This window comes from Magnolia sinica, chromosome 3, assembly GCF_029962835.1.
Source record: "Magnolia sinica isolate HGM2019 chromosome 3, MsV1, whole genome shotgun sequence".
Taxonomy (NCBI): Eukaryota; Viridiplantae; Streptophyta; class Magnoliopsida; order Magnoliales; family Magnoliaceae; genus Magnolia; species Magnolia sinica.
Window position 1 is genome coordinate 123089406 of NC_080575.1, and position 60948 is coordinate 123150353.

The following is a 60948-nucleotide window of genomic DNA, read 5'->3' on the forward strand; positions in this document are numbered from 1 at the left end:
TCAAAGAGATCAAATTTCTAGCTGGAGCATTAATCATTTCACTTAACCCTTCAACTAGAGATCATAATCTGATTGTTCATGACCTTGCTTCTGCTGGGGCATCGCGATCTTATCTCTGTATCAGGAATTCCCTTCCCCTTAGCCTTTAATGAATCCCTTTTATCTTTTGGGAAAAAAAAAAAAGGAAGTGCCCACAGCTATTCAGATCTGACACTGAAACTGATAGGGCATCAACTTAATCCAAAGTTTAGTCTAACAAGCTCAACTATGTGCAGGTAGTGATGTGATTCAGAATATGTTTTGCCACTCCAATAGGAAAAGAGATTACATGATTTTCTGACTGTTGCAGTTATAAACTGATCAAGAATGAATTATGAAATGAAACCTTTGGTATCTAGGATGCTGTGTAAAGAATGTTCTAACCATAGTTTTATGACTCAAGTGACTTGGACTGACTAGCTCAGTCCTGAGTCAAGTTACAACTCGCTTTGAGTCAGGGGGTAATTCATCCAAGTCAGGCCCATTAACGCTACTGATTCATGGTGCCAAACCAGATCAGACTCAAACTTGTCCAAGTCAACTCTGATGAGTTGCCAATCCATGGTTCTAAGGTTTCAATCAATACCATGATAATTGTTAGCTGTTCCAATCAATTCTGGAGTTTTAACCTTAGTCTGCACCATAGGAAGCACTCAGATCATCAGTTCAGAAACTTCTCTTAGATTAAAACCATGTCTTTTTTCATGCAATATACAGAATATAATCAGTATGTAATATGTATACATACAAATGTAAAATTGGATTCAAATGCATCACAAGTGGCAGGTGATTCGTCTGTCAAACCTCAAACAAATCCAATTTAAGAGCAATATGGTAAAGTATTATCGTGCCACAAGCATGGTAAAGAACGATTTTCAGGAAAGCCGCCTCAGCTCCAAATTAAAAGGAAAACGCTCATTACTGCCTCATTTATGTTGGCTATGCATGTTTCATCACTACATCACCATAAAAATATCTAAAACAAGTACTTACCTTAAACTGTGCATCAAGATCAGCCTGTCCTTCAATAATTTCAATCAGTTCTTGCATGCGCTCTGCAGGAGCACCCTTTCCAAATATGCTCAAGCTCTTCAAGAAATCCATAAACATTTTAAATTCTTCACCAGTCACATCCTGTAAACTCTGTACTAACATGCAACAAATTGCTACCTCTTTTAGCATAGTACTGAATAATAATGTGAAGAAATCTAACATTTTTATTTGTCCATAGACTCCATACCATTCATCCAAAAAACAAAAAGAAAGCATGACCCAAAGCGCATTCTTGCAGTGAAAACACCATGCCTTTGGTACTATAATTCTCACTTACTTTCTTCACCAAATCAGTTACATGCCTTTCCATTTCCTTTTGAGGCATCAAGAGCTCATCCTTGAGAGGAAACACCTGGTGTGTGACATAATTTCTAGATGAAATTTGGTAACAAGAGATTAGAAAGAAAAAAAAAATGTAGCATTATAATGGCAAAGAAGAAACTAACATGTTCCCTACCTTATCCTTAATAAAACTGATAACTTTTTCGCGAATACCCTCACTGGCCACAACATGGTGAAACAGAGCTGTTAAAGAAGCTGCATGATTCAAACACATCTATTAAATATGCCAAACAAAGGTTATGTCAGACGGGCATCCTTATAATATATATTGTGAATAATTTCCACATCAATAAAGGCATGCCATCAATAGTATCATTTTGATGACATTAACTGATGACCAACCAATAAACAAAATTTGATTAACACCATCATTTATTAGTCATCAACTTATTAGTTTTAAAATGAGTGATAATCCTTACAACAATCATAGCAACCACAGTTAACCCTCCATTAATCTTCAACAATCCAATAACATACAATGAGTATAGTTTGGTCACTCCAGCAACATCCTCTGACAGTAATGCCCTTCGTTGAGGCGTTAGTCACCACAAGATCTTTCAGATCTCCAAACATGCCAAACCATGTTTTCGTTAATGCTGCACCTTCAGCAATACATTCCTCCTCTTCTTCTTCTTCTTTTAAAAGATAACAAAAGTATATTATAAACAAGCGGGGAAAGAAATAAAAAAAAGGCAAGGAACTATACAGAGGAAGGGGTAGCAACCACACGAACAAATTAAGACTGGCAAAATATTTCATGAACATATTTGATACTTGATAGAAAAGAGCCTGTGTCGGGTAAGAATCATATCATATGCATCTCAGAGCAGAGAAGCTGACATCAAAATGCAATAGTAACATGTTCCCATATGCAACACACAGCATCTTATTGAACTAAATAATCAGTAAGCAACCAAAGATTTCAAGATATATTAACATAATAGCAATTTACCTTTCGGATCCTGCCTTAAAAGAGACAAAAGAGCTTTGTGCACTGCATCACGCTCCACATTTACCTCTAACAGCATGAAGAAAACAGAACTGATGTGGTAACAAATAAGGGCAGGAAAAAGAAGTTTCAGAAGAAATTTTGAATAATCGGATTACCAGCTATGAGGAGTTGTCCAAGAACATCCACAATTTTAGAAACATACTCTGGTGAGTCCTTGCAAAGAAGAGGAAGTGCCCGAATTGCTTGTACTCTGATCTGCAGCCATAGATAAACCCCAAATGGAGTTTAATCTCAAATGTGTGAGCAAAACTTACTTCTATCATGGCAATGAAAAGAAGATAAACTCGTGCAATGATTTTCTACTGACTACAGATTACAGATGTGTGTGGATGTGCTATCAAACTGAATTGCAATAGATAATCAAATAAAACAGAAATGGTCAAATTCTACTTCTATAGCATTCATATTAAGGGGCAGGGCACCAAATTGCAATAGCAATAGCTTTTAGGTTGGAAGGAACATAACTGCAACTTGAAGGCCGCTTCCACATTGTAATGTAAGGAAATATCATTACAATTTGGTCATTTCCAGTCGATTGAACCAATCCACGATTCAATTCACTTGGGCATCCAAACTCACACTAGGAGTCCACATAATGCATCGCATGGACCTTCCAATTTCTCATTCAAGAATATGGAGACAATGATACATTATACTGACAAATGCATGCCCATAAGGGTGTGTTAGGTTGCACAAAATATCATGAAACTTCACAATATTTGGTGCAATTAAATGCAGCCTCATACAACTAGAACTTCTGGTGAGATTTTTTTCCCTTTTTGTTTGCTTCTGATGAGGTGTTACAGTTAAGAAATGCAACCCAATTAGATTGATTCAGTAAGATTTTAGATTCACTGTTGAATTGGATTGCAAAAAGTATTTCAACAAAGGAGAAATGTGCATAATGTAATAATATTTCCAAGAACAAATACTGAATAATAAGAGAACAGTCCCTCAAATTGCAGTTGCATTTCGTTCAAGACAAACTAGGAATAACATAAACCAGTCCATCAAAATGGACAGTAAGGGCCCGGTTAAATAGACAGAATCCCAACTAAATTTTAAAGCTGTTGGGTCAACATTAGTAACCTCCATTCGTTCATTTCCACATCACAGCGGTAATTATTGCAATCCAATTCAATAGAGCATAAAAAACGCAGCATTAAGAACGTAAATTATTCAAAACTACCGAACGGAAGCAACTGACACAGTTGCTGTAAAACATCCTACTTCATTTCAAACCCTTAGCATTTTCAGTATATGATTCCGAATTGAAAACGGTGAGGAAGAATGAGGAAAGAACCGAACCAAACGACTCACGCCGAGTAACTGACACAATCATTGTTCCTGAATAAAGAAAAAAAACAGCAAGTCCTAGAAGAATGATCAGGGAAGAACCGAGCCGAACTACTCACGCCGAGCTCTTCCTCCTCGCAGAGATCGAAGTGGGCATTGACAGCTTTGCTGGTGAGGCCGGGGAAGAAGCTGAAGAATCTCGGGATGAGCTGTGCCGCCAACTGCTTCGCCTTGATACTGCCCTTCGCCGCCCTTATTACTCCCTCGTAGTCGTTAACGTTCTGAAATTGAAGACAGAATCGAACATGAGAGAGAACTCAAACCCTAGAAATGTATAAGTTCGTAAAGAATCGAGAAAGAGCCGACATTGGATTTATCCTTCGCCTCGCTGAGGCGTTTGCCGTACTCGTAGAGCTTATCAATGTCGCTTGGGTCTTCAGTAGCAGCAGCAGCAGAAGCCATTGCTGATTGCAGATAGTAGAATGAGGGCTGGAATTACAGGGACTGGAGCCTTGGGCAGAGAATGAAATATGGTGATGAAAAAAAGAAGGGTAAATCGGTCTTCGGCTTTTGGCAAGAGAGAAGATGCTACAAGCAATTTACGGGATTGCCCTCGCGCGCGCTCAACGTCCGAAACAAAACCGTTGAAGTTCCCGAAGGAATGCCATGATATCGGCTCTACTCACCCCCCTCTCGTGACAAATAGACGTGCATGTGAGGGATCCGTGTCGTTCATCAGATTTTCCTAACATTATCTTCTGTAAGGCTGGTATTTTCATTGGATGGGTCAAAAGCTCACATATAAGGCTGATTAAAACACATCGACCGATATTCTTCTTTTGGTGTGCTACTGTCACCCATCTGATCATGACCCAAACTGCTTTATTTTCAGTTAACGGTCATAGATCGTGCGATTCACCTGACGAATGGTCTGGATGACTGATAAATATAAACATAGGAAATTGCGGGGAGAGAATATAAGACTATGACCTTACTCCCGCAAGTAGCCATAGGAGGCGCCTTGCGTTTTCTGACAAGGACGTTACGCGAATTTGCTACACACCCCGCTGGAGGGGGAGCGGATTAGCTCCGTGTGAGGCCCACCTTGATGAATTTATTGTGTATCCACGCCGTCCATACGTTTTCTAATTTCCTTTCATGACGTTATTTTAAAAATTAATAATATCCAAATCTCCTATGGACCACCGCTGTAAAAAGTAATGAATGACAATTAAAAGCTTTTTGGAGGCCCCAGAAGTTTTGGATCAAGCTGATATTTGTATTTTACCTTCATCCAGTTCTGTTTGACCTTATCAACGTGTTTGATGGCAAGTAAACATTAAATATTTTCTTACGGTAGGCTCTAGGAAGTTTTTAATGGTGAGCGTTCAATCACCACAGGAAAAAGTTTCTTGTGGTGGGATCCACCTGAGATTCGTATCTAACTTATATTTTGGCACCACGATCTAAAATGGGCTTTGAAAACTGATGGACGGCGTTGATATATAATACATTCATCAAGGTGGGACCCACTGTAAGGGTAACACCCACTGAGGTATTACCCGGGTTACAGCTAATCCACTCCCGCTGTAGGGAGCTCGTGAAACAAAAAGTGGACCCACCGTGATGTCTTTGTCAAATCCACTCTGTCCATCATTTACACAGTCTCATTTAGTGTCAACCCAAAAATCAGGCCGATTCAAAACTCAAATGGGCAACGCAGCAGGGACTGGAGATGGGGACAACAACCATTGAAACCCTCTTGGGGCCCGCCGAAGTTGTGGATCAGGCTTATGAACTGTTCAGATGGCATATAAACGTCATGGCTAGCTCTAGGAAGGTCTCGATAATGTAATGGCCCTTCCCATCTCCGTTGATCCCTGGGGTATGGCCCACATGAGTTTTGGAATGGGCCTGAGTTTTGATTTCAAGTCTTAGATCAGCTAGCGCAGACAATGGATGAAGTGGATGTCTGCCTCTTCATGGTGGGTCCCATGGAATGTATTGTTGCTCGAGCTCTCTGAAACAGTTGTTGTTATTGATCCTTCATCTGATTGTCCGCGTACCCTCCATAGGAGATGCCTGAGAAATTTCCGCAGTTAGAAGGGGCTAACCGTTTGATTGGTACCAACAGAGTAACAAAATTATATACTCAACATAATGATCAATGACACATTTGGGAATTGGGATACTCTGGCCGTCTCGCATACGTGGTGGACCCACTATATCGATTGTCTAGATCATTTGAGCCAAGGGCCCCACTTGAATCTCTGCGTACTATATACGTCTACAGCACACATTAGCCATAACTCTCTCCGCGTTGATTTCCTGCGAAACTTTATGGAAAAAAAAATAATAATAAAATTGAATCTTTGTTCTTTCAATCTGAATCATCTCCCAATTACACGCAATTCCTAGATAGGATTTTTTTTTTTTTTTTTTTAAAGAAAGAAAGTTGAATGTACGTCCGACTATTAGTCTTCAGTAAGGGAGATACACCGATGATCTCAAGTGAGATCCATCACCATTTATCAAAGTATAGTGGGCCCAAGGGGCCCAAAATGGAAGGCTTAAACTAGACAGCAGGCAAAGTCCATTTGGGCTTATCCACTTGGAGCCCACTGGCTGAGCACTTCCAACTATCGAGGACAGACCCTAATAAGTTGGCCTGTCCCGAAAGTTGATCAGATCCCTGTTTCCCCCTGTGAATGTTCCCACTTCATCCCTTGATCAGGGGGACCGCAAATAGACAAGGAAATTGAAATTTAGAAAAGCGAAAACCAAGCTTATGAAGCCATGCCGGGTCAAGCTATACTGACATAAGCCCAAGCAAGAGACAAAAACTAGTCAGGCTATGCATGCCAGGTCCAAGCTCACCCATGGGCTATCGTTCAAAATACGATTGCCGCGTGATCCTGATTGGTGTTGAATGTCGATTTGCAACCCGCTAATCATATGAGTTGGATCATTTCATGTAGGGGTGCACATCAAACTGGTAGAACTGTGGAACCAGACCAAAACCGATCAAACGGTCTGGTTTGGTCCGGTTCTAGACTACACCGGTTTCGGTTCCAGTTCCAAAAATCCAAGAACCGTTGGATACGGTTCATTTCCGATTTAGGGGTATGTAGAACCGAACCGAACCGTTGGATACGGTTCATTTCCGGTTTAGGGGCATGTAGAACCGAACCGAACTGTTGATCCGAACCGTGGACGCAAACCGTGAATCCGAAATCATGGGTTGTATTGATCATTTTACAAAATGTTCTCACCATTGATCTAGACCATCAATCATCTTTTTCTTTCCTTTTTGGCTGCGGCCCTCCCACTGAATAGAAATATCCAAATCTAAGATTTCAACTCCTATTCTATCAAGTTATACCAGTCAAATGCCTAATCATTATGAGCCAAGTACCAATTGTTATGGCCAATATTTCAATCATTTTATTTTTTTTGAAATGTGCTTTTAATATACATGAGATGTTAGGATCACATGCATCAGATAATACCGTGTTTGAAATGATCAATTGATGCTGCCAATTCAATCAAGCAAGGTCACAATTGGGCTGGATTTTAAAAAGCCCAGAACCGTGGAACCGATGTGGCATCGAACCAGTTTTCACAGTCCAGTTCCGGTTCGGTTCTAGGGTGCTAATGGTCCGGTTCCGGTTCCAAAAATCCTAGAACCGTTGGGAACGATTCGGTTCCACTTTCACCCCAGAACCAGACCGACCCGACCCGTGTGCACCCCAAATCTCATGGAAGAAAATTTGGGACACGCATCCCACGATGGGGCCACCAGATGAACAAACTGGATCACCTAAAGAAGTAAAGATCAGCCCTACTTAGAAGGCCACACTGATGTTACTACTATTCACTTTTGCTTTTTCAAAAGGCAACCCAAGTCAGCTGATTCTATTCAATGAGTCCCCGGGTCAAGCACATTCCTACCAATTAGGTTCACACCCAAAAATGGGCCCGACCCATAGGCCGTGGCCAATCCAATACACATGTACCAAACCTTGTGAACCATGGATTAAATTATGGTCATGATCTCATGATTTAATGAGGATCTCTCATTTGAAGGGCCACTCATTAGGTAGGGTACACTGTAAACATGCCATGGACACAAAATAATGCTGACCCACTGATCAGGCAGGCCAAACTAGTATGAGAAAAATGGTGGGGTGGATCACTCCAAACTCAGCTTACACGTGTGACTCGCTTGATGAGTGTAATTGTTGGCATATAACATGTTTACATTGTCCCCTACCTGATGAATGGCCCAGATCCATCAGCCTAGATATCTGACACATATTCACCCCTCGTTGAATCACGACTATTATCACTTGCGAGAAGCGATGGAAAACATAATTGCTTCCCATAACTAAAGATTGCCGGACACTTAAGGCCACCCATGATGCAAGACCAACCATCCGGTGGGCCGCAGAACAAGCATTTCTTGATTTTCTTCCAGCGTACAAACTCTAGGATCCAATTAATGGCTAGCAAATGAGCAGTTATGCCAACCGTTTCCATTCAGTGGGGAAAGGTTTTCAGTATAAGATGGCTACATTAGATTTGCAGACTGTAAGCACTATGGAAGGACCTCTTGGCTTCAGCATTGGGGCCCAGGGTAACCGCCAAAAGATGGCATGATGCATTCGTGGCGGAGCCCACCAGTGAACGAGTTATTAAAAGGCGGGTGGGCCACACTGCTGGCCAAGATATACGAAAAAGGTCGCTTGCGTCCTTCATTTTCATTGGGCTAATATATGGCACGAGCATGCCATTCATATGGTTGAGTCAGCAAGTAGCTTGCGGAGCACACCTTTTAGTGGTCCAAACTATCCATCCTGTGCAACCCCCATTGTGATAGGAGCGCTTCCAAAGATCTCCCCCACTACAGAAACTTAATAATCCCACTGGCGATTATTAAGTTAAAAGAACAAGGAGGCCAACAGTCCAATTAAAGAACACGGAGGCCAACAGTCCAAATTCCATCAGAAATTCAGATAGATAAGAATCATCACATGGGAGAATTATTGGAACATGTCACGTCACATTCATCATGGGACCTCAACAGTTCAGATCCTCAAAAGGCCAGCCCGCTGCACAAACAAAAAAAGAAAAAGAAAATATCACCCCTTTAAGCCTAGCTTTGTGTTTCCTCTACATAATCAGGTCACAATTGAGATGAAAAACTCAAAATGGATATAAAAATTGTCTAGGAAGCAAAACATGACTCATGTGTAACACCTGTAACCGGTAACTTGAACCATGGTCATGACTAGAAATCTAGAATCAAGACAAACCTATCCAAAACAAAAACAAAACCATTCTTTTTCTCTTTTTAAGAAAAAAAAAAATTCCCCAAACAGTAAATTTCATCAAGGTGATCAAATCCATATATTATTTTGGAGGAAAGCAGCAAGTAAACCTCAGAGCAAAATGAAGGGCTGAAAAGGGCCGAACCCTTACATGAAAAGTCAGTCCATCAGAGCCCTATCAGACCACACTGTTTGCATGTGCTGCATCTTCATAATATTACAATCTGATATTATACTATTTCTCTTTTTCATGGGAACCCTACTGTAAATGTATACTACCAGAATATTATTGAAGTGGGGCTCTGTTCACACCCAGAACCACAGACAGACTCATTAGCAATCAGCAACACAACCAATATGGAAGAAGCATTGGCAGATATATCAAACTGCAGTTTATAGACAGAACTGTAGAAAGATTGCCTTGTCGTCTGGCATTTGGAAGTTCCGAGTTATGATAGGGTACTTGTTGCCAACTTCAACTTCTTTGGTGGCGGGTTTCCTCCAGAAAGCATCACATAGGTATAAAAGCATAGCATTGCAGCACTGTCATTGATTACAAAAGACAAATATTCTTAAAAAAGAGAAATATTTCATAACTGACTAATACTTCCTAGAAAATAAAACAAAGGGAACCAGATATGGGAATACCTCACAACAGCATAGAACCCAGTAGGGAAGAGTTTCTTTGTCTGCAGGACAAAAACCATAAGTGGAGGCTGAGTAAAACTGGAGAGTACAAAACGAGATCAATTATATGATCCTTGGGTCTGCAGTGTCCTTGGACCTTAATACCATGCGAGAGGGCAAATGGTTCGGTTATCCAGACTATTTATCTGGTAGGCCCTACCATGGTGTGTGTGCATACTATATACACATGCGTGTGTGTGTGCACGCCCCTGCATGCACGTATAATGGGAAGCGCCTTCGATTCGCTCGGCAGACTGAGCTACAGAGCCTCCTCTCATTCGCAGGTCGTTCACTCGCTGTGTCGTATACTTACCTTTCCCCTTTGCCTTTAGGGCACTGGGGAAGTGAGCTATTACTCCACTCCTCAACAACCCTGTTTGTACCTTCGGGTCCTACCCAGGTTAACTAGTTTTAGGTTTTCTTAGGCCAGTACCCTTCAAGCAGCAGTGGACAAAAAACTGCCAAAAGAAACTCCCAGAATAGAAGATCCTAGGCACCCAATCATCAGCTTTCTTTCCATCAAATGTAGGTCGTCGCTGACTTATTTTTCTCCCACCTATTGTAGGTTGCCAGTCAAATTGTTAGATTTGTCCCAGCAGGGATGTTGTTGAGGCACGGTCCATCCTCCACATGGCCTATTAGATCAACAGTCTGGATCACCCACAGGCCTCGGGTGTATTAAACTCAGGGTCCAAGGATATGTAATTCCTCACAAAACAATATGCAAAGGGATGCCTTACCAAAGAGTATGTCTGAAAATGCTTCGCAAGAAGGGCAGCCGCAAGGGCTGCAACATCAGAAAGACAGCATCATGTTATATATTTGTACAAAGAGAAAATCCAATAATCTTGAGATTCTTTTTTTCTTTCTTTTCTTTTCTTTTTTTTTCTTCTTTTTTTTTTTTTTTTTTTTTTTTTGAGAATTGAGATTCAACTAAAATAATAACAACATCTGAATATTCTACAATTAGAATAGAGAAAATGCTCTAGTGCTCTCATAGCACCATAAATTATAGTGCTCCTAATTGCATCGGTTCACTTGGAAAGACCAATGGATCAATTTGAACTGCCTATTTAGTCCAGAACACATTTCAGGGACCACCATGCAAAAATTGAACTGATCAGATGATCCAATCAATCCTTGATTTGGCCATATTTCTATAACCATCTTTTTTCCAAGCCATCGATTGGGATGGCTATGGTTGCCAAACAAAAGTGATTCTTAGAATCATATACAAGCCATGATGGGACCTAACAAACAGATGGATCAAATTGTTGAATGGAACTATTCTTGTGTTAACAATTTGATCATCCATATTAAACGATTTGCCCCTGGACTAGATGGTATGCCAACAGAGGTTTGGAAGTGTATGGGAGAGATACTGAGTTGTTTTGGTTGACAAAGTCGTTCAGCAAGATTGTAAGATCGAAGAAAATGCAAGACAAATAGAGGAGAAGTACTGCAGTACCTATTTATAATAACAAAGGAGACATACGGAGCTACGCTAACTATTGTGGGATTAAACTTGTAAGTTATGAGCAATACTATGAAACTTTGGGAGAGAGTGTTTGAGTTTGTTGAACAAGATTGTCAGATCGAAGAAAAAGCGAGACGAATGGAGGAGAAATACCAAAGTACCTATTTATAATGACAAAGGGGACACACAAAGCTACACTAACTATCGTGGGATTAAACTTGTAAGTTATGAGTCATACTATGAAACTTTGGGAGAGAGTGTTTGAGCAAAGACAAATGCATGAGACGAATGTATCAGAAAATCAGTTTGGTTTCACGTCTTGGAGATCTACCACTAAATCTATTTTCCTACTTAGAAAATTGATAGAGAAATATAGAGAGAAAAAGGATCTCCACATGGCCTTTATTGACTTGGAGAAAGCATACGATAGGGTCCCTAGAGAGTTAATCTGGTAGGTGTTGAGAAAGAAAGGAGTCCTGAGAGGATATATTGACATTGTTAAAGATACGTACGAGGGAGCAATAACAAATATGAGGACCACTGGTGAAGAGAGAAGTGAGTTCCTAATTACTGTAGGCTTACAACAAGTCGCGGCTTTTTTTCTTTTTTCCTTTTCTTTTCCTTCTTTTTTTTTTTTTTGGACATTGAGCCGATACCTTTTGGCATTGGTTACGGACAGGTTAATGAGGCATTTGCAAGAAGATATCTCATGGTGTATGTTGTTTTCAGAGGGTATAGTTTCAATTGACAAGATAAGGGATGGCATAGACATAAAGCTAGATTTATGGAGGGGTGCATTAAGATCTAAATGACTTGAGATTTATCGGATATATGGAGGGCAGTTTTAGTAAAAATAGGAGTGAAAAAATAACTTAGTTAAGAGCGTTTTATTATTATTATTATGACAACAGGGTGTCCCTGCCCCTTTAAGGCGAGACTATTCCCTGCGGATGCACGCAATCACCCACCAACCACATGCATCAAGTAATCCATGGGAAGAGGACTCGAACTCATGCATATGGGGAGCAAACCCACAACCAAAGCCATTCGCCCAAACCGTGACGAGTAATTAGTTAAGAGAGTTGACCCAGAAGTTTTCCAAAATGCTACTTTCAATACCTAGGATCAATTATTCATGAAGTGGAGAGATTGAAAAGGATATTGGAGACATTGAAAAGGATATTGCCCAAAGATTTCAAGTTGGATGGAAGAAATGGAGATGTGCCTCTAGAGTTCTATGCGATCGTCATGCACCACTCAAACTGAAAGGGAAATTTTATGGGATAGCTATAAGGCCAGCCATGCTTTATGAGACTTAATGTTGGGCAGTTAAAGAACAAGTTCATAGAAATGAGTGTGGCTGAAATGAGGATGTTAAGATGGATGAGTGGCAAGACGAGGAATGATAAAATTAGAAATGAATGCATTTGTAGGAACTTAGGAGAGGTAACCAATAGGTAATAAGATGAAGGAAAGTCGACTTAGATGGTATGGTCATGTGCAACAGAGACCAAGAACCGGACCCATTAAAAGGAGTGAGTTGGTCAAGTTGAAGGCTCTAAAAGGGCAAGAGGCCCAAAAGGACGTGGATGTAGTAAGAAAGGACTTGATGACCTATGGTCTAACGGAAGGTTTGGCCCTCACTAGAGTGGAATGGTGGAATGGGCAAGGTGTACCATAACGGCCACTACGTAACGGTAACAGTAGCCGTAACAACCGTTACGGAAAAAATGACCCATAATTGCCCCATTGCAGGGCCAATACAGGTTTTTTTTTTTTTTTTCATTAAAAAAAACAATAATAAAAAATGCAACAGCCGTTACAGAGATTGTAACTGTCATTATAATTATAGCCCGTATTGTAACGGTAATGCTGGTGGCCGTTACCACCACCTTTTTTTTTCTTTTTTTTTTTTTAAAGCAACGGATTCATTAAAAGAGAAAGAAAAGCTACAAAAAGCATAAAGAGGAGCAACCTGCTGAGATAGCAGGGAGCAAAACTAACGGTCAAGAAAAGAAAGATCACAGAAAAGAGACCCTTTAACAATAGAAACCCATTCTATTAACATTCTCTTAGCCTTGGACCCCACAAAAGAAGACGAAGAGGAAGAGTCGTTAAAGCATCTATCATTTCGCTCTTCCCAAACTGACCACCATATCGCCAGAATAGCCATGCGCCGCACAGTAGTTATCTTCTTTCCCAATCTTAGGCCATGCCAGGAGGAGAGAAGGCCAGAGTAGTTTTCTTCTTTCCCAATCTTAGGCCGTTACCACCACCTTTACTGTTGCAGAATACCATGGGAACAGAACTCATGTGATTGACCCCAATTAATTGGGATAAGGCTTAGATGGTGGTGATGGTGGTGGTGGTGGTGATTATATTAAAGGCCATTGATCAAATGGTAATGGTGTGATGTCTTCATGGTAGCCAACGAAATGTGTTTGGACCTATTGGAAAATCTGGATCAATGGATTAGACTGTTTGAATGCAACTTGAGGCACTATAACTTATGGTGCTCTGAGAGCACTGGAGCATCTTTCATTAGAATATTATATCCAAATCACACTATCATAATTCATAGCACTGCCTCAGCAATTCAGGGCCGGCTTTACGAATGCTGTGTTGCCAGTAATTCCACAACCATCATAATGAAATTATACTCAGTTTAATCGTTCAAAAAAAAGAAAAAGAAAAGAAAAGAAATTATATTCAGTTTAAATTACATATATTAATGAAATTTCACTGGAAATTCTTTTCTCTGCACGAAACCAAAGAAATTCCACAGAGAGCTAAAGGTGGGAATGAACCCTTAGAAACAACTGGGTGCCAGCTTTTGACAACAATATGCCCAGTCACTGTGTACCTTTGGTTGTTTATTTGGGGTTTTGGGCTCTTAATATATCGAGCTCTTTTATGTTTTCTAAATTCTCTGGATTTAAACTGACTTCTATCCTGTCTTTGTCATCAGGACTATATCGCCAAGATTTTGAAAATCTCACAATAATATCATGAAAAATACACTAAAAGATATCATCCTGAGGCTTTCGAAATATCGGTGGACTTTAAAATATCACATTTTATCGCAATATTGTCCCAATTTTATCAGGAAAAATAATAAAACCTTAAGGAGTTTTTCATATAAATATATGTTTATATTATAAAATTATTTATTAATTTAGAATGAATATTTTTAAGTATTTTTATTTTGATGAAATTTTCCCGACAAAAACCTCAAATTTTGATAATCTCCCAAGAAATTTCGGGGCCAAGGAGTTGCCAAGAACGAGATTTGTGACAATTATCAGGACTTCAATGATGTGATATTTCTCAGAGCATTATCGGGAGATTAGAAGAATGTGGCTACATTCAGTGTTTGGTTATTGCTTTCTAACTGGCAATCAGGCAGACAACATAAGAATTGGCAAGGCTTTTGCTATGTCTCCTGTCAGTTCTCACCATGAGTGAGTTCAGAATTTGAACACTTAGTTGCAGAGTGTTTAAGCTTTGGGTTTACAGAATGAATTTGGTAATCTTTATATGCAAAGAACTCAGCATCATCAACACTTGTCTTTGAAAAAGCACATAAATAATAGCCTTAAAGAAAAATTCAAATACCTGATTGCCCCAAGATGAACGGTAAGCTGGATTTCCCCTGCCTCCAAACTTTTAAGCTATACATGCTTAAAGCCAGCAAAGCACCTCCATAAAGAACGCCAGTGGTTAGAGTTGTAAGATTTTTCGAGAAAAGAAATCCAACAAGCCCTCCACTTAAAACAAGGCCACCTGCCACACAAGAAAATCCAACAATGATATAGGAAGATCTCTCTCGTTTAATGTTAACTTACACACTATAATTTTCATAGTGCAAGGAATCACTGACAGAGAATTAGACTACAGTATAGTGAAATTACACATTACAGATGTTGACATATGTGTACAGAAAGGAAAAAAGAAATGTCAGCTACATAAGTTAGAAAAAACATGAATAAGCAAAAAATACAAACCAAACTTCCCATTAATAAAATGACAGTATAAAAGCCACCTAGAGTAATTAAAATACCTAAGTTCCTTTTGAGAATCAGCTCACGAATGGTTTCAACAGCAAAAGCACACTTTAAGGACATTGTTTCATGAGGAAGGGCAAGAGCATCAATTAGCCTAGAATTTATGGAATGATCAGAAAGAAGAAAGAAACTATTATTGGAAGAGAATAGCTTCCAATAATAGACTATGTAATAGACTATTAGATAGCGTTTGATTGTAAATAACCCATGTAATAGTCTATTACATTCCAGCTGTGGGAGTTTTGTGCTCTCATTGCTGGTCCCCACCCCAAACAAAGGAGGGTTGCATCAGGCTGGTGGCCAATGTCAAACTTATGCCAAAACTTTTCATTACGAATCAGAACAACATAACATTCCAAAATCATGCGACGGCCAGCACTGGGACCCAGGTGTAGTGAGAAATGGGCAAAGGGTTGGCTAGGGCATCCCCTGGAAGCGACGCTTGCAACAATGTGGTTACTATAAGAAGTAGACAGGGTTCCCGCACCATTCTAGACACGCAAAAAAAGAAGCTAGCCTAGGAGATAAGATTTGTCTTGCCACATGGAATACAGGAACAATTACAAGTAAGCATATGGAGTTAATAGTTATGATGAAACGAAGGTGAGTTAACATACGTTGTGTTTAGGAGACCAAGTTGAAAGGGGCCAAAACTGGACAAAGTCATAGATATAAACTTTGGTATCTGGGAAATGATGGTAATAAAAATGGAGTAGGGATCGCCGTAACAAAGATTTAAAGGATAAAGTTGTAGATGTTAACAAAATGATAGGATTTTATTAATAGAACCTGTGTTAGGAGAGGATAATCAGTGTTATTAGTGCAAATACGCCCATCAAGAAACAATTCTTAGAGGATATGGAATGACTAATGCAAGGAATTCCAAACGGATAGAGGATATTTATACAAGGTTTAAATTGTCATGTAGGAAAATAAAGTAAATGATACAAGAGCGTACATGGAGGATATGGTTTTGGGAGAAGAAATGAGATGAGGGATAATACCATTGATTTCGTTATGGCATACAATCAGGCTCTAGTAAACACATACTTCAAAAAGAGAGATGAACATTTAATAACTTTCAAAAGTTGATCATATATAAGCCAAATAGATATCTATTCTACTTAAGAAAACAGAATGATTAGTGTGTACGAATTGCAAGGTTATACCAAGAGAGTCTAACTCGGCAACATAGGCTAATGTTTATGATGTTTACATCAAGAGATAGAAAAAAGGGAGTGAAATTAATAGATGTCCAAAAACTGGGACTTGAAAGGAGAGGAAACAATGTTATTCAGAAATAAATTAATGGACGAAGGAAAATGGAATGTCATGGAAAAAGTAAATGTCATGTTGAGTGCAGGGCATTAGGAAAGTGGCAAAAGATATTTTAGGAGTATCTAAAGAGAAAATCCATTCATGTAAGGAAACTTGGTAGAATGGTGAATGAGAAACGTTCATGTTTCAAAGCCTAGCAGGGGCTAGAAACAATGAAAATTTGAAACAATATAGAAATGCCAAAAAGATTGCCAAGAAAGTAGTGAGGCTAAACTTAAGGCATGATGATCTTTATAATAGATTAAGGACAAGAGAAGGTGAGAAAGACGTCTTCAAACTTGCAAAAATGAGAGAGAGGAGGATAGAGACCTAAATCATGCTAGATGCATTAAGAGCTATAACCATAGATATTTTTAGAAAGGTGGAGAAGCTATTTTTAGTACTTGTTAAATGACAGACACTTTGAGAGTATAGGAATAGAAGGAACCATAAACTCAAATGACACTGGAGACCAAGAGACCATAGACACTTTCATAGGATTAGGGTATCTAAAGCAAAAGAAGCTTTGAGATAGACGAAAATAGGAAAGGCCCTTGAACAAGATGTTATATCAATACAGGCTTGGAAGTGTATGGGAGATACTGGGTTATTTTGGTTGACAAAGTTGTTCAATAAGATTCTAAGATCAAAGAAAATGCCAAACGAATGGAGGAAAAGTACCATGGTATCTATATATAAGAACAAATGAGACATTCAGAGCTGCGCTAACTATCATGGATAGAGCTAGGCACGGGACGACTCGACTCGCCTAATTCAACTCGTCCGACTCGTTCAAACCCGACTCGACCCAAACCGAATGGGTGAGTCGGTCCGAACCGAGTAGGCATCGCCCAATCCAAATTCAAACCAAGTGGAGTTCGAGTTACCTAGTAACTCGACCCGAAACTCAATCCGGTCAGACTCGACTCAATCCGAAGCCAACTCGATTCAATCAGAAACCGACTCGACTCGGATTTGGGTATATATATAAATTTTAAATTTAAAAAAAAAAAAAAAAAAAAACTAATTTTTAAGTATATCTAACCCTATACACCACACCAGACCCCAACCCGATCCCAAACCCTCTCTCTCCCTCCCTCATCCTCCTCTTCCAAGCCCAGCAACCATCGTCACCACCCTCCTCCTCTCTTTCTCTTTCTCTCCCTCCCTCCCTCCCTCCCTCCTCTTCTAAGCCCGGCAGCCACCACCCTCCTCTCTCTCTCTCTCTCTCTCTCTCTCTCTCTCTCTCCTCTTCCAAGCCCAGCAACCACCCACCACCATCACCACCCTCCTCTCTCTCTCTCCTCTCCACTCCCTCCCTCATCTCTCGATCCAAATCGGTGCCAACTTGAACCAACTCGATACTTTTGACCGGGTCGGACTCGATCCGGATTAGTCCAAGCCAGACCCGGATTCAGATCGATTCAAGCATGCTAGACTCAGTATCGAGTCGAGTCGAGTTCGGGTCAGGCCTATTTCAAAACCGGATCGAGTCGGGTCAGCCCTAACTCGATCCAACTCGACTAACTGCCCAGCTCTAATTGTGGGATTAAACATATGAGCCATACTATACTTTGAGAGGGAGTGATTGAGCAAAGACTAAGGCATGACACAAATGTATCAGAAAATCAGTTTAGTTTCATGCCTAGGAGGTCTACCACGAAAGCTATTTTCCTACTTAGACAATTAATGGAGAAATATAAGAAGAGGAGGATCTCTACATGGTCTTTATTGACTTAACAAAAGCATATAATAGGGTCCCTAATCAAGCGAGTGTTGGGAAAGCAAAGAGTATCTATAGGATGTATTGACATTGTTAAGGATGAGTTAACAAGGCATTTGCAAGAAGAGATCCTATGGTGCATGTTGTCTGCAAATGGCATAGTTTCGATTGACAAGACAAGGGATGGCATAAATATGGAGCCAGATTTATGGAGGGATACTTTAGGATTTAAAGGATTTAAAATTAGTCAAACTAGGGGGGAAGATGTGTAAGTCGTATGAAGGAGCCAACATAAGAGAGCTAGAGCTGATGAATCTCACTATGTTGGTGAAGGGGTTATGGAGGTTTGGGGCGGAGGAGGGATGACTATGGAGGAAAATCACGGCTAATGAGTATGGATGCCAGGACCGAGGGTGGAGTATTAGGGACTCCTCTCTACATAGAGCTTCGGCCATTTGGAAGGGTTGTCTTCTATTAAGGCCAAGTTCTTTGAAGGTGTCAACTTTTCCCTCAGAAATGGGGAAAAACTTCAATTCTAGGGAGATGTGTGGATTGACGATTGATGCCTGCAAGCAGAGCTTCCGCATATGGCACGACTATCCACGGGAAGCAATATCAAGGTGGCTTGATGTTTCCCTTACATTGGGGAACAAATCATATGGTCCCCTCCATGTCGCAAATCCCTTATTGACGAAGAGAAAGAAGAGTTTGTATTGTTGTTAGATCGTATCCAGTTGTGCTGCCTGGTGGGAGGGGAGTGGGATAGAATGGTTTCGCGTAAGGATAAGTCGAGCACCTTCTTGGTTTGATCCTTCTATTATGTTCTGTATGCGCAAAAGAGGGACAATGAGCTGGGGAAGACGAAGCATGTATGGTCTTATGGAACTCCCCTGAAGGTTGCGGCCTTTAGATGGTTAGTTGGAAAGGAAAAAGTCTAATTGTGGATAATCTTCAAAAGCACGCGCTCAATGGTGATCCCCAATGTATGCATTGTGTGTATGTGACATGCTGAGTTCGTCAATCATTTCTTTATTCATTGTCAATTCGCACATTGAGTGGAGCAGTATTCTCAGGAGCTTTAATGTGGATTGGTTGATTCAAAGTTTAGCCAAAGGGCGATTTATGGTGTGGCATAGAGTGGGCATTTAGAAGCAAGCTAGGGCATTTTGGAGGTTATGCTTGCTGGCCAGTTTTCTGGCAATATGAGGATAAAGGAATGGAAGGTGTTTCTGAAATGAGAGCAACTCAAGGGAGCAGGTCCTTAGTTGGCCTTTGTTAAATGTAGCAATGTGAGCTTCTTATATAGATGGGTTGAAAGATTATTCTCTGCCCTTTTAGGGATGTTACGTTTTCTCTTTGGATTATAGCTTTTGCGTCATCTCGGCACTCTAAATAAATATTTTGTCCTTGTTGCCTTCCAAGGAAAAAAGTAGGATTATAAAACAGAGTATATGGAGTGCAAATTTAGTAATAATAGGAGCGAAAAAGAGTGGTGACCAAGAAGTTTCCCAAAATAACCACTTTTGATACCTCAGTCAATTATTCATGAGAGTGGAGAGATTGAAAAGGATGTTTCCCACAGATTTCAAAGCTGAGTGGAAGAAATGAAAATGTGCCCCTGAAGTTTTAAGAGATCGTTGTGTACCACTCAAACTGCAGGGGAAATTTTATAGGATATTTATAAGACCCCGCAATGCTTTATGGGACAAAATGTTAGGCACTTAAAGAACAACATGTTCATATGATGAGTATAGCTAAAATGAGGATTTTAAGATGGATAAAGAAGAGGAAGGATATAATTATAAAAGAATGCATTCGACAGAACTTAGTAGTACCTATTAATAAGTAATAACACGAGGGAAAGTACACTTAAATGGTTTGGTAATGTGCAACGGATACCAAGAACCATGCCCGTTAAAAGGTAGTACAAGTTGAAGGCTCAAAAGGGCAAGAGGAAGGCCCAAAAGGGTGTGGATGGAGGTAGTAAGAAAAGACTTGATGATGTATGGTCTAACTGAAGGTCTGGCCCCCGATAGAGTGGAATGGCAGGACAAGTTCATGTAGGCAGCCCCAATTAATTGGGGAAAGGCTTAGATGATGGTGATGATGATATACATAACATAATATAATATAATATATGTTATCAGCAAAACAAGAATCATTAAAAGATAGGCAATATACAAATCAGTACACAGATATGAAAATGAGAATGTTTAAAATGACATAGGACATGTTTTTTGGTACAATACTGCTAAAATAAAGATTGCAAACATCCTTCAAAACAAAAAAAATAAAATAAAATAAAATAAAAAATTACAATTGCAAACTTAAACGAGTTTGAGAGCAGAATGAATCACTTATCAAGCCTCCGCAACTTTGTAGAAAAAATACTAATTAATTCATGGAAGTTTGAATTTGGTGCTAATGCAGAATACTCACCGAATGGAAGTCCAAGACAGAAATCATGTATCTTTGCAGTTTTTTTCTGTTGGACGCTACCCTCCACAGGTACTGATGCATCTGTCCCTAAATTTCCACCAACCTGTTCTGCAATAGGATATGAATTCCCTACCCCTTGCATGTGTTGGGTTGGTTTGTCAGCTGTATTACTTAAGGTAGTCTTAATCTCTGAACCAGGACTTTCCTCACGACTCCCTTCAATGCGCATGGTAATTGACAACTGAACAATAAAGAAATCCAATAACCAGTGAGCAAATTTATTGAGCTGCTACCATAAACATCATCAAGGAGTCAGTTGCTTCTGAAGAACAAGATAGGTCAAGTTCAAAGCAAGCGAAAATACTAGGGGCCTGTTTGGATTCGCGTATTAGGGTGTATAGTATTGTATTCAGGTACTGTTCATGTATACGTTGGATGGTTTTCAGAATACATCCAAATCAACATGCCATTAATCAATGTTTGGATAGGAGGTATTGTTCGGGCAAGTATACAATTTCTTGTACAGATCAATGTTTGGATACGACGTATTAGGCCTGCATATTGTACAATCAATGCGGCATCATTTTCTAGCTGAATTTTCAGATCAACCTCCTTTTCTGGCTGAGTTTTTAGCCCATCATCTGTTAAAAAAATCTCAGCTTTCGATGAATTTGCTTCTGGAATATCTTTTTTCTTTGTGAAAGTGAAGATCGCAATTGTAGATAAAATCAAAGCTAAGAATGTAAGGAATGTTGGTGATGGAATCGAACTCTGAAAACCAAAAACCATTAAAAGAAAGAGTGCAAAAGAGATCAAAGAAGACAGAAAGAACATGAAGAAAAAGGAGAAAAACCCATTTGAATCTGATTTTCAGATGTTCTTTTCAATATCAAAGATCAGAACAAGCAGTACAACAAATTAAAAGACCTAAAAGAGAACATTCAATCTCAGCCGTTCCCTATTTCTTGTTTTTTTTTTTTCCTTATAAAACTCAGATATCAGAAAAGAAAGAAAAAACAGCAACTGATTTCAAAAACCTATATAGCTAAAGGATAAGAAAAACAAAAGAGATGGGCTTTCTTCTTCTTCTTCTTCTTGCTGGATTTGAAGAAGAAAAACAACAGAATCCAATCCTATTCACCAACAAGAGATGGGAAGAAGAGATTTGAAGGAGAAGAAGAAAAATTATTTGAGTTTCAGCTGTTTTCTTTTTTCTCAGAGAGAGGAACTCCTTTTTGGAAGAGATAGGCATGAAAACTGGCGAAAATACATCACATTGAATAGGCTGTACAGATGGCAGTCGAGACGTCTGACGATACATTACAATGGCTGCATTTTTTTGGTTCCGCGCTGTATTCGCGCACATGGTTTTCCACGCATCTCCACTCCAAACCAAACACCGTAAATGTCAAATCAAACCATCTAATACTATACAATCCCACCTAATACGCGAATCCAAACAGGCCCTAGAGTTACAAAGCTTCAATTTGACTATACTCAAAGGCATTGGATAATAAAGAACCAGAACTTCAAGTTAGTCTCCCCATTAAAAATATAAACATAATATACAGAATATAAAGATACCTGCCAAAGGAAATGCATTCAATTTAATACACAGTGTAAGTGTCGGGGTATTAAAAGCTGACACCATCAACGGTTACAAGCGATAAGATGACCCATAAAAATCATATACCAAAGAACAGGAGATTTGTGAAACTGTGAATTGAAAAGCTGATGTCATCAGGTGTTCGACTTTATGAAATGATGTACATGGAAATAATTATCATAATTTCTAGAAACAAAAACACAATATTTGCATCATCATCAATCGCCCCATTTTGTGAAAAACATTGCCGTTGCAAGGAGTAGGATATTAGCTAATATGCACTACTTATAGGCTCTATCAGGGTGATCTTCACCAGATACATACAAACGTGTACAGGTACCTTTTTCAAAAATACCAATAACATATTGGACCCATTTACTGCCATATCGATATAACCAACAGATACAAAAATGTACTGGTATCCCTATTTTGAACCAGCCATTCAAAAAAAAAAAAAAGAAAATCACTATTTGAATCATGGCTCCATGAACTTTTTCATTTCTTTTCCTTTTTTCTTTCTTTCTTTCTTTTCTTTTGGAAATAGGATTTTCAAAACATCAAATACTTGACCTCTAGTGCTGCAGTCTTCTATTTAAGTACTTTGTTTCAAAATCCCCTATAAAATGAAATCCAATTGCTAAATGCATGGTGCTTCCATAATAGACTGCACTTTTCTATGTTTCTAGCTATCATTCTGATGGGGACATCATACGCACACGCATGCCCCCCACCCTATGCACGTACTCAAGGAGGAGGAAGGCCCCACTATCGATCTGGATTGACAACGGCATCTATAGAGGACCTCTTAGTTAGGGGGCCGTGCTATGGAGCATTAGAGTGGACCCAATCATCATAGGGATTCCACCATTGGATCTCATGATCGTGGCCCACTACCCTAGATGATCTAGGATTTTGAGTTTTAGTTATTATTGTTATTAGAAACATCATAAACGGTTTTGATTGCGTTGATTAGTTATTATTTTTGTTACTTCGTCTCTAAGTAATAGTGTGTGCACATGGCGCGCCTTTTGGGGTTTAGGGTTTTCTTATAAATAGGCAACAACCCTATGTGGGTTTTTTTTTCATTGAAGCTTATGAATAAAATTCTGCGTTTTTTCTTCTCTATCCCTCTGAGTTGAAGAAGTCAATTGGGTGTAAAACCCTCCCTTCCTTGAAGGGCTAACTACCGTGGTGCGAAGCCACAGCTATCCCAAATCATCCCCATCTCTTCCATCCCACATCCGCCATCTTCCACAGCCCTCCCTTCTTCAGATTTTTCTTCTTTTTTTATGCTCAAGCTTTCCACTATAGCAGATTTCCAGATTTTGGCCCACCAAATGGGTTGAAACTTCGACGGAACACCACGCACACAACAGAAGGTGAATCGTCGCGAAACTTGGTGTGAGAGTAGGCCTCCCCTGGGCGACCACACCCAATGAGTCCTTTTTCAGTTTCATGCGGCCAAACAGCCATGCACGTGCGTCCGGGTGAGCCTGCTGTCCACACGCAGGATCCTTCTCAAGTTCTTCTCTCTCCTCTATCCCTCTCCTCTATTCCTCTCCTCTCTCGCCTTAAATCCCAAACCCTAACCCTAGATTATCCTAAATCCCAATTTCTATTCCCCTTTTACAACCTTAGGGTTTCCCGAATTAAAACATGTGAATCCCTTGGATTGGGGAAATAATCATTTACATGTGTGGATGAATCTATTCTCCTTTAATCATTGTTTGGTCTATAAGTTTAATAGATTTAGCCCTAGCATGTGTAGGCTTAGACCCTTGTAGATTCCCCTTGTTGAGTACTTGACTTTATGTCGGGTGTGGAATTTTTGTGATTCTTTTAAGATTAATATGATTTAAAGCCTGAATTCTTACATATCATATTAAGTTTCCATGTCCTGCATCGCATTCTAAACTAAGCTGCTTGGAAACCTGTTACAATACCTACAACATAGGCTGCTTCAAAAGAAGATGTTGCAGTCCACTGCTTCCCATCTGAGATTGAGCACAAAACCTGAGGCTCTTACTACATCATTGCAACCATCCTAATTACTCTTATTATGTCCTAGGTTAAAACTGCTAGCATGAGTATATCCATAACTTAGTTGCTTGGCTAGTGAAATAATCAAATAAACCATCGTCCATGTACTTGTGAATTATAAGAATGAACCATTGTTCATGTACTTGTACTTTTCAACGATCTTGGATGGGAATGATCGGTAAAACAGGAATCGTAAAAGAGAAGGCTATGATGATGATGATGACAATGATTGAAGATTTCATATCATATTATCCCTTTATTATCAGTAACCAAAGGTACCTTTGCAATTTTCCAATGACATGTGTCATATATAGCAATACTCTAGAATACAATCAATATGAATGAGGATTCACAAACTAAGACATGGTATCAAAGCAAGGTTCTTATTAATGAAGGGGCCATTTGGCTACCTGGGAAGTAGCCCATATGGAAACAAAATCCATTAGTAAGGGCCATTTCTCATGTTTGGGTGCTGGGAAACAGCTGGAAATTGGATCCAGGTAGGAATTTGTTTCACGTGAGGGATCATTTGAATCCTAGGAATCCACACTTGGGAAATGGATTCCATTAATGAGGGGCTGAATCTATGTCTCGGTCCTAGGAATGGTGGAATTCATTTCCCAAAATTGACCCCTTTTATAATTCTCATCTTTAAGATTGGTTGCAAAATTGTCGAAAACAGATCTCCATCCAACAATCATAGTTTTTGAAAAGGATAAAAAGGCCTCTCCTCTCTTAAAAACTCTTTTTCAATTTCCAAACACAAATACTAGATTCCCGAGAACAGCCTTCCCAGCACCCAAACACCGTAGACAGAATCTATTTCCTTGAGAATCTATTTTCCTGAATACTATCCACAACCCCTTTTAACATTCCAATGAGCCAAACAACCGATAAAAACCCATTTTATGATTCCTTCATAAAAGTTGTGGAGCAGATTCCTAGGGAATTGAATCCTCTCCAACGTTCATATTATTGAAGACTTGTCTTACCCAAAATTCATCACCTTGATTCCCCCAGCCGTGCACACTCTCCAAAATACAGTTTCTAAATTACTTAGAATAACTATCCCATTACCCAAAACAATAGCTAGAATCTTTCTCAGGGAATCTATTTCCTGGAAACCACGGTACATTTAGAAACTGGGCATGCAAAACAGTCAAAATTGCATATCAGATGGAGATGCATCGATATGAGATGCTAGTCTAGACCCATCCTCTCTAACAAGTCATACTCTGATCACACAGAGGAAAAGTTTTACCAGTCTCATAGTTTGTGATGGAATCAACTAGGGAAGAGACATACATAGCAACAAGAGCATGGGATACTTGATTACGAATGCTAAATGCACTCTTTTCGCACTTGACTTTTGCAAGTAGCAACATGGCATGTGTGTGCAAGATCCAACTCGCTCAACAAGAAAGTCCCACCACGTCACATGCCTTTACTTGCAAATCATCTAATTTTGATCATCTGACTGGCCCAACATGTAAGGGAGAGATGGACAATTATGACTTATCATAAGCAGACCACTACATATTTAATGTAAACAAGTTAACCATGCAGTTATTGGATTGGCCCGATCTTTTAGATAAGGCATCTACAGATGGGGACCGCTCGATGAGCGCCCTGGATCTTGTGCATGTGTGCCACGTTGGCATATGTGGAAGGTGAGAGCACCAAAAATTTACAGACAAGGTTTCGTGGATCCCTGACTATGGGGCCAATCGTGATGTGTGTTGTATATCCATGCCGTCCATCCATTTTTACAGATCATTTCAGGGCATTGGGCCAAAAATGAAGCAGATATATATCTCATGTGGACCACACCACAGGAAAGAGTGGTGGGCATTCATTCACCACTGTTTCCTGTCGTGTGATCCACCTGAGATTTGGATCTGCTGAATTTTTGGGTCCATGACTAAAATGATCTGTAAAAACGGATGGACGGCGTGGATATACAACACATACATCACGGTGGGTCCCACAGGCAGGGATCCACCGATCTCAGTGGATGCGGGAATCCACCGAAGCCGCATCCGAAAATTACACTCCTTCAAGCGCACTCACCAGATATCGTATAGTCGATATGATGACCAGATATGATATAATTAAAGAGCTTTCCATGGAAATCTACAGCTCTTGAAAACACAGAGGTCGCTTCTCCGTGAATTTTCTTTCCGCAGATTTGCCCATTTCTGCTTTCCTTGAAAAAGCCAAGGATTTCGATTCCACGGAAATAATCAAATTTTCAAAATCACATGTATGAATCGAACAGTGAAAATATTGAATATATGGAATTTTCTGCGATTCAAAGCTTCAGCAGATGAAATGAAGAAAGAGAACGGGTGAAATGGGAAATAAAGAGAAAATGGTTCGAACTAACGTACGCGGGGTAGGGCAGTTGCGCGGCAGGCGTAGGATAGGGATCCAATCAGGGGCTTGAATTTGGGGCGTGATCCATCGTCGGAGAAAAGATTTCTGCAATAAAAGTGCCGATTTATTTGGGAAGAAGAAGCTTCCATCGTCGCTGCAGCAGATATCGAAACTTTTCGCCTCTGAGAAGCAGATTGACAAGAAACGGTATGCTGAGAAATGCTCCCCAAAACACGGAAGCAGCTTGGCTGGTGTACCTCACACCAGCTATATAGCTGCTGCATTGACGTCAGCGAGTTGTCACGAGATATGTCACGAGGTATGTTTTATATCCAAACCGTCGATGCATTGGGCGAGCTCGTCTAGACAGATAAAACTATCAAGTGGACCATACCCCAAGAAGCATTGGGGGGATTGAACCTCTACCATTGAAACCTTTTTGGGGTCACAGAATATTTGGATCAACATGAAATTTGTTTTTCCTGGAAATTAAGGATTTTTTGTCCTTATGAACAGATTTGATGGAAATTAAATGTTATGGTGGTCCTTGTATTTTTTTTACGGTAAAAAATTATTGTCTCCACTGTTATTTGTAGCGTAGTCCATATGATATTTGGATATGATTCATTTATTGTATAATGCTTAAATACATCACTGTAGAACCCATATAACTTTGATCCCCTTTGAACCGTTTGTACAACATGAGGAACATCAGTGTTCGTCTTTGCAGGACACGTACCTACAGCAGCTATAGAGCTGGTGTGTGGTACACCAGCCAATCCGCTTCCCAAAACACTGGCTGTGCTATGGCCACACGTGATACGCTGGTACTTGAAAAAAAAATATTTTACCCGTGGTTTCCATCACACTTGTTTACTTATGAAGAGTACACTGCATATTTTCATTTGTAACTGTCCACCGGAGAAGCATCATTTCGGTTCATCATGGGATGTGGATTTCGTGCGAAAGCTTTTCTCTGAGGGGCTGTTTGATTTTTAATTTCCCCGGTGAATACAAGGAATTACTTGATTATTACTTACTACGCCTCTTGGAAAGTCGTCAGGATTTATGTTTCGAAAATGGGTCCAAACAAATGTTGTTATTATTGATTTTAATATGTGAGCTCCACCATGATATATATGAGTTATCCACACCATTCATCCTTTTAAAAAATATATTTTAAGGCATGAAATCAAAAGCGAGGAAAAGCAAAAGCTCAAGAGGATCATACCTTAGGAAACAATGATCATTAAAACGTCAATAGTTGAAAGTTGTTTTCTCCTCAAAGCCTACAGTTATGTTTATTTGTCATCCAACCTGTTAATAAGGTCACAGAGTCATGGATAAAGTGGAAACAAAAATATCAATTTGATCCAAAACTTATACGGTCCTCAAGAAGCTTTCAATAGTAGGAGTTTAATTCCCATTATTTCCAATGGTGTGGTCCACTTGATCTTTTGATCTACCTCTTTTTTTGGTTAATGCCTTAAAATGAGTTGGCTAAAGGGATGGATGGTGTGGATAATACAAAAACATCAAGGTGGGCCTCACAATTTAACTTTTTTCTCCTCAGGTACCATGAGGAGTGCTATAAATGAAAGCTGGCAGTCAAATCACCTTGGAAATCCAACTAGAAATTTAAAAGTAAATAATTATTACCCATTTACCTGGAATTTCCTCTGCAATTAGAAAATAGATAGGCCCTAAAGTTCTTGCACTCATTTGCTAGGTGGATCCACCGTGATGTTTGTTAGAAATCCACACAGCACACTTGTTTTCTGGATCATTTTAGGTCATGAGACAAAACTCAAGGCAGGCATGAGAGAGGAAAAATAAGAAAGAGTTTTCTATAGTTGAAACCTTAGGGCCTGTTTGGCCAAGCAGATTAAGAGGGATTAGGAGGGATGGAATGGTAAAATCTCGGGATATGCCAAATGAGCCAAACAGACCCCCAACGAGCCAAACAGACCTGATGAACTTGTCCCGAGATATAGCAAACCCATGGATCTTAAACCAATCCACTAACATCACCATCATTACCTTAAATTTGATCCCATCCCTCCTAATCCCATTCAATCGTGCTGGGACCTGTTTGGTTGGACGGATTTGAAGGGATTGGAAGGTAAAATCCTGGGATATGCCAGGCGTGCCAAACAGACTCAGTGAACTTGTCCCGGGATATAGCAGTCCCATGGATCTTAAACCAATCCACTGACACCACCATCATTACCTTAAAATCCATCCCATCCCTCCTAATCCCATGGGATCCATCCGGCCAAACAGGCCCTTAGAGGATCTACCTTCATCTTTATAAGCCATCAACAATTTCTAAGGTCATTCCCACTGGGTTAAATTGAAAACACCGAAAACTTAGTTTGATATGAAACTTAGAGGCCATATGAATGTTTCCAATGGTGGTCACTATTTCCACTTAGTTTATATTCCGCCTAATTTTTTATCGCATGTGATAAAATGATCTCTTAAAATGGATGAATAGTGTAAATTTCTCATAAATATCATGATGAGCCCCACCTAGCATTTCAGCAAAAGGCTTTCCCAAGATATTAGGTCCTTCATCATGCACTTACAAGGTTTGCAATTTCTCAAACAGGTATTTAATTGAAGAAAGATAGAGGAAAAATTAATATTCAAGTGAAAGTAGTGCTGATTTATTGTGATATTCTAATCTGACCATTGCACTTGTATAAAAATTCATTTCATGCGGACTAAGCGGAGATACCTCGTTACAACACTTGAGGTCTTGGTATCAATCCCTAGTGGGGGTGGCTAGCATGTAGTGTGTGTACTGTCATGGGTGTGTACTAACAAGCTAACCCAAAATAATAATAAGAATAATAATAATAATTAATAAATAAATAAAAACTCATTTCATGCTCAAACTAAACATAGTGATCTATAATATTACTTATGATGGTATGTGACAGCCTAGCACAAGAGAAACGGTTATTTATTGCAAGGCTTTTCTTTATTTATTATTATTTAGTGATCGGTAACATCTAGACATTGGACACCAAAGCCCATTTGGATACCACCAAATAAGTTACTTTTTCTACTTACAACAATAGATAAGTAACTTATCTCAAATAATTGAGTTTGGTTGATGATTAGTTATCAGTAACTTCTTTACTTAAAAGTACATTATCATTTCAATTAAGTTTTTAGCTTTTTTTTACCTTTCATAATTTACTAAAGAGAAGCATGGGAGAAAGAAGTTGATAAGCTGTTTATCAAAAATACTTATCTACTTTAAAAAGTAAAAACCAAGATAAATGAGGCATAAGTAACTTATCTTAAGTAACTTACAATCCAAATGAGCCCTAAGAGCTCATTTGGATAATGCCAAATAATTTAATTTTTCTACTTATGGCAACAATAGATAAGTAACTTATTTGAGATAAGTTCAGCACTTGTTTGGATACTAGCAAATAAGTAATTCTTTTAACATATGCAAGTCATTAAGTTGCTTTTCTTAATTAAGTTAGTTTGGTTGTTAAACTTAAATAAATAGCTTTGAAGAAAAAAGTTTTTTTTTTTTTTTGGTCTTTTTAACTTTAGGAGCGAATTACTTCATTTCGTTGGTGACACAGCACTTTGATTGCAACCCAACTTGTTGCTGGGCATACAGACCTGGTTGATGTGAACACTAACACCAACTTAATGTATCACCAGTGGGCCACCAGTTTGTGGACTTCACTGACATATGTGAAGCCCAAAAAGTGGCAAATTTAAATCTCAGATGTGGGCCCCACCATCTACAAATGGTGATGACCAAGCGCCTACTGCTGAAAACTCTCTCTGGAATACCGCCCTGCCGTATGTTTTAGATCATCATTGTCCATCCCTGTTGTCAAATCCTTTTGATTGTGGGTCCCACCACATTGGACAATAGGTCCCACCATAACTTTGAGGAGCACTGTCCATCAAATTAACCCCACAACTAGCAGTAGGGAAGCAATGAAATCCACTGTTACACAAGCCCTAATGGCCCACCGGTCTCTGTATGTGTTGTATATCCATGTAATCCATCCGTTTTCATATTTATGTGATGCCCACCACCATAACCTCCCTAGGGTCCACTGAAATGGTGCCCACAACAAGGACCCATTGTAATGTGTTTGCCTTCTGAGCTAATTAAAGTGGGTCCCATTAGCAGAAAACAATGACGATGGAATCTCTACTGTTATAACACTCCCAGAGTCTAGTGAATGGACCCCACAACAGAAAAACACTAGGGATTTATACCCACACCGTTAAAACCCCATGGCCCGTGTCGTTGTATGTGTTGTGTGACAAAGTTAGCCATCCCATTTTCTCTCCTTCTCTTTTGTTTTTTCTTTTTCTTTTCTTTCTAGCTCACTTTATGGTACAACCCAAATTATAAGGACCCCAGTCTTAAGTGGACCCACACAATTAACGGTCCACATCAAATGTTCGCCCAACATGATGGACAGCGAATGTAAGGGGAACCAAGCATACTCCAGGAATAAATACTTGTGTTGTTGGAAACCAATCCTACTTTTATACTTTTTGGTTGATAAGTATATAATTGCTTACCAAACATATATTTATTCTCTTAATAAGGACAAACTAAGATAAGTTACTTGTGGCATCAGTAGCTTATCTTCAGTAACTTATGATCTAAACACCCCCTTAGTTTAAGATCAATTATAAATAACTTTTTAACTTAAAGTTATTTAATCACTTCAACTTAATAAGTAGAAACCAGGATAAGTTATTTAAGGCATATATAACTTATTTTAAGTAACAAGATTCAAGCAGTAACTTTTTAACTTAAAGTTATTTAATCACTTCAACTTAATAAGTAGAAACTAGGATAAGTTATTTAAGGCATATATAATTTATTTTAAGTAACAAGATTCAAGCAATGTTAAATATATGCATGATATGAACGTTTATTGCATTTTCTTTGAAAATGATTATCTATCTTTTTAGTTTCTAACAAGGTAATGAAGCCTTTTTTGTTTTTTTTTTGTTTTTTTTTTTTCCCTTTATGCCATTCCATTTTTTATAAATCCATTGACAAATGTTAAACAACTATTTGCTCCACCGCACACATGAATATATTGAGTAAGGGTGGAGGGGTAGTCACAACTCATACCTAAACACAATCCCTTATGAGAGAATATATTACGTAGGCATATTTGTTGCTTGCAGGATTCAAATACTTAACCTCCTACATTGATACCATGACAAGCAATCGTTTGCTCTAAAAGCTCGAGTCGTTAAGTTTAATTAATTGACGTGGTATTAAAGCAGACGGTCAAATGTTTGAATCATGAGAATAACAAATATACTTCCATTAATATATTCTTTCATGAGAGGAAAGTCCATCTCATTTATGGTATGAGTTGAGTATCCCTCTACTTGGATGCGAGTTGTGAGTATCCTTCCACCTTTAACATATTCCCATGCGGTGTTTTACCCCATAAGTATAGGAGAGTGTTTAAAGTCCCTCAACATCTATTGATATGCCATCTTCTAATGACTCGAGCTTTTAGAGAAGGTAGTTGTTTGATAATAAACGAGAACATACGTGCAAAAAAAAGGTGCATCTTTCTCACAAATCTTTAGGTAGTGAAAGAGTGGGGAGAGAAATAAGCCTTTTATTACCAAAGTTCTTTGTTTATTTTTAGCAAAGAAAAATTGTTTTATGTTATTACTCTTTTGTATGTAAGTAAACTGTTGAAAAATATAATATTTTTTATGCCTCTTGTGAGTTTTGATTTAAATCCCCCTCGAGTGAAAGTGACATGGTTCAGAAATAGGCCATTAGAACAATCCTAATAATAAACAATACACGGTCCGCGTTCCATGCTCACCTCTGTCAATCACGCTACCTACCAATCCGATTTTCGGAACAGGTCACATCCACGCCAGCCTGCAGTGTTAGCATTAACCTCTCGTGTGACCATCAGTCGTGGTGATCGGCTAGAATACAGCCTGACTTACAGCAACCACAAACGTCAGGGCCTTAGCTTTTGTATCTGGGTCATCAACCAACGATCTGAACGGTTTCTATCACGAATTTCACTTTGTATGGTGGTTAAAAAACAAATAAAAGCTCTTAGATTGGATTATTTCATTCCTATGATAAGTTGGCTCTTTTGCATGAATATAGATGGTCGCCATTAACCTCTGTATAATCAAAGTTTAATTTTTCCTATTTAACCCCATCCAAGAGGAGCCCTAACACACAAACCGTTTAGATCATTGAAACAAACCCAAATCCAACGGCTAGTGACGCGACGGATCCTATTAAAATGAATTAGGATATATTCTGACAAACCTTTTACACGTTATGCACGCGGTGACAATAGGAGGAACTGAGGTTTGTTCGAATGAGCAGTTTATTATTATTATTATTTTTAATAAATCCAAATGGTTGTTTTTATAGAGCTCTACCTGTACTACCCTAAAATCTAGCATTGAATATTTCAGCACTTTGATTTTCCGGTTATGTTGACCGTCCATTTTCATTGCAAAAGAACCAAGAGAGCGGATTAGGTGAGGCGGGCACCCAAGACGGTGCGGCCCTTACCATGGGCCCACCTTGATGTATGTATTTTGTATCCACGCCTTCCATCCGTTTTTGCAGATTAGTTTAGGCAATTATCCCAAAAAATGAAGAAGATCCAAATATGAACATACCATAGGAAATAGAGGGGAGCGAAGGCCTTCTTAGGTTGCACTTTAATGCTTCTATCGTGCTTATTTGCCATCCAATCTCTTAATAAGGTCACATAAGTCTGGATGAAGGTAAAAACAAATATCAGCTTGATCCAGAACTTTTGTGGCCCATTACTGGTCAATCACCTCTATTTCCTATGATGTGGTTCACCTGATAATTAGACATGGTTCATTTTTGGGGTAATGCCCTAAAAGGATCTGGAAAAACAGATGGAGGATGTAGATACAGAATCTATACATCAAGGTGGGCCCCACAGTAAGGATCACACCGACCTGGGTGATTCACCTAATCCGCTCCAATTGTAAGTTTCAATTTGTTTACTTTCCATCGTACGGGTTGAGCCTCGTCGTATAAAAAATGGCTTGAGTAGTCGGGATGTTTCATATTGCAATCGAGCAAACCTGGAAGAATTAAGTGATCCGTGGACTACTGTATACACGCCTTTTTCAGTTCTGACATGAGAGGCCCTTGGTTACGTAATCAAGATCACTGGCCTCAACTGATACTGAGACCTTATTCAGCTCAATATGGACCGTTCTTTTATTTATCTTCTTGAACATATATTTTTATGAAAAAAGATGGAACCTTTAAGATTTCTACTCTCGAAGAGATTTTTAAGACGTGTTTATCATCCACTGTCGACCGCACTGAATAAATGGGGACTCCGATTCGGTAGTGACTTCAGTGCTATTCGGTGCTGTTAGCCCCACTTTGATAAATGTGTTTTATCCATGCCGTCCATCTATTTTTCTAACTCATTTTAAGGCATGAGCCCAAAAATAAGGCAGATTTAAATGTCAGGTGGACCACACCACAGGAAACAGTAGTGATCGAATGCCCACCGTTAAAACCTTCCTAGGGCCCACTGTAATGTTTATTTGCCATCCAACCTGTTGATTAGGGCACACATACGTGGAAGAAGTGAAAATCCAAATATCAGCTTGATCCAAAACTTTTGTAGCCCCAAGAAGTTTTTAATGGTGAGCGTTCAATCACCACTGTTTCCTGCGGTGGTCCACCTGAGTTTTGGATCTGCCTCATTTTTGGGCCACTACGCTAAAATGAGCTGGCAAAATGGATAGACGGCAACGGATAAAATACATTTATCATCGTGGAGCCCACAGCTCTGACCTCGGTACCGGAATGGTCGTTACCGTATCCATGTCCGATCAATGGTCTGGATTACTGGACCACGACGCCACTACACCAACTGAAAACTGTGCATCCTGGTTCAAAGATGCGAGCCACCATCATATAACTCCATAAGAGACGTCGGTTTCATATAGTTCGGCGCATCTGACCCCACCGGTCCCCTCAGATCTCGGTCCCAATGAACACGTGTTCGGCTCGTAAGAGCCAGAGGATTGGGTACGGGCGTCTAGCCGGGCGGAGGTTTGGAAAAGCTTGGTATTACGGCAGCAATGCGCTTACAAATGAAGGACCGATTGAATAGGCCGCACAAAGGTCCGACTTTTCGGCCCGTTAACATCAGGTCAGAGCTGTCAGGCCATGGTTTCAAATAACTCAGGGAATCGGGCTTGACTCGTCTGGTCTTTAGTCAAGTCGCAACTCACACACATCAGCGGTGGACTGGCAAAGAAGTGTCCACAAATCAGCGGTTATGACTGTTCAACCAATCTTATTTAGGGACTGTGACTCAGCAACAGTGAGTTCCACGATTTAGTATATTTAACTTCAGCTAATGTATTACACCTGTAAAACTTCCAAGTGTCCATGTATCAATAGTTGTATGTTGTCTGAGTATCATATAACCAGAGTTTATTGGTATCGCTAGAACTTTTGCCAGCCGGTGATACGAAAACAATATTACTATTGCCAATAATATTGCTGATAACAGAAAATGAAGAGAAATATTATGAAAATATGAATAAAATGGTGAAATTTTTCAGTAAAACTTCAAGAAATGCTAAAATACACACACACACACACACACACACACACACACACACACACATATATATATATATATATATATATATAATGCTTACGTAGTGTGTTTCCATTTAACGGGGGCCTAAAAGCATGTGTTATCATAAGAAATCAATCCATCCCATCCATCCCATATATACATTCAAACATTCATCGATATTTTAGAAGGTTGACAATATAAGATATTTTGCCAAGAAATCATTGACAACTAGAAAAGAAATGAAAGATTGTGATATTGATATTGCCATGTTGCGATAAAGATGATATTGTAATATTATCATCAACAAATTAAATATTGCATACAACCAAGCACCCATAAAAATATTTGAAATGAATTTGTTTTTAATAAATAGATTTTTTTGGCAATATCAATACATTGGCGATATTACCGGAATATCACCAATACATTGGCAATACAAGCGACACCTCAAATTTACACAATCGAAAATATTGGCAATACATGGGCGATATCAATACATTGGCAATACAAGCAACACTTAGAATTCACACGGTCAAAAACATTGGCAATACTTAGTGATATTGCTAATACCTAAAATTTCTTATACTATCAGTGTTATTAGCATCCCTACCAATGTTATCAATATCGCTGAGCTGGAAATACAGATAATATCAAGGATATTTCAATAATAGGGATACTTCGAACAGTGCATATACATTCCTCAAGCCAAAGGAACTACATGGATAAGCATGTGGATGCATCTATGCATCCATCTGCATGCGACCGTGCTGCTGCACCTGTAAATATGCGGGTTGATGCAAGGTGGAGAATGCACATCAGCAATCCGTTGACTAAGTAGCCTGAAGTAAACCTGAATCAACGAATGGAGAGGAAGGTCCAATTGCTGTGATGTTCATGGCCCATTAACGGTCACCACAAATAAGCAGTCTGGATCTCATACTATGGGTGCAACTCAGGTGGGTTGCACCAGGCTGAGGGTTGACTCAAGCTCAACCTAATCTCAAGAGAACCCAACCCACAACCTGACCTGAATTCCAGCTTGAGGTGTCGAACTCAAACCCAACCTGAAGACGTGTATATTCAGTGCAACCCAACCCAAATACATGTGATTATTGCTGACCCGGCCTAACCTGACACATTGACTCAAGCTGAACCCAGCCCAAATTCAAATTGGGTTGGGATTTTCCAACCCAAACCCAACCTGAACATGGGTCAGGTCAATCGGGTTTGGGTTTAGCCAAACCCTAATTGCAGCCCTATCTCATATACTGAGCCCTGTTTCTAAAGCATAAAGGTCAAGTGCCTAAGAAAGAATGGTGCCCAGTTTGATCCAAACTAACAGAAACTTCGACCAACCACCTAACTAAAGGAAATTTCAACCACCTTCACAGAAGTGTGTGAAATTCTCGAGTAGGTTGAGAAGACGTCGAGAATTAAAGCACCCACAACCTTTCAAAGTTGAAACAGAGTTCTACCTCAAAAATAGCGTGGAATTGGAAATTTCAAGGAAACCAAACAGTGCAGCTCAAACTTATGCTGAAAGAAAACAAATACAAATACAAAAAGATGATGCCATTGAAGTATGTTAATAAACATGCAAACATGAGCATATGCATAACAGTTGGGGCCTTTTTGTTTTGCCGATTTCCATGGTAATGTAATGTAAATAAGTTATCATTACTATTTCACCATGTTTGTTTAGACAAGTATTACAACACATAATTCGAGGGTCAAATGATGTAACAGGAGATAGATAAAGGAATTTGTAATCATTACAATTTTACATTACTTGGATAAAACAAATAATGTAAACAATGCCATCATTGCAATCAAATTCAACTGATTTCACCAAACAAGTAGAGCAATTTGCAATAATTACCTATTTCTTTACTAACATAATTGGTGAAACAAACAGACCCCTAAAGAAGTTAGATTCCCAAGTTTTATTTATAGACAAGCTTTCTGCCAACTATATCACTTTTTCCTTAGGATATGTACAAGCTGAGAGATATTACTCAAACCAAGAGCATGCGCAGGGTCTTGTTTGCAGAGCGGTGTCACTGGGAAAATCCATTCCTGGTCACGCTTTCTTCCTCCCGCATATTTATTTGCCATTGGGATCGTTTTCCTTGGAGAAAGCTCCATCACTCCCATTTACAGTGCCTTTCTCTTCATGTGAGAAGTGGGATCTTAGCCCAATCCAACATTGGTAGTAATCAGGATCCAAGTTTGGAGATTCGAGGGCCCATGGGCAGATCCGTGGAATCAGACATGATTCGAACATGAAAGCCATTGTATTGGTTATTCTGAATGGTTCAGCATCCTTTCCACGTGACACCGTTGCCTGTTAAACAGAAAAAAGAGAATTATGGAATTTCAAAATGGAAGAAATTGGGAGAGCTGTAAATTTGCATTGGGCAAAATTTACCTCGAACGTCTTGGTATCAGGTCCATGAGGAGTCATGCAGCTGTGAAGGCTGGCACCTCCTGGGAGAAACCCATCAGCTTTGGCCTAAAATCAAGGACAACATTACTGTGTGCATACATAAACATGAACATACATACTATGTGGGTCTGTGTGATTTGTGATAATGGTTGGAAACCGGGGATGAGTTTGATTGCACCTGCTATCATGAAATTCAAACGCACCCTTAGAAGGGAAAAATGATCCTACAGAGTACCGATTGTGTGCCTCCAGGAAGTGTTCACATTCACTAGAATAAAAAGTATCTTGGTTGTTTGTCTACGTAAAGTCATAAGCTAAGTATCTCGGTGGTTTGTCTGTTTGTCCACGTAGAGTAGTAAGCTCTCCCCTATCCAAATGGTGAATCAGCTCATTTTTTTTTGTACAAAATACGAAAGGTTCTCATGCTTATGGTGATTCCATTCTATGTACTTTCATTTTCAGCATGAGCCACCATACAAAAGCATTTTAAAAAAAGTTTTTATGTGATAAGTTGACTAGAAAAGCGAAAGTAAAACATGAATAAGGCACGCACTTATAGTTTCATACCTCATAACCACCATAAATTAGGCCCATAAATTCGCTCATACAATTGCGGTGGTAATATGGTGGGCGAAAGGTATGTTCAGCAACCAACCACCGTGGTGGGAAAATGACAAAATCAAGCAATGCGACACCTGGTTTCTCAGATGGAGCTGTCAATACTGCAACATAGGAACAGACCAAGACAATCAAAAGAGGAACAATGTGAGAAAAAGAGGACACAAGTACTTTTCCACTTGAGCCTACGACTAAATGGAATTAAAAGTAGGAACATGATAAGGGAGCAATGCATTGAGGTAATGCAATGTCACTACCTGTGTTTATTGAAGGATCGCCATGATCAATTAGAACAGTATTGAATGGGCAGAACTTACTCAGATCATACTGCAAAAAATATGAAGTTTCATTGAATTAGCTCCAAGGAGATGAATTGATAACATAAAGTCATATGATAACTTCATAATTCACAAATTGCAAGCACACAAGCTGAATGTTCGTGAGGGAAGCAGCACAAACAAAATATACCACATCACAAGGGATACGACAGAAACATCATAAAACACACACATTCATGAGGCAGGCAGGAAGGCACAACACACACACACACACACACACACACACACACACACACACACACACACACACACACACACACCACATGCATGCGTCCCCACACCCACACACACACGCATGCTCACAATACACACATGCATGTGCACAACTCATGTAGGCAGTAAGGCAAAATGGTTTGGCCAGCAGGATGGATATAGCAGGGGGAAGCTGTCAGGCTCTTTGTATCTGGACTTCGCTTCCCTTGCTCTAATGCTTTTGACTTTGAAATTTTCGTTATCTTCTTACAAAATCAGCTAAATGTATTAAAATTTCATTATCTTCTTAAAAAATGGTAAAATGTATTTAAAAATATTTTAATGTGTGCCCCTATATTAAGTGAAGTTTTCAATTTTGTTTTGGTGAGGATTTTTTGAAGTAATCACAAACGAAAGCATGAGTACAAACATATAACAGCTTCCAATCCAATTAAACAATGAAGAAGTGAATGCCCATATGTGAAGTGAAGTCTTCTATTCTATTGTTATGATTATTTTTTAAAAAAAGTAATAAGAAATATAATAGCTTCAAATCCATATATTTTGCATAAGCAAATTGCAAACCTCCAATAAACAGGCTTTGCACCTCCACTAGAACACCATGCTGTCAAAGAAACTCTTGCTACCAAAAGGTAAAAATATGTATTCAAGAATGGATGTTTTCAAAAACATATATCGCAGCTTAAAACATGCTTTCAGAAGATGATTTACCCAGGAACAAAACTAAGACTTGCTCGACCTTGATAGAAACCAACAAGCCTAATGGTGACTCATCGTGAAAATTGATTCTTTTGAGTTCACTTCTAAACTTACTAACCATCAACGATGTGTAATGGCTTCCAAACATTATTCTCCATAATTGTCAAGAATTGGTTTCTTCAAATGCAGTTGTTTGCCAGTGGCTTCATGCATGGACAAATCTTATTTTATATATATATATATATATATATATAACCTCTTCTGAGTCGGATTCTAAACTTTAACTTGCTGACGTTATTTATAATTCACTTTTCAACAATTGGTTTCTTCAACACCGGAACACAGTTGTTTACCAATGGTTTCATGCATAAATAGTAGCACGCACCTTATATGGCACATAATTCCCATGCCAAGCAACCACATTGAATGGAGAAAAATCTTGTTTTGCAGTAAATAGTTCACCACCGAACTTTTGCACTATGGTGTACCCTGGATAAGAGGAGTCCTCAAACCAGGCTGTGGGGACCAAAAAATCCCGTGAAGCAGCAAGGCCATTGGCACCTACACATGGAAAGGCACGAAGTTCATGTGTTATTGTAGCATTTGAAAAGCATTATTCCTTATCTTTCATTCACTCATTCTTCTTTTTTTTTTCCTTTCCATCAGCTGGGTATTGAATTCAGTACCTATAGGGCCAAGATCAGGAAGCTGGAAATGGGTACCAAAAACCTCAGCAACATAACCACGTGATGGGCCATCTGGCAGACTAACAGAGAAACGGAACCCTTGAGGCAAAACAACTATTTCACCAGGAGAAACTTGCAATCTTCCACATTCTGTTCTGATCCACAACCCTGCATTGCAAGGGGAAAGTTTTTTTCTGAGAAAATGGAATCTTGCAAAAGAAGGCAATCAAGACAGCAAAGCACGAGCAAGAACCATTTTGTCAATAGAATTCATGGAAATAAAGTTGGGGCCTCATTGCCAAGACTTATCAGGGTTTCAGTTATGGATCTTTCTAGAAGCCAAAAGCAAGTCAGATAGGACCAAGGTATGCCATAATGGTAACGGTGGGCGTAACAGTCCCCACACGGTTACTGACATGCATAACAGCCGTTACGCCCCCGTTACAGTAAAAAAAAAAAGAAATGTCAGAAAAATCCAGAGTACTGAGAAGATCCCAAATATGTATTCTTTTATAGTTTTGAACATATTTATGATAGTGTAACAGTCCACTGTTTGGTAAGAATGATGTTTCAGCGTGCCTGATAACTTTATTAACCTAACAGGCTTAGATTGAACCTGAATTAGCTCGAAATTCATGCAAGTATGGCACTCATCCCACTAATGCACATCCCTAAGCATCTGGCATCATTCCTCCAAGTAATTTTAAAGGGAAATTTTTTTTAATTCAAATGAATAGTGTCACAATTTTGGGGGATCACTCAAATGCCCTAAATGGACCACAAATTAATACATGTGGCACTCATCCCACTAAAGCATGTCCCTAAGCATTTGGCATCATTCTTCCCAAAAGAAATTTAAGAAAAAAAATGGAATTAAATTCGGATGATTAATGTCACCAATATAGGGGACCACTCGAATGCCCTCCAAATTGGCCCAAAAACTCATGCAATCTATTGCATTCATCCCACTAATGCAATTGGCTCTAAATTATGCTTATTTTTGTAATTGCGTCAGTTGTCTAACACGACACCATGCTACGCGAAAGCTTGGCAGAGCTTAGAATTACGGCTAAGTCCTAGAGGGGAGAATAGGACCATTTAAAATTTCTTTGCCTAATTAACATCAATTAAAACTTGGGCTTTCAAGCCAAGTGGGTCCAATTGTATAGACTAAGAGATGCAATATTATAAGCAACTAGTCTATATGATGAGATGTGAAAATACCGATTGTGTGTGCTCTAAGTTAAGTGCTTGGCATACAATCTAATTCAAGCATTCATATAATTCAACTAATTAAACACATGCGCATGAATAGAATTGTAAACATTCACGATCGCCAACACAATGATGTGTGGTTCAACTACTTGTTTACTCCACTCCCGGTGGATCCTCGAGTGTAATGGATTTCACTATCTTAGGAGTTTTTAATAAGCTTACCCTTAATCTTTATAGCCATACACAAGGACCTACAATGGTTTTACACAGGCTAACCAATAACCTCGGGCCTAATCCAATGACCTACGTTTTGCTTCCCCCGAAGGCTCCCACGAAGAGTAACACATACCCACCCATGTCCAATGAATTCGGTCTTACACAAGAACCTATTCGAATTTGGATCTCAAACTCTATACTCAATCCTACACAATGAAGGAGTATACATGGACTCTTAACTGATAAGGACATCACGTCACGTACGCCCTTACGTACGTATTAGAGGAGGAGGCGGGCCATGCCGATTTTCCTATGGCTAGGCGAGTATTTGTGATCGTGCTGAAGACCCATGTGCATGTGCGAGCATTTGGAAGACCCCACACTGGGAAGATGCACATGGGCTGTTTTATGAGGTGATTCATACCGTTGGATCAAAGGGATGCGACGATCGGGCCATTGGATCGCATGGATCACATGATCGGGCCATTGTTTGTTGATTGTTCACATCAGTTTTAGATTTTATCATATTTTAGGATTTAGTTTTTTATTATTTTATATTTAGATACATTATAAGTATTTTAGTTGATTTTATTTAGACTATGGTTATTTTCGTTAAAATTCACAAGACAAGAATTTTTGTAATTTTTGAAACTTCTTGGATCTACAAAAAGAGGGGGGCGTATGACCTCTCTCCCATTGAATTTTGTGATTAAAAAAAAAAAGCTCTTGCTTTCTTCTCCCATCTTCATGCGATTTGAAGATACTTCTATGCAATTTGGAAGAAAGATTAATGCGAGGCTAATCTTCATCAACAGAGGTGCGAGGTCTCCATTTATCTCCACACCATCTTCTCTTTTCTTCCCCATCTAGGTATTTTCTTCGGGTTTTTCATTCTCCCATCCCAGATATTCGTCTTCTCCAAAACCCAACTTTCCATCCGCAATCTAAACCCTAACCCTAAACCTAAATTTCCTAATTTTCCTACTTTCCCAAATTTCCTTATAACGTCCCGAAAATCGGCACCCGCGTATAAAGACCCCGATCCTGAGTTCCCGGGTGTTAACCTAATGAGAATACACATGTGACCTCATTCAAATTCACATTCATTCCGCACATAGATAATCAGAGTAACACAATTCACTTAGCGGATCCAAAGCGAAGTAGAGATAACGAAAGATTCAGAAATATAGGGCTAACAGTCAAAAATACAATTCCAGTAGTCATAATCGCCCAAAATGGGATTATATAAGCTACAATATACATACCCAAGATGATTAAAGTATAAAGCTTTCAGTTTACGCCTAATTCTCCAAAACATAACAGCGTTGGCACAACCCCATATAAGCCTACCAGTCTGAGGTCTCACTAGTACTTGCATCAATGATATTCCTAGTTGGTGTTTTAAAGCACCGTCTCAGGTGGGAGTGAGTAGCTAACTCAATGGTTCCATTAGTTCTAAGTTACACATGTTATCGACACAATCAGCGCAGTTAATAATAAACAAGAAATCAAACAATTCCTAAATACTCTTGTTAAATGTGCGTATGAAGATATGACATGATGCATGCCCTTTCCAAATAACGCACCCTCACACGCGACTCAGAACACCTGGTTCGTAAATGACAACACTTCCTCAACATGCGACTTCAACGCCTGTTTCGCCACATTCTAAACTAATGTAATGTGATGAATAATCATGTTGGCTGAGTAATTATTAAGTTCGATTCATCCAGCATATTGGCGAAGCTAGGATACCGACGTTATATCATGAGTCCTTATCCAGATCACATGGCTCGTTGCCGCACGTAGCGACTCCTTACCAGTATCCCTTGATCCAAATTTAGGTGTCACCCATTTATCTCACAAATCAACAATTCCAAGGGTACGGTATGATACCTAAATGTATGAGGATCAACCCGGTATGGGTCGTCACCCAAACCGAGTACGATCACTCAGTTTCAAGGTTGTAATAGCCCACAGCACGCTACCTCGACCAACTGGAATGCTATTTTCGAAAAGGATCCGGATTAGACGGCTCACCCCAACCCATGCTTGGACCACAGCCCGGATGAACAGTGGTTGAGACGTTACAGAGGTGCGGGCTTATCACATAAAACCAAATTGTCACAAGGAAATGGCTCATCACCCAATTCCATTCATGCCCGTGTCTTTTGAATGGTACTCTGGCACGAAATCATCGGCCAAGTAATTTGACGGGGGCCATTCGAACAATGATTTATCACCTCCATCAGCACTCACTGGTCACTATGGGGAGGCTCGTCACCCCAGCATAAGCCGACAGCTCGGACACGGTGTCCCATACCACCATGCCCGGCTCATGAGTCTTAGTTGCTCACTAGTCACTACGAGGAGGCTCGTCGCCCCAGCGTAGGCCGACAACTCGGACATGATGTCCCATACCACCATGCCCGGCTCATGAGTCTTAGTGGGATCGCATCGCGCTGACGGTTATGAATAAACACATCCGTTGGGAACGGGGTATCCTAAATTCTATTTAGTCGTGTCATACATTGTGAACATACATGATCAGTCGGCTAGTGGGCTAATTTGATTAACCTGGGAGAACTACGATGCAACCGGCATTGGGTGCAAGCATCCCGTGTAGTCCAGCTACTATCGATCGTCCGTGTTCAACTCGGGTCGATCGAACAAGCCTAGGGTGGCCGCCTTAACTTGGGTCACCCCTCAGTTTGGGCGATTTACCGACTGACCCAATATCCCAAGTAATTATAAACATCGCTAAAAACTAACAATTTATCAGGAAATCACATTAAGATTTCATATAAAATCTATATTTAACAACATAACTACCTATGCATTTCATCAAACATGTGAGCATCAATAACATAACACCATCACTTAGGCATTTCATCAAACGTGTGAGCATTAATAAAAACCAAACATTCACCTAGGCATTCCATCAAACATGTGATCATCAACAAAATAACACATTCATTCATTCAGGCATTCTATCAAACATATGGGCATCCATAGCCAAGTAATAACATGTGTTGTGATCAAATCAATGTATGAACATATTAGCATACACCAACCTATCTACAAATAACAAAATCATTAACTGAGACCCTCAAGAGTCGATAAATAGAAACCTAGAAATAATGGTTCGCACCTTTAAGAAGAAATCTCTGATTTTGAGCTCCTAGGGTTAGAGATTTGAGGAAAAATCATCAATTCCTAAATCAAAATAAAAAAACACAATTAATGACTAAAAATTTATACTAGGTTGCTTAATCGAAGGGTAAGATATAATTTTTACCTCCGATTCTTGGCATGGGTGGATTTGGTGGAGGTTTGGTAGTAGCCAAAGGTTTGGTTGAAGAAGTACTAACCCTACAAGCACCAAGATTTCCATCACTCAAACACACACACACACTCTCCATTCTCTCTCTTTCTTTTCTCTCCATCTCTCTCTTTCTCTTTCTCTTCTCCCTCACCTAAGCTAGGGTAAATGAGGCCCTTATATAGTGTCAGAAGTGGTGCAAATGGCCCTATTGGTCCTTTATCTATTATATTAACCCTAAGGGAGGTTGTTTCCCACTTATAGGGTCTTTTCGAGAGCCCACTGGCTCATCCACATCAAGGGAAAGGTGCCCCACTATAGGATCTATAATTTGTCAGAATTGGGCGACAATTGGACTCTTCGATCAACCATGGGGGCCCCACTTACGATGGACGGTTGTCGGTGATCAATTGGGGCCGCGGCTATACGGATATGAGAAGGGAAATATCCTTAACTCATACCTTGAGTTTGGTTGCGTCGGAAAGCCATAACTTTGCGAAAGAGCGAAAAGTCTATTTCACTTAAGTTTCAGGCTTCAGTCTAGGGTATTTGCGCATTTCAAGCACTCGGCCTCTGGCCCAAGTTGCGCAGTTCTGGGTACTATCTTGATTCTCCACCCGCGATGGACGTCAAGCCCAGCGAGACGGGCATTGTTCTATAGTTTCGAAACTAGTGGCCCACTAACGAGCAGTCTAAAGCTTGTTCAAAAAATCGAGGCATTTCTGGAATGAATTAGGTATCAAGATTTCTTGTGTGCAATTATTAGGGTTTAGATTAACTACGTTCATAGTGTGGCCTATTTATAATTAGCGGAAACAGTGATTCGGTCTTAATAACCCTAAACTGTTGGTTTTTATGCTAATGGAGTAACTAGATTGATTTTGTTTGTTAATTAAGATCTGACCCCTACTTGTCTCGGCTTTGGGTAGATCTTTATTTAGTTACGTTTGTCTTAATTAGTCAGTGATAAGTCGGCTAGATTTGGACCCTACGTGAATAAATCCCGAGGCTAAGCTCGATGTTTAAGTGATCGGGCGGATTCGTTGGCTTCCTACAGTTGATTGATCGAATTTGTGCGGTTCTTTACTGGTACTACCCATGTATAGGCTCACTTCAAGTGTCAAGGGTCAATAAGTGACAAGGTAGACTAGTCATATCGAAAATTTTCAAGGGTTTTTGGAAATTCAAAGTAGCGAAAATCCAGGACGTTACATACCCAAACCCTAATTTTCACTCTAGGTTGTATTAGGTTTCCTATTTTGAAATAGACTATAAACTATACTAATTGGATGTTTTTACATCTATTAGATCCTTTTTTTATTATTATTTAATGATTGTGTTACGATTTTGGTAGCTTAGGTCAAGATTATACATGATTTTCTTTTTATTTTCATAATATTTGTGATGAATATAGTGACGTTTGTGTTTTTTTTTTGTTAAATATCTTAATTCAGTTATTTGATCTCGCATGTCACTTAGTTTATGTATCGGTCCTGCACCACTAACAAATGACCCTTACTTGTTGGTCGGATTGAGCCCCATTGTTGCGCTTTCTTGAGATGTTTCTTTAATGCTCTCCTGCGCTTAAATCAACTTCTCATTTGCTCCCACGATCGTTGATGCGGATGGTTCAGCTCCACAATCAAACAACTTGCATGCGATGTACCTATGAGGTGACCAAGGTGATGGGAGAGTGGAATCTCCTACAACTAAAGGGATAGTTCTTTTCCAATTTGGATTCACCTAGATGACTGTTCTAGAGATTAATAGACTACGGATTTACCAATGGATTGAGTCTATTCTTTAGAAAATTGTGGAGATCAAGTGCATCCTCATAATGAAGGTTGAAATCCTTATTAGAGTGACAAATTTCAAAGAAGATTACCTGAATCTCTTAGGTTTAGATGCTTAGGAGAGGGATTAAGAGTAGAGAATCACTTAAGCTCTAATGACACCAAAAACACATCAAAATGCCCAAGTTCCAAGTGCCCCTTTATAAAGAAATCGATTTGCAACGTTAAAAAAAAAAAAAGAGAGAGCAGAAAACGGCACTTTCGATTGATCGAGTGATGCCTTTGATCGATCAAAGGACCCTTCAATGGATCAAAGGACCCTTCAATACGATCGAGAAACTCCAAATTAATACAATTTGCTTGCTGAATATTTCTAACTATCTTCGATCGATCGAACTTTGGAGCTTCGATTGATCGAGGGTTCCCTTGAGACCCATCGATGGCCTGTTGATGGAATCGAGATTCACTTGAAAACTGCTGTTTGGGCTATGTGTTTTACAGCAGTTTTGCACCTCTTCAAAGCCTAACTTATCATGTTCACTAAGGGTTTAAGGCTTGGGTAGATGAGTCTAAATGTTTTCCTATTAAGAGAATCATCTAGAGGTAGATTGTTTTTAAATTTACAGTGGTTTAGGGCTAGGTTTACCAAGGTACCTCATAATTTACCTGTTGTCTTCAACCTAGATGTTTCAAGTCTTCGAGTCTTCAGTCTTCAATGTCTTCCTATGGAGGCTCAACCAACTCAAGACAAACTAGCCCACGTCATTGACAAAACCGAGGCACTAACAATTTTATCATCCACTTATCAGATTTGTGAACATTTATTGGACGATGAAGAATTTCAAAAAGTCCAGTAGTCCTATTTCAACAAACAAGTGTTCACAAATCAACGGTTAGGATCATTCAAACGATCAGATTTTGGGATTGTGATTTATCAACAGTGGGCCCCACATTTTAACTGGTTTAATTTTATTTGATACATGCCACGTGTACAAATTTCTGAGTGCAATTGTATCAAGCTTCATATGCCACCAAAGTATCGTAAATTAAAAAAGAGAAGGTCTCAAGCCAAACCAGTTGGACTACAAACTATGGTCCACCGAGTAGATAACTTTCAACTGGTTAAGTGCATGTGAAATCCAACCTTTCCAATAGTTTGGCCTCAAAATGAACGTCACCTAGTGCAAAAGCCATCCATACCTACTCATCAGGTACGGCACAACATAGACAAAATTTTCTAGCCATTGATAAATAGAAAAAATACAAGTGTGGTCCACTTGATGAATGGATATGCCTTAGTTTTGCCAAGAGATAATCCTCATGATGGGGCCAACTTATGGGATGGATTGAATGTCTCACACACATAAAAAGTTGGAAGTAAACTGCTACTGGATCGTAAATAGTCCAACCAGTTGGACCTCCCATTTGAAAGGTTGTTTGGATGTAAAGAAGCCATGTTGTATCATTCTTTGAAAAGGCAAAAAGTGTTCTTTTGAGAGAGAGAGAGAGAGAGAGAGAGAGAGAGAGAGAGAGAGAGAGCCATCAGCCCCACATGGTACCATTATTTTAGGGCTGCCTAAAGAAGAAGGAAGAAGAAGATCCAATTCAGGGCAACTAAAAAGGTCAATATCTTGGATCCTTGTCCCATGGGTGGTGGAAAATGAACATCCAGGGCTACTCTCTGGTTAACCCGGGTGATTCCGGTATTGAGGCACGGTGCGCGATCACAAAGGTAGCATCAAGATGATTTTCTTCAGACCTATTGGTAGGGATGACTTGAAACAGGCTGAATTAGAGGACATAAAAGCCAGCCTGACACTAATCAAGAGCATATTATGGTTCTCTGATTGCAGAAGGTGATTCAAGGTGCCATATCTCTTGGGTCTCCCAACTGAAAACCGTTCCATGGAAACAGAATGTATCACTAAAGAGATTAAGTTTTGAGCTGCTTCATGGTTTTTCGGAATAGTTATAAAGGACCAAACTCCATTGCAGATGAGATAGCTAAAGGAATTTCTGGACAATCTTTTTGTTTCCAGAAATGCCCAGAGTTGGTATTGTTTTCCTCTTTCCTTTTCTAATAAAATTTTCATTGCTGATCAAAGAAAGTCATTTTATTGCTAGAAAATCTCTAGTGCCCTTGGTTTCTTAGAAAGCAAGAGTTCCAAGCGGCACATAAAATTAGTGGATTGAGATGTTTTATCTGGAATGGACAAAGGAGCTGATGTTGCAACTTCAACTGGCCACTTCAACTAATCTAGAAAGCAAGAAAGATCATTAAGAGAAAGAAGCACATCATGAATTGCCTTTTTCTTTTCTTTCCTTTTTTATTATTGATCATCATGAACTGTCTATAACTAAGAGATTTGTTCTGGCCTCACTGAGTAGGCAGTAAAAGATGCTCCTAAGATGACAATGGAAGCCCTCCACAAGTAAAGCTTTCAACTTTTTTTATTTTTTTTTTGAAAAGTCATGGATTATATTAATAGAAAGAAACAAAAAGACAAACGATATGAGGCTGCACCGCCGAGGGAGCGGCTCAGCCTACTACACACCTAAAAAAAGCAAATTACAACCCTTTAACTTATCGACATTTACCGCCCACTCAACTACTAACAATCTAGCTCTAGAAGCAACATGTTCCACCGAGTTTGAAGTCCCATTGAAGCATCTACCATTTCTTTCTTCCCATACTGCCCACCAAACTGCAAGAAGAGACATTCTCCATAGCTTTGTCCTTCTCTTTCCCAGCGTTGTCCCATGCCAAGCCTTTAGAAGATTTCCTGTCGAACTAGGGGCAGACCATGCCATATCAAAGCGAGATAAAATATCTGGCCAGATACAACTGATGAAGGGGCAATGGATGAAAAGGTGATCCACTGATTCCTCGTTAGACATACAGCACAAACATACATTAGTAATAATCATCCCTCTTTTCCTCAAATTGCCTACCGTGAGAACTCCTCTTGCCCACCAGCCAGACAAACTCAACAATCTTTGGAGGGGCTTGGTACTTCCAGACCTTGTTGGTGTAGGTCTCTTCTTCCTTTTCAGCTAAATTTTCAATACACCTGTAGAACGATTTAACTGAGAAATCCCTTGATTTGTGTTTATTCCACACTAACTGATCTGCACTTTCCATATCTATCTTGACGTGTTGGATCCGGTTCAGCAGGGCAACGTATTCTTCAACCTCGTGATCTAGTAAAGCTTTCAACTTGGCAGAAGCATGATGACCCATAGATAAGAGGACGTGCTCAACACACTATGAAGGACTAACTTGAGCTAACATATTGTAGCATTGACTAGTGGTGTCAACTCGGGATTGTTTCATGTTTTGACTGCAAGCATAGCTGTGGTCTCTGATATTTACTTAGGGCGTGTTTGGATTATCTAATACATCCGTATAGTATTGTATTAACTGTAATAATTACTTTTTGAATACGGTTGGATTTGACTGAAAAGGTGTTGTTCTTGAGCCGCACAATACTGCATGTCATATCATGGTAATCACAAAGCATGCAGCCAAATCCAGAACAAATCCAGCAAATCTGCCCATTCTCGAGAACTGGTTGTAGTCGGTTCCAATGCATTGCAGGTACACAAGTTCTGTATACCATCATTTTGGGGAATGGTTAACTAAGGACAGTCCCAAAATCTCTCTTTCAGTAGACCACTGGCATCAGTGAGAATCCACAAGAGCGCCATTTCCAGCAACCATTCTCTTCCTCTCATCAGTTTTGGATACAATACCACTTTCGCCGTCTGCAAATATCCATCTTCTTTCTATCCAGGTCGTCTCACTATTGATGTCTTGTGATTGATGTATGCCAAAAGCATAGATTGGCTATCTCGGAGAAGACAGGTAACGCCCTTTCATGCAAACTGTTCATGTATGCTAAGTAGAAAAATAAAATATAGAAGAAATGTAGAGTAGAAAGAAAGGAAGGAAATGCGAGAGAGGGAGAAACGGCTAGGGCAACTTGCTGTGTTGTGTATGTCATTAAAACCAACACAAACACACACATATATATTAACTTGAAGGAAATGTGACAGTGCTTCACAAGAGTACATAACAACCACACACAAAATTACATATATTTCCACACTCCCCCTTAAGCTAGAGCATGTATAACGATCATGCCCAGCTTGGAATACATACAAAGAAGATAATAAATATGACCATGGATCATTGCTCCCCCTCAAACACAACATGGCAGGATATATTATGGACTGTGGCTTGAATTTTCTTTCATTCGTTGACTCTTCTCTTCAAGTACGTTGTCATAACTAAACTCGACAACTACGAGTCACAAACTTGTCATCCGCATGCAAATTCTCTCACAAACAAGTGCAACTTGTACAATAAATGAGCGTGCATCATGTGCAACACTCAAGAGAACACACACAATAGCATATGGAGACTTGTGTGCATCATGTGCAATACAAAGTGAGTGAACTACACTCACAACAAACAAGGTGGAGGGACATTCACAACATAAACAGGCCTGATAAAGGAAAAAGAAGATGAATTGAGATGAAAGGATCCACCGTTTGTAAAGAAACTCAAATGTAAAGTTGAGTGAGGCATTTCGTCGACTAACTTGTCCTTGTGTGCGCAAGATACTTCTAAGCACAGTACAAGCAATCCCAGCAACATGATATTGCACCGTTGCCCCATAACATAAAAAAGAGAGAAGGGAATAAAGAAATCCCAACAAAGGATCCAAAAACAAGGGGGCGACGGTACACGCTCTTCACGAACACACTATAGCACTCGAATCTTGACGAAGTTACTGCAGGTTGCGGTCATGATGCAGGGATGAACGTGATGGGTCGAGCACCGTCTCCCTCAAGAGGATAACTGTTCCGAATCCACGGAACTTCTCTGGACTCCTCACAAAGGCTTCTCGAATCCACGAGAAAGCAAGCAAGCAAAATAGAAAATAAATTCTATAAAATTCGAAATTGATTAATAAATGAAATAAACGAGTTCACAACCCTTTAAATAGGGATACCAAGCAATGGGAGAGAAATTAGAAACAAACTACAACTAAAACTCTAACTCGCAACTTACTATTTATAGACGGTCGTGATGTCTACTAGTGCGCAAGGTTTTCGGCCAAAAATAGTACGTGTCCTATTTGGCTTCACCAAGTTGTTCTCCTAATTTTTCTAAGCTCTTTTCGCGTTGGGCGCAACTCCTAAAGCCCAACAGATGAAGAGTTATAATCAAACTAAAACTTACTATTTATAGTAAAAACAAAATTAAAATAAGGAAACGACCGTTGATCTAGAGGTATTTCGCAAATCTGGCTTGCGTAACCTGGCATAGCGGGGTTGTTTGGCTAAAGTAGCTCGTTCTACCCCAAAATCATATATTTTACGCCCGATAACTCATTCCAGATTGTGAGATACGCCCAATCTAAGGTCTAACGGTCCGGATCACTTCTGTCGTCGACCGGGCCTTTTCTGATACATCTTGGCCATGAAACTGTCCGCGACCCGCTCTACATCAGGTCAAGTCCTAAATCAGACACTCTAATACCAAGTAGAAAAATAAAATATAGAAGAAATGTAGAGTAGAAAGGAAGGAGAGAGGGAGAAACGGGAAGTGGAAGTTGTGTTGTGGATGTCATTAAGACTAACACAAACACACATATGCACGCACGCGCACGCGCACACACATATACTTGAAGGAAATGTTATAGTGCTCCACAAGAGTACATGACAAGCATACACATGCACACACAAAATTACATATATCTCCACATGCTATGTTTAAACAACAAAAAATACCAAAGGGTATACCTCTGAGCAGCCGCCTGAAGAAAAAATGGTGAGATTGTCGAAGGTGAAGGGATAGCAGATGAATCCATACCAAATCCAGCGTATCCTCTATTGACAGGAGAAGTGACTGTCGCATGTAACATCATAGCTTGCAAGTATACTTAACATATTTACTTCTTTAAATACTCCTTATTAAGGCTGTACATGAACCGGGCAAGCCTGGTTAACTCGCTCGACTCGGCTCGACCCGAAACTGAGTTCGGTTCGGGACGGGCCATTTTCTTCAGCTCGAAACCGAGTTCGGGCCGAGTTCGAACAGGTCCCAATTCGGCCCGACTCGGTCCGAAACCCGACTCGACCTGGCCCGACTCGGCCGTTTATATATATATATATATATATATATATATATATATATATATATATATATATATATATATATATATATATATTCCTAAATCCTTACCCTAACCATTTGAGAGTGAGAACGCCGCTTGACCCATAAACTCCCTGTAAGGTCCGAAACTGGCCCGAACTCGCCCGATTGCTGACCGGGCCGAGTTCGGGCTGGACATGTTGGCCCAGTGACCGGACCAGACCGGGCCAGGTTCGGGCTGGGTTTGGCTGGTGGCCGGGCCGGGCCGGGTTGAGCCCAGTTCGACTCGGTTCGGCCCGATGTACACCCCTACTCCTTATAAATAAAGATCAGCATTAGAGGCTCAACTAATGCTTACCTCTCATAGCAAGGAGAAGGTAAGATCCAATTTTCCATCTTCCCCTCTCCTCCTCTGCTACTATAAATGGATTTTTTTACTATTTTTCTCTACCCTTCCCCTTCATTCCACTTCCTCCATTCTTTGCCTTTGACTGACATTAGACTTCATTATGCAGGGTACCGGTAGTAGGACGTTTCGGAGTTCGTCACAATCAACTAAAACAAAGAAAAGGGCCAGTTATCCTGACTGGATTAGGAGTGCGCCTCTTTCTTCCGAACATGCACCATGCCCTTTTCTATGGTAACCGTATGGGCCAGTCGTTTGGACCCCTGAATTAATTTTTTAATCTGAAAATATTTCCGTACATATGATTGGTCTTGCATGTAGACAACTACGAATCCATCATCTGAATCTACAATCCTGATACCTGTTTTGGTGAAGAATTAAATGCCACCCACTAGATGTTGGATGGGTAAAAATACATGCAACCCCCACCCAAAGCAGTATACTGCCAGTGACTTTTTATTACTTTTTTCAAAGATCCTTACCTGATATATGATTGGTGGTGCATGTATCGGAGGAAGGGCTTTACATGTTAATAGCCTCCAAATCTGTTACGGAGAAGAAATACATGCATCCTATTTGGAATAATGTTTGCATGGGAGGAAATACATGCAAGCGGCTGAAAATCCCATGGTGAAGAAATACATGCCACACCACAGAATGCATTCTAGATTAAAGGCCCACCATTGAAAAGTTATTGTGGGCCACAGTCGTTTTGGAACTACTGGCAAATGTTTACATTCATCCTGGTTTCTTTAACCTTACGAACAGGTTAGATTGCTTACAGACAATATGGTGGGCCATTTAGACAATCACCAGTGATTGGCATTTTTGTGCTGGCCCACTGATTTATCAGGTGCGGTCCAATTCTTCATGGATCTGCTCCATTTTTGTAGTGACGTCATAAAATGATCTGTTGAAATCAACGGACATCATTTGGGGCCCACATAACATTTGCCAGTACTCAACACAACCGTCTTCTTGTGTGTGCCTTACAAGGCATTGCCCATCCCTTGTGGATCTATGGGTAGTCTTGGGTTTGAGGTTCCGACTTTTGTCCAAAGAGTTAAACCAATGCAGGTGACATTCACAGAAATGCACTTTAAGATCATGAAATTTCAAATGGCATGGAATATTCTCATCTACGTTCTGTATCTAAATGCTATACTTCAGCCGCCAGTTGTATTCCACGTCTGTTATATTATATCCAAACATTTCCTTTTATCCAAAAATGTCAGATCGTACACAGGAATTGTCAGGCGTAAACCATACGAAACACCCTATACAATACAAAATGACCATATTGGTGAATCTAAACACGCCCTTAAGAGAAATCTGCAGACATTAACACCCTCAATTATGGGGGCAGTCCCCCCCCTCCCTCCACTGACATTAGCATCCTTAGTCATTGGGGAAGTCCCCTCCTTCCTCCCTCCACCAAACTTAGCTTTCTTAGTTAATGGGGTAGTCCCCTCCCTCACTTCCTCTACCAACATTAGCATTCTTAGTCATTGGGGAAGTCCCCTCCCTCCCTCGCTTCCTCCCTCCGCTGATATTAGAATTCATTGTAATTGGGGAGGTCCCCTCCCTAACTCCCTCACTTCCTCCCTCCGCTGACATCAGCATTTGTGGTCATTCGGGCAGTCCCCTCCTCCACAGCTTCCTCTCTGCTGACATTAACACCTTAAACATTGGGGCAGTCCCATCCCACCCTCTCTCCCAACATTAGCGTCCTTAGTTATTGGGGCAGTCCTATCCCTTTCTCTTGTGCTCCAGTCAGAATGAAGGATCTTACACCAGACTGGTAAGAGACCCTTTGCATGAGTTAACTAACATGGATATCCACAGCCAATGCAATCAATGTAACAAGAATTAATGCACTTTCCTTAACTGATAACAAACAATGCACTCAAAGATGAAACATCATATGACATTAAATACATGTGGGACACTGCTCACAGTGGAAAAAGAAAACACAATTGGAAGTCACCAACTTAGAAAAGATTACAACCACTTACTTCCTTTTTGGGGAACTATCAAAAAATCACCATCAGCACTGCAGAATGCACAACCGTCCATGGATTTGTTAGCAGTGTACCTAGGAGCAAACAAGGTTCAGCCATGTGCCAAATCCAGACGCTACAACAAATGGCATATGCATGACAGCTTCTGCTAAGTTTTGAAAGGAAAAAAAAAAAACTGCATTAACAAACATCATACAGTTGAAAGTCAAAAGTCCGCACTACATTGATAAGACAACCTAGAAATATGTGCAAAAATAAGTAGTAAATTGTCTATTAATGTATTTGACCATTGATGGAAAGAACCAGCTGCCCCAAAATGACCATTTTCAATATTTTGAGTCAATAATTCATGAGAGTGGAAACATTAAGAAGCATGTTGCCCATAGAATTAGAAATGGGTGAAGGAAGTGGAGATGCGCCTAATATCAATCAAAGAAATTTTATAGGATACCTATAAGACCAACCATGCTTCATGGGACAAAACGTTGAGATGAGTATAGCTGAAATGAGGATGTTGATAGATGACCATTTTTTTAATATCTTGGTCTGATAATTCATGAGAGTGGAGACACTAGAAAGGATGTGGCACATAGAATTAGAGCTGGATGGATGAAGTGGAGATGTGCCTTTGGAGTTTTATGTGATTGCCACATACGAATCAAAGAAATTTTATAGCATAGCTATAGGACCAGCCATGCTCTATGGGACAAAATGTTGAGATGAGCGTAGTTGAAATGTGGATGATGAGATGGATGAGCAGCAAGAAAATGAAGGAATTAGAAATGAAGGCATTCAAGGGAATTTCATAGAAGCACCAATACATAATAAGATTAGGGAAAGTAGACTTAGATGGTTTGACCATGTGCAATGGAGACCAAGAACCGCACCAGTTAGGAATGGTTCAAGTTAAATACTCTAAAAGGGCAGCGGGAATGCTCAAAAGGATGTGGGTGGAGGTAGTAAGAAAAGATTAGATGGCCTATAGTTTAGCAAAGGATACGGTCCTTGAAAGATTGGAATGTGGGAACAAGATTTCTGCAGACGACCCCAATTAATTGGAATAAGGTTTGGATGATGACAACGGAAAAAACCAATTGGTCCTCTTGCCCATCAAAGAACATGAAATTAAATACCAGTTTATTTAAGTAGACTCACCAGAGTCATCTCAGTATTGGATGAAATTTAGAACCATGTGGATTTCCAACCAATAGATAAATTTACCCGACATGTAATTTCCCATAATTAACAGAAAGGCATCTGATGACTGTAATACTAATCAGATAAATTTCCAACAGCCGTACAACTATGAAATACTAATTACATGTGAATGGCATATCCATGTCGAAGGTAAGAGCTTCCAGCACCGCATACTGTATATAGCCCATCAATGAAATCAGCTGGTGAATCAGGAACATCTGCAGGCTTCCACCGTAGTTGAGTTGGTGTGGCAGAACTTGTGGACTGGTTGAATTCACTAACAAGATGCCCGTGGACTGGGAATCGAGGTTTGAATGGTTCATGCGTAACAGATGGTTTGATGCGATACAGCCAACTGCCAAAAATAATTGACAAGTATCAAAACGATAATCTTTCATAACTAATTATAATGCATTCATTTACAGGGATTAACAACAAAACAAGGGGGAAAAAAAGAAGATAAAATTATTACAATAAACTGCAGTACAAAAGGAACCGGAACTATTGCTAAATAGTACACAGAGATGAATTACATATCTCCTCCTGACAATATGACATTTCAAGCCGATAGAGTGGAATGGCGGAACAAGATTCATGGAGCTGATCCTAATTAGTCGGGATAAGGCGATGATGATGATGATGATAAAATTATTACAATAAACTGCAGTACAAAAGGAACCGGAACTATTGCTAAATAGTACACAGAGATGAATTACATATCTCCTCCTGACAATATGACATTTCAAGCCGATAGAGTGGAATGGCGGAACAAGATTCATGGAGCTGATCCTAATTAGTCGGGATAAGGCTTAGATGATGATGATGATGATGACAATGACTAAATAACATATCCGCTTCATTTTTTTTTTCTAACAAATGAGTGTGCATCAAAACCAAATACAAATATTTATAGGCTGTAGAGTTGCTGAATATATTGGAAACAACAAAACAAATCATGCATATTTTCTGGACTCGTAAGAGCTGGAAATGTATTTCCTCACCTATTGACTCGTAAAAGATCATATGCAAATTCCATCCATCCAAATTGCAGGCCCCATCATGGACATACAGTGACAAAATAATATAACGATTGGCTGATCTTAGCCATTTGATCAGGCTACTCCCCAAAATGCCTGCCTGCAGGTTTCATTTAGTATAATGTTTTTCCCAAAGGAAGAATTTGATCCCAAACATGGGATTGGACAGTCAAAATACCATGGTATTTCCAGACATGAATCATTGTACAATAAAGGTGTTAATTCCATCTAATGCAATTCCAAACCATTTAATCCTGTGTTCCAAACAGGTGAGGATCTTTCAAATGGTGGGCTCCATGGTAGATGGGAGGCAAAGGTCCTTGCATTGAAATGATCCCAACCAGCTGACTAACCCAGCATTAAATGTTTGACACTAGCTGTCCATTTACACCAGACAGCTAGGATCATCCAATAGGGGAGATATTAGAGCATGGGCCACAGATCAATGGTTAAGGTTACTGAAAGCTAGACTCCACCTGTAATCACGGAGTCTAACAAAAGGCATCATTTCTTTCAATCAACTGGCCACCATACAAAAACCTCTAATTTCCTCCAACCTCATTTTTTAGTTGCCTTTTCTTTTCTGGAAAAGAATATCAGAACCACTCTGATTGATAGATACGTGGGCCATAGATCAATGGTTACGGCTACTGAAAGGTGGGCCCCACCTGTACCATTGTTGAGTCCAAAAGAAAAGCACTGTTTATTTCGATCAGTTGACAATCGACCAACGTGTAATTGTTTTCAATTGGTCAACCATCAATGATCGACTGCTGTATAATTGCTTTCGATCGGTCGACGATAATGATCGACGCTTGACAATTCCTTTCAATCAGTCAACGGTCAGTGATCCACAATCAACAATTTCTTTCAATCATCAACGGTCGACAATCAACCACCTCTAATTTCATCAACCTCATTTTTTACATACGCCCTTTTCTTCTGCCACACTGGCAATAAAACAGCACAAACTGTATTGTTTCTCTTGTTGTAATGCCACCATAGTAGAAAAAAGAGGATGCATCCATCAATGAGGTGGGTGTAAATATCAATCCCCTTTTCTTACAGACCAGTCTATCAAATTTCAAGCACAGAATATTAAAATTTCCAAAATTTTCAATAAAATTCAAACCCTAATTGAAAATAAAATGAAAAATGAAAATACAAGAGAGAGAGAGAGAGAGAGAGAGAGAGAAAGAATCCAAAATCCTGTGCCTGAAAAAAAAAAAAAAAAAAAAAAGAAAGAAAAGAAAAGAAGGGAGAGTACGGACCTTCTCTGGTTGAGTTTGCGAGGGGCGGTGAAGGCGGTGCCAGATATCTGCTCGGCATAGAGACCGTACGGGCAAACGAGGGGATTGTTCTGTTCACCTGGCAGCGCTCCAGGCAGCGCCTCGGACGAGAAGTGATTGCCGAACCCGGACTGGTATTCCATCTCGGCCAGAAAATCGGAAGCAGATCGTGTCGGTTTCGCCATATCGGATTCCGCTCCTGAGAGGGAGAGAGAGAGAGAGAGGGGGGGTGCGTCGTCGTTACGAGCTTTTCGTCGTGTTAGAGATGCAGTGCAGGTGCAGTGCGTTCATTTGAAATGTCGAGATTTCAGGCTTTTATTCTAAAATTACACGTGCACTGTAATTCAATTAACTCACAATTAGATGGGCGCGGATTGGGTACTTCCCCCGCCCGTGCCCAGATTGGGACGGTCCAAACGGACTAGGGCTCTGAGGGCCACTGTGATGTATTGATTTTATCGACACCGTACATGCATTTTCGCATGTCATGTTAAGCTGGGACGACAAACTTAAGGCAGATCCAAGTTTCAAGTGGGCCACACCACAGGACTCAGCGGTGCTAATCACACTTACCGTTGAAACCTTCCTAGGGCCCACTGTGATGTTTATTTTTCATCTAACCTATTCATAAGGTCATAGACACCTGGATTAAGGTAAAACACAAGTATCCGCTTGATCCAAAACTTTTATGGTTCCCAAGAAGTTTTCAACAATAATATTTTAATCGCCATTTCGTGGTCCACTTGAGAAATGGATCTGCTTCATTTTTATGATACCAGTCTAAAATGACATGAAGAAATGCATAGACGGTGTGGATAAAATCCACACATCACATTGGCCCTCAGAGGCCTAGCCTGTACCTATCTCGGGACGGGCAGGGGAAGTACCCAATCCGCGCCCCAATTAGATGTGATTACATTATCTGTCAGGGGATGTGGCATGTGCAGAAACAAAAAATCCATGAGTTTTGGTTGGGTACATCTGGACGTATTGCAAAATAAAGCGTCGCGGACTTCCAGTGATCCAAACCGTTTACATGCGATGAAAAAAGTTGTACGGTGAACAGAGCAGAAATAAAAGTTGCTTAGTTGGATTATTTCAACCCAGGTATCTTGATATCGACTTTTTGTATCAACATGGTAATCAAAAGGTTTTAAAAGCTCAGTCTACTTGCTTTTGAACGGTGAATAGAGGTGAAAGAAGGGTTATTTAGTTTATTTTTTTGACTTTAATGATTTGGCTCTTTCGCTATCAATGTGGATATTCGTCGTCAACTTTATCTAATCAGGTTTGAAGATCAATCTTACTGGGTTTTTTAGAACTTTTTTTTTTTTTTTCAAACAACTACCTACTAATTTACATTCCAGTACCTTCTCGAAAATGTTTTTCTATAATCTACCTCATTGGTATCATCACACTATCTCATGCAATCAATGGGTGGGGATTCGTGTGGGCCCCAACTTGATGTTTAGTTGAAGTACACAACAAGGACTATAAGTTGCATCACTTCCATGTCAGGCCTAAGGCTCAAAGCTCAGTTCATTTGTGATTCAGGTGGGCCACAAGATTAGAAGTAGTGTTTACGGCAACACTCAACCTCCAACCTACTTTTGTTGGTGTGGTCAACCTAAATTAGAGATGGACTTGGTTTTTAGACTTAAGCCTAAAGTTTGGTGTGGTATCTAATGATTGGAGTAGATTTATATAATCATCATAGTAGGCCATGTAAAAATCAAGAGTGAATGATCTCTCTACCTATTGTTTCCTTTTGGCCCCACCTAAATTACCAGTCAGCTTGGCTTTTTGTACATGAGCCTAAGGGCCCGTT

The 60948-nt window shown here is 39.7% G+C and overlaps 3 protein-coding genes and 1 long non-coding RNA gene across 5 annotated transcripts in view; all 4 read right to left on the reverse strand.

Annotated features, from left to right (window-relative positions):
- The window catches only part of LOC131241087 (apoptosis inhibitor 5-like protein API5), a 14625-nt gene extending 9984 nt beyond the window's left edge, over positions 1-4641 (reverse strand). Inside the window, exons 1-7 of one of the 2 annotated variants that reach the window (XR_009168950.1) lie at positions 4109-4641; positions 3862-4023; positions 2542-2641; positions 2387-2452; positions 1550-1592; positions 1370-1463; positions 1033-1182 (exon numbers count right to left, since the gene is read on the reverse strand). Coding sequence is in view for 1 of the 2 variants with exons in the window: in XM_058239726.1 (XP_058095709.1) it covers positions 1033-1182; positions 1370-1444; positions 1550-1629; positions 2387-2452; positions 2542-2641; positions 3862-4023; positions 4109-4204 (729 nt within the window). In the remaining variant the exon portion in view is untranslated. Of the gene's footprint in view, positions 1-1032; positions 1183-1369; positions 1464-1549; positions 1630-2386; positions 2453-2541; positions 2642-3861; positions 4024-4108 lie in introns of both variants that reach the window. The other variant, XM_058239726.1, reaches the window with a different exon arrangement.
- Positions 4642-9102: 4461 nt separating this feature from the next.
- LOC131241089 (protein FATTY ACID EXPORT 1, chloroplastic-like) lies at positions 9103-27030 on the reverse strand. The gene is made up of 6 exons (XM_058239727.1): positions 26816-27030; positions 20780-21020; positions 14852-15019; positions 10500-10546; positions 9721-9761; positions 9103-9615 (listed from the first exon to the last, which is right to left on the reverse strand). Exons 1-6 carry the CDS (start codon positions 26948-26950, stop codon positions 9522-9524), a joined length of 726 nt encoding a protein of 241 aa, XP_058095710.1. The 5' UTR covers positions 26951-27030; the 3' UTR covers positions 9103-9521.
- On the reverse strand, positions 13033-13919 carry LOC131241090 (uncharacterized). The gene is made up of 2 exons (XR_009168951.1): positions 13513-13919; positions 13033-13128 (listed from the first exon to the last, which is right to left on the reverse strand). It is a non-coding gene; the product is annotated as an uncharacterized LOC131241090 (long non-coding RNA).
- Positions 27031-37119: 10089 nt separating the features above from the next.
- Positions 37120-59409, reverse strand: LOC131241091 (homogentisate 1,2-dioxygenase). The gene is made up of 9 exons (XM_058239728.1): positions 59103-59409; positions 56919-57149; positions 55592-55671; positions 40462-40629; positions 40161-40336; positions 38783-38852; positions 38475-38629; positions 37890-37973; positions 37120-37805 (listed from the first exon to the last, which is right to left on the reverse strand). Exons 1-9 carry the CDS (start codon positions 59303-59305, stop codon positions 37566-37568), a joined length of 1407 nt encoding a protein of 468 aa, XP_058095711.1. The 5' UTR covers positions 59306-59409; the 3' UTR covers positions 37120-37565.
- Between the last annotated feature and the right edge of the window lie 1539 nt (positions 59410-60948).

Bases quoted from the DNA above. Each gene is read 5' to 3' on its own strand.
- LOC131241091 (XM_058239728.1), bottom strand. From the start codon at position 59,305: ATGGCGAAACCGACACGATCTGCTTCCGATTTTCTGGCCGAGATGGAA. The intron at 40,630-55,591 runs GTAAGTGGTTGT...CTTGCAATGCAG, and splicing joins GATAGTTCCCCAAAAAGGAA to GGTTGTGGATCAGAACAGAA. The intron at 37,806-37,889 runs GTAAATTTTGCC...TCTGTTTAACAG, and splicing joins CTGATACCAAGACGTTCGAG to GCAACGGTGTCACGTGGAAA.
- LOC131241089 (XM_058239727.1), bottom strand. From the start codon at position 26,950: ATGGAAGCTTCTTCTTCCCAAATAAATCGGCACTTTTATTGCAGAAAT. The intron at 9,762-10,499 runs GTAAGGCATCCC...TTTGTCCTGCAG, and splicing joins ATTTTCAGACATACTCTTTG to ACAAAGAAACTCTTCCCTAC. The intron at 9,616-9,720 runs GTATTCCCATAT...AATCAATGACAG, and splicing joins GGGTTCTATGCTGTTGTGAG to TGCTGCAATGCTATGCTTTT.